This window comes from Oryctolagus cuniculus, chromosome 5 (genome assembly GCF_051225735.1).
Source record: "Oryctolagus cuniculus isolate XC-2025 breed Fujian yellow rabbit chromosome 5, ASM5122573v1, whole genome shotgun sequence".
In the NCBI taxonomy this organism is placed as follows: domain Eukaryota; kingdom Metazoa; phylum Chordata; class Mammalia; order Lagomorpha; family Leporidae; genus Oryctolagus; species Oryctolagus cuniculus.
Window position 1 is genome coordinate 47,575,615 of NC_142871.1, and position 72,089 is coordinate 47,647,703.

A 72,089-nucleotide genomic window follows, 5' to 3' on the forward strand; every position below is an offset into this window, starting at 1 on the left:
GTGAGCTTTCCAAATGGTGTTTTAATCCCTGGGCCAGATACCACCCCTGATAAATAAGCTTTGTTATAAATCTCTTTTTAGGCCAGTTTTGTTGCATTCTATAAATAGAGAAACAAATACATTTTATTTGGGAGGAGAGAAGGTAGTAAGTGTTTTTAGAAAAGGACGAAAATGATCTCTTTAAGAAAAACCATTATAAACTGTCTTACCTGCATCTCATTTCAGTGAGTTTACAAGCACTATAGGTGCTTTAATCATTTAATGGAGAAAGATAGGAGTTTCTATTTTTAGTATATTAAATGAAAGAATCTTTATTTTTTTCCAAATAACTGATTTAAAAAATAATTATTAATAAATTATTTTAGAGATTAGTCTTACCCATTTTCACTAATAAGATGGAGTTTGACAGATCTGGCTTTGAAAAAGGAAAAAATACGTATTTCAGACACATTGCTGAATATTTAACTAATGTTGCTTCTAGGCTTAGAAAAGAACAAAGAACATTAGGTCCAGGGCAGGCATTTGGCTTAGAAGTTGCCTAACTTGTGCAAAGTACTCATATTGGAGTACTTTGAATTTAAGTCCCAGCTTCACTTCCAATTCCAGCTTCCTGCTAATAAGCACCCTGGGAGGCAGCAGGTGATGGCGTAAGTACTTGGGCCCCTGTCACCTGCATTAGGTTGCAGGCTTTCTGCCTTCCACCACCAGGCCAGTCCTAGCTATTACAGGCATCTGGGAGTGAAGCAGCAGATGGAAGATTATTCTCTGTCTCCCTGCCTTTCAAATAAATGAAAATAGATAAATTTTTAAAATACATACAAAAAAATAAGCATTACGTCCTGAGGCCTTGCTTGGTAATTTCCACAAATGGTTTTATATGTTTTTTTTTTTTTAATATTTTTGGAACATTGAACTTTGACAAATTTAATATAAAGGCAGTTATTGACTCCTCATAATATGTGATAGAAAAACTAGTGGCCGGCGCCGCGGCTCAATAGGCTAATCCTCTGCCTGCGGCGCCAGCACACCAGGTTCTAGTCCCGGTCGGGGCGCTGGATTCTGTCCTGGTTGCTCCTCTTTCAGTCCAGCTCTCTGCTGTAGCCCGGTAGTGCAGTGGAGGATGGCCCAAGTGCTTGGGCCCTGCACCCCATGGGAGACCAGGAGAAGCACCTGGCTCCCGGCTTCGGATCAGCGCGGTGCACCGGCCGCAGTGGCCATTGAGGGGTGAACCAACAGAAAAGGAAAACCTTTCTCTCTGTCTCTGTCTCACCGTCCACTCTGCCTGTCAAAAAAAAAAAGAAAAAAGGAAAAAGAAAAGAAAAACTAGTACATTAGAACCATCTGCATTTTATTTCTAACTTCATGGAATTTTACTGACTTTAGGGAGGTCATCTGAATTTTGGATTTTTCTGAGGAGTTAAAATGTCATGTATCTTTCAGCTCTAAGATGGAGTTGAAAATAGAATGATTGACCTTTGCATGGACTTCTATAAAAGTACCCAGCAGTATAAAGTTCAAAAAGAATAACAACAAAAATATCATAAAGATATCATTAATAAATACAAGTTGCCTTCAAGCATTTTGTACATTTCCCAGCAAAACTCTGAATTTTCAAGGATACCAAGAATTAAATTAAACAGCTCTAATTATGCCCTAAAATATTAAATTTATCATATTATTCTGACATTTTAATTTCACCTTAATTTATGTTACAGAAACAAATTGCAACCCAAGTCTTTTAAGCATAATTGGCTTCAATACAACAAGCAGCATCCCAAAGGATGGGCAGTCTGTCCAGTGGTGGCATGCTCAAGGAATTGTAGGATTAATCCTCTTTTTATTGTGTGTGTTTTACTCAAGGTAAAAAAATATATATAAAGCTGTGATTTTTTTTTTAAACAACTCCATGTGTTCATTTAGAAATCATTTCTTTAAAAATACATTTTCTCTCTTCCTGAACTCTTTCATGTAGCATTCGTACTTCGAACAATAGTCAGGTTAATAAACTGACACTCACGAGTGATGAATCAACATTAATAGAAGATGGTGGAGCCAGAAGTGATGGATCACTGGAGGATGGTGATGATGTTCACCGAGCCGTGGATAATGAAAGAGATGGTGTCACTTACAGCTACTCCTTCTTTCACTTCATGCTTTTCCTGGCTTCACTTTATATCATGATGACACTTACCAACTGGTACAGGTACTTACATTTGACAGAAACTTTGGACATGGGAATTTCTGATGGCTTTTACATGGTTCTTTCATAGAACATGATGTGCTGTGAAATACTTTTACACTTTAATGTATTTCAAAATTTACAGCTAAATATTTACACAGTGAAACCAGTGTGAAAAATGCACTTAATTTCCTTGATTTAGTAATAGAAACATTGAAATGGCTCTAGATGTTGAAGTCATGAGAATTTTTTTGACAGAAATTCATGTTTATAGTTGACCTAACACAACATTTTACTTTTTTAGTACTGTAAACCTGTTCTCAACATAGACAGCAAAAGATAGCTTTTTCTTGTCTTTTGTTTGAACTTTATTAAATGTTGAAAATTTTTAAATTGAGTTTGACTGTATTAAGTAGATGGATCCTTAGAATTCAATAATTGATGCTCTTTTTATCATTTCAGAACTAATCTCTTCTGGTAAGAGGAAGACAATTTTTTAAAAATTGATTTTGTTTAAGTAATTATTGAATGATTTGCTGTAAAACTTAATTTGAACTATATGCTTTGGGCAGTTCTTTTTTTAAAGATTGATTTATTTGAAAAGCAGTGTTAGAGAGAGAGAGGGAGGAGGGTGAGTGAGCAAGCTTGCATTGGCAGGTTCACTCCCTAAATTGCCACAGTAGTCAGGGATAGGCCAGATCGACACCAGAAGCTTTATCTGGGTCTGCCACTTAGGTGCAGGGGCCCAAGGACTTGGGACAACCTCTGCTGCTTTCCCAGGCAGTAGAAGGGAGCTGGATTGGAAGTGGGATCTTGGACTCCAACCAGCCCCCAAATGGGATGCCGGCATTGCAGGTAGCAGCTTAACCTATTACAATATTAGGCCCCAAGATTTATTTTGTTTATTTAAAAGGCACAGTTACTGAAAGAGAGAGACAGCTCACTAGCAAGGAGCTGGATCCGAAGTAGAACAGCCTGGACTTGAACTGGCACCCATATGGGATGACAGCATTGCAGGTGGAAGCTTTATCTGCTATGCCACAATATTGGCTCCACCCTTAAACTAAGATGACTTTCAGTAGCCTCAAAAAATGAAGAAAAAAATTACTCTTCACTGCATTTTTTATGAGCAGCTTTTATTGGTATTTATTATTAAAATATATATTATAAAAAAATCCCTACGTTGCAGCATATTAAGCTGTAAGAATCCAATAGTTCACAATAATTCAGAGATTTTGGCTGTCAGATAATGGTAAATGTTAAAATTTTAGATAAAAAGATTTTTTTTCAGTAATGCAAACAACAGCTAAATTTGGGATACATTTATTTTCTAGTCTCTTAAATCTGAGAGGGCAGGGATAATAGAGGTAATGTGGATCCCCATGTATACTTTGAACTGTCTTTTATGTAATAGTAACATGTTATCCAGAGGTCATATTCCATTTCTATCTAATAAAAATGCCAGAAATACATATAGTGCTTCAGAGCAAGGTGCAAAAGAATTATTTCAGAGGCCCATGTATTTTACTCCATTAAAGGAAATTCTTGAATTTTACCTTTACACTAGCTATTATATCAGTATGGAAAGCAAGACAGATTAGAGGCAGCAACTATATTTTGGTATCACAAATAACCTACAAAGAATACTCTGTATTAATGAAACTTACTAACTTGATGGCTGATAATCTAACCCTTGTCCCCTAACCTTTTCTTATTTTCCACATTTTAGGTATGAGCCCTCTCGTGAGATGAAAAGTCAGTGGACAGCTGTCTGGGTGAAAATCTCTTCCAGTTGGATTGGCATCGTGTTATATGTTTGGACACTGGTGGCACCACTTGTTCTTACAAATCGTGATTTTGACTGAATGGGACTTATGGCATGCAGGTCCCACTTCGATCTGTGCTTATTTGAAATTAATTAACAGTATTCCCAACTTTTCTAAAAGGTGTGTGTGTTTGTGGGTGTGTATGTGTGTGTGCACGCATGTGCTTCCCATGTAACTTCCCCAAGTGTTGTTCTAGCATGAATTAAATTTTACTGCTTGCCATTTTATTTATTATTTTCTTGCCAAGTACATTGTGAGTATGGTAGTAAGTTAGAAAAGTGGACATCAAGTAGGTTTATTTAATCTCTGCTTTGTACCTGTGAAACTAGGGTAAAAGCAAAAAAACTGTCAGTTTGATTTTACAGTTGTGTTAGACCTTAAACTTTTAGAAAATATAAATGTTTGGCTGCCTTTTGAAATACAAGGGATCTTCAAAGCATTTATGGAAAATATGTATTATGAAAACATGGATGGATTTCAGAATTTTTATGTACCAAAATAAACCTATCTTTAATTTCTTTTTCCATGAACTTTTTGAGGTATCCTTGCATTTGGTGTGTTGCCTCATAGAAGATGGCAAAGAGTATAGCTATTTAAGTACCAGTTGTCTAAAAAATCTTGTCAGATTTTTCCTTTGAAATGAAGGTGAGGAACTTAAATAGAAAGGGAATGTTTGATGGAAAACACTGTAGGTTATGGACAGAGGTTGAAGCATAGAGCCTTCAAAGAAAGATCATTGGTGCTTGGGTACTAAATTAAATACCCAGTGAGACTGTAATCTGAGTAGAGATGGCCTTCACTAAAAAATTGTTTTGGTCCTTATAAACCTGTACAAAAGTATGTGCTCGACACATATGCTAGAAATTTTGAAAGATTTAGATGAGGATTTTGTACAGGATAATCATGGATTTAGAAGGAAGTTGTTGAAAATTATTTTGAAAGTTGGGTTTGTTAGGGCAAGAAGAAACTGCAAATGCGAAGCTTTAGTGTAAGCACTTAGGTAAAATCTAGTCCAGTGCTCTCATTTTAAAGATGAAGAAGCTAAAGTACAGGCTTAAATAGCTGATTTAGTGGCAAAGCTAGGGAATTCCAAGCCTTCTCAAAATAGCTAGCATTCTCTGACATTGAAAAATAGTTTGTGTTCAAAATACATTCGAATTGATGATTTTAAACCTTGTTAGAGGTGCATAATTAAGTGATATGGATTGCTGGTGTCCATGATGCCTTTTACTCATCGAAGTCAGGAGAATGACAGAAAGTTGTAGAATAAAACTCCAGTTAATAGATTACATAATTCAAAAGGCTTGCTTTTGTTTTTCCTGCCATGAAACTGAAATATATAGATTATTATACTCTTTTGACCTGAAAAATCAAGTAGTATGACAGATAGAAAATCTTAGTTGTTTTATGTGTTATTAGTGTATAATGAAGCTTTTAAAATCTACATTTGCTTCTTTAAAAATATATAACAACTCAACTTAATTCCCCAGCCTTATTCTGTATATTGATATTGTATTCCACAATTTTGAATGGCTGTGTTCTATCTCTAAATAAATGAATTCAGAGAACGTGTATATTGTCTTAATTATTCAGCCACTCAAATTTAAGTGGCTGTAATACTCAATCCTACTTTTTTCTTGTATAAGAAAGAACCTGACACTAAAGGGTAACTGCCCATTTCTGTCTTGATAATTGAATTGTTTTGAAGGTGATTTTTATTTGGTTGCCTGTAAATGACCCCTGAACTTGGATATCAAAGGTAAAGTGGTATTGTCCCACTGGAGAGCCTTCAGTACATGGAACTAGTTGGTTTGGAGAGTATATTTAATTCCTTCAGTAGCTATTCTACACCTGATATATCCTTGAGCCATTTTTTCTGATTGCCAACTAATGCTTCTTTTCTTTCACTGAAATTTAAGATAGTATAAAAGTTCTTCCTTAAGGGGGAAAAAAAAGTAGGCATGTAGTCCTAGTGCTAGAATACTTCTTCAAACTTCAGTGTATTTTATTAAGTATTTGGAAATGGCCTGAGTTTTTCCAGTATTATAGGCACTACCTGTAAGACTCTTGGGGGTTTATCAAAGTTAAATAAAATTTAAGTGTTCACACCTGTACATGAGTGTTCATAGCAGCTTTATTTGCAACAGCCAGAACTGAAAACAACTGAGTTATCCTTTAGTGCGTGACTGGTTAAATACTGCTGAATAACTAACATCCTATGATGCTGGTTCAAGTCCTCGATGTTCCACTTTGATCCAGCTCCCTGCTAATGTGCCTGGGAAAGCAGAAGGGTGGCCCAACTGCTTGCAACCATGTGGGAGACTCGGATGAAGCTTCTGGCTCCTGGCTTTGGCTGTCCCAGTCCCGACTTGCTGGCATTTGGGAATGAAAGTATCTCTGGATCTGTCTGTATCTACCTCTCTCTATAGCTCTGCCTTTCAAATAAAAATTTTTTTTAAAGGGCATTGACCTATTGGTATATGCAGCAATGCAAATGAATGGTCATAAAAGACAATCTGAAAAGATCCCATACAGTGTAATTACATTTATATAATACCCTTGTAATTATAGAAAACAGAATCGATCTGTGGTTGTTTGGGCCAGGGATCATTATGAATGGTCATATAGTAGTAGCATGGTTTTTTTGTTGTTGTTGTTTTGTTTTTGTAATGGTGGCTGGAAAAGGGAGGGGAAAGGGAGCAGTTTTAGTTTCACAATAAAATTTAGATGAAGGTACAGAGATTGGCTATTTTATTTCCTGCCCCTACACGGCATCACCCCCTCCCTCATTATCAGCATTGCACACCAGGGTGAGAAATGATAGAATTACTGGTTCACTCTCCAAATACCTACAGCCAATGCTGAGCCAGGTCAAATCTAGGAGCCTGGAACTCAGTCTGGCTCTCCCATATTGGTGGCAGAGATCAAATACTGGAGCCATCACTTAGTACAATTTTTTTTTTTTTTTTTTTGGAGAGGTAAGGTAGAATTACAGTGAGAGGAAGAGACATAGAGAAAGGTCTTCCATCCACTGGTTCACTCCCCAAATGGCTGCAACAGCCAGTGCTGAGATGATCTGAAACCTGGAGCCAGGTGCTTCTTCCAGGTCTCCCACACCCAAGCATCCTCCACTGCTTTCCCAGGCCATAGCAGAGAGCTGGATTGGAAGAGGAGCAGCCAGGGCTAGAACCGGCGGCCATATGGGAGGCTGGCACTTCGGGCCAGGACTTTTAACTCACAGCACCAGCCCCCACCCCATCACTTTTAAAGAGTGGCTTTTGTGGAATGAAGGCTTTTTCCTGAAGATGTTTATCCAGGTGTAAATTTGATAGGCTACTTTGGGTTTATTTCTAGAACTCTACAGTAGAGTCTCTGTATTTTCCTCCAGTGATATTGATGGCAGTGGGGGCAAGGTTGTGAGGAGGCTACTGTCAGTACCAGAAGGGGCATGCAGATTCTAGTGGCAGTGTTTGGGTTCATGACAGTGCCAGACCCAGTCATGTGTCCTCCCTGTACTTAGCAAGCTGGGGTTGGGTTCAAGAAGGGAACCACAGTGGGGCTGTAGCTGGCAGATTATGTATGTGCATGCACACACGCTGAGGGAGGTAGTGGAGCTAGAGTACTCCCAGGTACCCATCAAAGCCAGGAAGGTTAATTAGCATAACAGGCATATCTGCACAGCTACCTGTACCTACTAAACTGGGGTGGGATTAGGAAGGGAGCTGTGGTGGGGCTTTCAGGCAGATGAGCACAACCACCTGTGTCCACTGAAACGGAAACGGAAACAGACTTGCGGAGGAATCTGCTGCTGGGCTAGCCCTTGGCTGCAGTGAGTATGTACTTCCTCTGGGGGAAGGAGAGAATATAAGAGGATTGTCACTAGTCTGCAGAGTTGAGTGCCCTAGCTTTTAAGGTCTAAGGACCTGCTGTGCTGTGCCAAATCATAGCCCTTGTAATGTACTACTTAGGCTAAGGGCTAAGGTGATGGAGTCACTGTAGCTCATGGGTCTGGTTGGTTTGAGATCTGGTTGGTTTGAGATTGCCATTTGGAATGTCTGGGGTCTCAAGGATGGAACTATGTCAGTCCCTAGGGCAGTGTGGGTTCTGGCAGCGCCTTCCCCAAGATACCATCACACTGTTGCAACCTGTGCTCTGGAGTTGGAGGAGGAGATAGTGTTCAGTTCCTTCGGTGAAGCAAAGCTATTATTTATTCCAGGTAGGAGGGGACTCCTGGGGTCTAAGCCTCTGATGATTGGGTATCTCTCCTGAAGCTAAAATTGACAATGTCTCTGGAGATAGGGTTTGCTGGGGCTCTCCTGTTTACCCTCTCATGGGGATGCCCACCAGTCAGACGTTGATCATTGTTGCCAGTGCACTATGTTCTCATTACACTGCCAATCCAGGTCTCAGGGTGTTGTAAGGAGTTACAGGGTTCTCCCTTGGGCATTTACCTTAAAGTGCAGTTTCTTATTTGTAATTCTGGTTCTTTGTGGTGGAGGTAAATGCACCTCTATTTGGTCATCATCTCTAATCTTCTGAAGACCTCTCACATAAGCATGCATTTCAAAATATTTTATACCTAAATAAGTTTATTTTTTAGTCCATTTCCCATGACCTTTTCAAACTAGCCTCATATGTTCATCAAGAGTGTCACTTTATCAGTCTGCAGACCTTTTTATACTTCAGGTTTTAAACTCTGAGCATTAACATCTATGCTGGCATACCCTAAAAGAATATTAGTTTCCTGTAAGTCACAAGCAGTCTTTTGTGGTTTTCCTAATACCAGAAACAAACAAAATTACAAAATCCCTGGAGTTGGGAAGAAGGCATTAGCCTGTAAGTTAATTGTCTTCAAACGGTGGAACTTGTTTCCTAGACAGTATATGGCATACTTCCTCTGGGAAATGCAAGTTAGATTACCTTTAAAGGCATCTATTTCCAGATCTGTAATTCCCATTATGTACTCTTTCCTAATATTGATCACCCTAAAAAGAGGCCTCAGAACAAGGTTTCACTTTTTTTAATCAATTACTCTTTCCTACTTAATAAAATAAATATTCATGCTGAATCATCCAAAGACACTAAAAAACAAACAAAAACCAAAAAACAAAAACACCACCCTAAACATTCAGTAAAGAGACATTTCAAAATACTGGTGAGAAAAACAATATTAACTCAATAAAAGAAAAACTCTTTTTGCAATTTAAGTGGTTTCTAATTTTGTCTCAACAAATTTGAAAAATGAGTTACCAACTGATACAGCATAAAAAATAACATAATTCTGAAGTTTAAAGAATTAAGTTAACATTTCTACCAAAATTCCTTCCTTTGTTATTTTGTATATAAATTTTTTTAGAACTTTTCATTGATGAAAAAAATAAAATTCTTGAGTAAGTCTTCGAAAAACCTGAGACCTGTTTATCCCACTAGGAGGTATAATTCTCACAATTTTTACTTATGTTTAATAATAGATCATAAAAATTTGGACTGTTTTGTAAGAGTGAACACCAAAAGCTGCAACGATCAACCCCAAATAAGAAGCAGAAGGTAAAAAATGTATTCTCTCATTACTTGAAGTCTAAAATGTTCATCCAGGACTTGATGGATGGTTTTCCCCTAAACAGTCATTCAGGAAGCCAAGTTACTTCCTTTGTGAGTATATAGTTGGAAGCTACATACTCTGCATCCAGTCAGTGGAGAGGTAAATGGCATCAAGAACTACATGAGGGAGTTATAACATAAGACCTACATCGTTTCTGTTAAATGTACTGGAACTCAGCAAACAGCTACCTTATTTGCAAAGATAAAAAAAATACAGCTGCATGGTAGAGGAAATACTATCTAGGTCAACTCTATGTTTATAACAAGATAAACTTTTGAAAGGCTTAGAATTCTACAGAGGAAACAATTTTAAATTTAGTTGAAGAGAAATGTGACAGATTTATCTATGTAAAACTGTTATGCATCATAAAAATGAGTGGATTGGATAATGATGGACGTTAAAGCACTGATATTTAGATTCCTTAAATTACATTTAGAATATATAATATTTTGAAACAGCAGTATTGGGACTAGCATTGTGGTATAGCAGGTTACTAAGTGGATGCCTGTGATGCCAGTATCCCATTTGAGTAACATGAGTTCTTGCTGTTCCACTTTCAATTCAACTTCCTGATAATGTTCAAGGGAAGGCACAGGAGGACCGTCAAGTGCTTGGGGGCCCCTACTACCTATCTAAAAGACTAGGACAGAGTTCCAGACTTCTGGCTTCAGCTTGGCCCAGCTCCAGCCATTGCAGCCATTTGGGGAATAAACCAGCAAATGGAAGCCGTCTTTCTCCCTGCTCCACCCCTCTGTAACTTTGCCTTTCAAATAAATAAATAAATAAATCCCTTTTAAAAAAATATTTAATTGAAAATATCCTAAATTCCTTTCAACTATTTTTAAGGTCAAAAAATATTTTTTTTTTTTTGACAAGTGGACAGAGAGAGAGAGAGAGAAAGGTCTTCCTTTTCTGTTGGTTCACCCTCCAATGGCCACTGCGGCCGGCACGCTACGGCCAGTGCACCGCGCCTATCTGAAGCCAGGAGTTAGGTGCTTTTCCTGGTCTCCCATGCGGGTGCAGGGCCCAAGTACTTGGGCCATCCTCTACAGCCCTCCCGGGCCATAGCAGAGAGCTGGCCTGGAAGAGGGGCAACCGGGACAGAATCCGGTGCCCCGACCGGGACTAGAACCCAGTGTGCCGGCGCCGCTAGGCGGAGGATTAGCCTAGTGAGCCACGGCGCCGGCCAAGGTCAAAAATCTTAAATGTAAATTTAACAGCTATGTTTTTCAGCTTAAAGTGTTTCATTTATTTTGTTATTTGAAAGGAACAGAGAAAAAACACATTTTTCAAACACCCAAAACAGCGGAGACTGGGTTAGGCTGAAGCCAGAAATCTGGAAGTCAGTCCATGTCTCTCAAGCATTGGCAGGAACCCAAATATTTGAGCTATCACCTGCTGCATCCCATGGTACACTGAGCTGGACTAGAAGCAGAGCTGTGCCCCATACCCAGACACCCCAATATATGATGTGGGCATTCCAAGCAGTGTCTTAATCACTGTATTAAATGCCAACCCCTCTCCCCAAAAAATATTTTTCAGTTTATTAGAGTGCTTCAGGGTATCAAAATGCCACAAGGGAAAAGAAGCTTGATCATATCTCACAGTGAAAAAGGAAGAGAAAGAAAAAAATGTCTCTTTTCTCTCTTCAGTTTCTAAATTCTTCTAAACTTAATAACCTTTAGGAAAGTATCCTCTTTAGCTCATGCAGAAAACTCCTTGGATCTTTAATAATTCACCAAGATCTCACTGTTGGAGCCAAGTACTTTATGATCTAAATAATCCTATCTCTTTGTGCTACTCCTTACTTTGGATCTACATGGCATTGAGGAAAAATTCTAAGACCTCAAGAAACAGAGGCCTTTCTTGAAATTTTGAAATTGTCCTACACAATATTCAGATACCAACTGAACTGCTTCCAACCCTCTGTGTGAAAGCGGAATCTTTGGTGCCAGTGCCATGGCACAGTAGGTTAATCCTCCGCCTGCAGTGCTAGCATCCCATATGGGTGACGGTTCTAGTTCTGGCTGCTCCTCTTCCAATCCAGCTCTCTGCTATGGCCTGAGAAAGCAGCGGAGCATGGCCCAAGTGCTTGGGCCCCTGCACCTGCGTGGGAGACTGGTAAGAAGCTCCTGGCTTCTGATCGTTGCAGCTCCAGCTATTGCAGCCATTTGGGGAGTGAACCAATGGAAGGAAGACCTTTCTCTCTGTCTCTGCCTCTGTCTGTAACTCTACCTCTCAAATAAATAAACAAATCTTTATAAAAAAAAAAAAAAAAAGGAACAGGGAAGGGTAAACAAAACAACTCCTTTAAAAAAAAAAAAAAGGAAAGCAGAATCTTCAAGATATAAAATACAGTGCTCTCACCTTGTACTTAAGCCTCTACAATTCTTGTGAACAACTCTTCCAAAGGGAGAAGGTGATTTAACTATTACTTTCTCTCATGGTAAAAACTGTGTAACATTCCCCTCAAGTGGGACAAGAAACATCTGCTAGTTCTTTTCAGAAACAAATGGAGTCAGTGTAATTTCTTAAACAAAGAACTCTGAAATATATTAAAATTCAGAGATTATATCTCCTCTCCTTATTGAAATATTTGGTTTATTTTTTGAGAAAAGGCACAAAGATCTTGGGGTCATTCATATTAAAAATAGTAGAACAGTTGTGGTGCACTGGGTTAAGCCACCACTTATAATGCTCATATCCCATACTGCAGTGCCAGTTGAAGTCCCAGATACTATGCTTCCAATCCAGCTTCCTGCTTATGCACCTGAGAAGGCAGTGGATGATGGCCCAGGTACTTGGGTCCCTGTTGCCACCCATGTGGGAGACCCAGCTGGGGCTCTGGGTTCCTGGTTTTGGCTTGGTCCAGCCTTGGCTATTGTGGGCATTTGAGGAGAGAACCAGATGGAAGTTCTGTGTCTCTCCCTCTTTTTCACCCTGCCTCTTGAAGTAATTTTTTTTCTAAAGATTAATTTATTTAGTTGAAAGAGTTACAAAGAGAGGAAGAGACACAAAGACCAATCTCTTATCCACTGGTTCACTGCCCAAATGGCCAGGGCTGGGCCAAGCTGAAGATAGGAGCTTCATCAGGTCTCCCATGTGGGTAGTGGGGGCTCAAACACTTGGGCATCCTCTATGGCTTTCCCCAGGCCATTATCAGGGAGCTGGATTGGAAGTGGAGCAGCAGGGACCCAACCTGGCACCCATACGGGAGCCCGCGTTGCAGATAGCGGCTTTACCAGCTACACCGTAATGCTGTCCCCATTTTATTTTTAAAGGGTCAGTAGCCACCTGCTTCCTATCAAACAGAAAAATTATTTCTTGTAGGTATCAGCTCCAAAGAAGGAACATAACAGACACTAGTATTCAACATTCATATTTATTTTACTAAAGAATATGGTTCAAAAAAACACAAACTTGAACTTAAAACTAGTCCAACTAAGTGGATAGGGTTGACTCCATCCCATGCCCACCTTCTTTCAATGTATATGGAGCTGAAACCATGACAGTAAGTACTGTGTACACTTTGCCTTCCCTTACAAACATAAATGAAATTCTCTGAACATAAATGAACTTCTCTGAGCCTAGAGACACATGAAGTTTTACAAGATACAGGCACTTTATGTTCCCAGTTTTAAAATAAACCAAGTGAAAAATATTAATAAAAGTAACTGGAATAGAGAAAGCTTTAGGAGTTCTACCATTCAGTTCTAGTGATTTCCACTGAATGCAAACAGACTGCATCAAACAAATAAAACAAACAAAAGTTGAACTGGGGTTAATGGATATTTTGTGAAAAAAATTCCAATTAACTACAATTGGAAAAAACGGACATTTGAATCCAACTTGAAGATACGCAATAATGTGCATTAAATCTTGTATACCTACGCAGCAGAATAACATCTGAAAGCTTTGCAAGAGTGTGTGGCTAGTGAGAAAAGCAAAAGGTGCTTTTATTCCACAGTATCTGATTGAACAAAACAAAGCAATTTACAAAAAAAAAAAAAGTACCAAATGATACTTTAAAATAAATAGTTCATCATTTTGATGAATATATACAAGTAGAGTCCACTTCTTGAGGATTTAGCTATCTAAAAGTGGCATATCACTATCCAGAGGTGCAGGAGCAAGTTCACATAAATAAAACAGTGTAGCTTCACTAGCTTCAGCCTCAGTCAATGGCTCCAGGCGAACAAGCTTACTTTGGGTTGGTTCTTGGTCCAGGCTACTATCCAGAAGCTCATCAACTTCTATGGGTTTATCTACAGAGGACATAACTTCTGATGATGCTGTTGTACTTCCCTGTTCAACAGCAGAAGCAGGGTTCCCATCAAGGAATGCAAGAAGTGGAAAGGCAGTGTACTGGATAAGCTGCTTATCTATAAAAATCAGAAAAAACATTTTATCACCAGCTTATACAGAGTTTAAACTAAAGACAGAAAAATGGAAACAGGATACATATATATCCTGTGTGTATGTATATATATATATTGTGTATATTTGTGTGTGTGTATATATATATATACATATATATAAAATCACATTTTATATAGCCAAACAAGAAATGACGTGATACTGTGTGTCAGTAAACTTTAAAATGTTCAAGTCAGATAGTTAGTCCTTTACTCAACACTTAAGAAATGAGCATTCACCCTAACGATTAAGATAACAGTTAGTGTACCATGACATCCTATATGAGTGCCTGGTTTGAATCCTGGTTCTGCCTCCTGAATCCAGATTCCTATCAACTCAGAACTTGGGAGGCAATGGTGATAGCTCAAGAGATTAGGTTCTGTCAATCATATGGAAGACCTAGATTGAGTACCTGGATCCGGGCTTCTGCCTAACCCAGCTAGAGCTGGGGAGTGCACCAGCAGACAGGAGAGCTCTGTCCATCTCTGTCTCCCTCTCACTCTTTCTGCCTCACAAATAAATATTAAAAAAAAAAAAAAAAAAAAAGGAAGTTCATTCTTATCTCCAAACATTAAAACGGAAAAAATAAGAAGGAAAAAAAATAACTCCATGAATTTAAGAACCATTATTTCACCAATTCAATTTTTTCTATATGTTAGAACCTTGAGACTTTGTGCATGGAAATGAAGCCAGCATATTGGGGCTGGTGCTGTGGTGCAGTGGGTTAATGCCCTGGCCTGAAGCGCTGGCATCCCATATGGGCGCCGGTTTGAGACCTGGCTGCTCCACTTCCGATCCAGCTCTCTGCTATGGCCTGGGAAAGCAGTGGAAGATGGCTCCAGGTCCTTGGGCCCCTGCACCTTTGTGGGAGACCCAGAGGAAGTTCCTGGCTCCTGGCTTCAGACTGGCACAGCTCTGGCCATTGTGGCCAATTGGGAAGTGAACCATTGGATGGAAGACCTCTCTCTCTCTGCCTCTCTTCTCTCTGTGTAACTCTGACTTTCAAATAAATAATCTTTAAAAAAAAAATGAAGCCAGTATATTCTGTATTCAATTATTACATATTCTCTTGACTTGCATTAGTTTCTATGTGTGACTCGTAAAAAAACCTGCAGAAACTAATATTACAGTTATACCTACCTGGTTTGGATTTAGATTTTCTTCCCTCTTCCGAAACTTGCTGAACTACGTTGTTCTTGGTAGTTTCTAATCCTTTATTCTCAGACTAAAAGAAAAAAAAAATTTGTTTCATGTAAGTTCCTGAAAATATAAAAAAATTAATATAATATGTAAATATTGGTATGTTACCTGAAATATATAGGAAGGGAAAAAATGGAAAGATGAACTAGAAAAAGATTTAAGTAGAACAAGACTGGATAAGAACACTTTTGTTGTCATCAAGGAATCTCAACTGGGATTACAGTGTTAAAAGGAGGGTTGTATTTCAATAGTATACACAGAATTTGTCAAGAGTCTAAGATTGAAATGAATCAAAGACAACTGGTTTAAAAATGTTAATTGAAGGGGCTGGAGTTATGGTGTAGCCAATGAAGCCGCCTGCGATGCTGGCATCCCATCCGGGCGCCGATTCAAGTCCTGGCTACTCCAGCTCTCCGCTAATGTAGCCTGGTAAAGTAGCAGAAAATGGCCCCAAGTCCTTTCGGCCCCTGCACCCACATGGGATACCGGGAAGAAGCTCCTGGCTCCTGACCAGCCCAGCTCTGGCCACTGCGGCCATTTGGAGAGTGAACCAGCGATGGAAGATCTCTCCTTCTCTCTCTGTAAACTCTGCCTTTCAAATAAATCTTTTTTTAAAAAAATGCTAATTGAGAGACGATTAACTCTTTAAGCAATTAAATTCATTTTAACATTTTGATTTAAAAATGTATTACACATTTTTCTTCACTAATAAACACAGTATTTAGCACAAGCCAAACATATTTATAGTATGTCAGGAGGACACAGTATTGTCCTTAAAACTATTTATCCTTATCCTTAGAAGCCTGAAAGCTGGTATGGTGTGTCTTCTTGTCCTTCTTGTGGCTCTTTCAATTGTTTTCTATCATTTAAAACACCTCTTTCAATCACTGTCTTTTCTCCTTACATCTGATTATGGTAGGGGAGTTAAATCTTTAATGTTGTTAAGTTCTTCAGTGCTTATTTCGATAATGTTCAAACTCTGAGGTGCAGAGTGTCATAATTTCTCCTGAATAGCTATAAGTCCCAAATACCTGCATCTAGATAAAGTATATATGGTATAATAAAATCTGTATACTAATTCCTACAATTCCCAATAGTCATCATAAAATGAAGAGTGCAAGTTTCTAGGATTCAGAGGAGATAATGGCATCAAGATACAGTAAGAACTTAAAGACTTCCAAAAGTTATATTAAAATATTTCATTTAGTATTCACAATATACACATAAACAGTGCAATCTCATCTAAATCTTAACACTTTCTAAAATAGGTATTTCCCAAGGACCTCACTGTTGTTACTTTAAGACATGAGAAGCAGGATAACATGGATTTCATTTACCAGGCAAATTGTTAGTCATGAGCAGTGGCCACTTAATTGTGTACTGAGGAGTGTAAGGCGTCCTGACTTAAGAGCAAAGTGTTATAATCCATGTCATGAGCAAAATGGAATGACTGAGGAAATGACAATTATTTGAAAACATTAATCTGGATTCAGAATGGTAACAATGAGTTTCTAATTTTTCCACAGCATTACAGAACAGTACGTAATTTGATGGTTTGACTGCTGTTTCTAAAAAGTGTATTCAAGTTATTGGTTTCTGAAATAAGATGATCCAAGAATAAAGAGGACACAATGTCTAGCAATAAGTAAACAATAAAGCAAATTCACTAAATGAACATATAAGTCTTAACATACAAATTCAAGGTCTTCTACAATTAATAGTATGATTATATTTACACAGAGCTGAGTGGTCCACATAATCTTATATTATCCAAACTAAAGTCCACATGCCAAATTCAGCATATTGCCTGTCTGTAAATAAAGTTTCACTAGAACACAGCTGAAGATTTTTATGCACTATCTGCTTTTGCACTACAACAGCAGAACTGGATAGTTATAATAAGAAAGCAGTGGGCCTGCAAAACCAAAAATATTTACTAGCAGACCTTTCTAAGAAAAATTATGCCAACCTCGATATAAATCACCCAATATTAAGTGTATAATCATGTTGCTAATTCAAAAATTCTTAAGTTCCTTAAACTTTCAGCTACCCTAACTCTGAAAAATGTAGAAAATCTAGTCAGGCTCTCCTGATGCCAAGTCAACAGTGAGGAAAAGTCAACCCTCTCACCCTAATCACTCATATTTATTTGAGATGTGCCCATTTTAGACTACAAAAAACAAGAATCAAAATTCTGATTTCACTAATTTGGACTTGATTTGCCATTGTATTCAACAGAAAACAAGGGTTACTAATAATTTGCTATAAATATGAGATAAGTGGAGTATATACTTATTTGAGCAATAAGCTACACAAAGTAACAAAATTATAAACATTTGCTCTGACAACTTGAATTGTTCTTACTACTCATTAAAAATTAGAAAGAATCTTGTCAAAACTTGGTAAGCCCAACTAGAGCTCTATAAGTTAAAATTTTAACAAAAATTCGTATTACTTAAAAAAGAAAAAAAAGTTCTAACTCCATGCATCACTGTTCCAACTCTCCTTCCCTCCAATTAGCATAAACTCTTGAGTTTTTACTAAATGCTAATAAAATTAGGAATTTAAAGGATATGGGTATGAGTAAATTTTCAATAAAAATGTTATTTATACAAGGAATAAAAATGTATACTGCAGCATATAAAACATATTATTTTAATAATTTATTTCAGTGACATACCTGAACATGCCAAGTTTAGTCAGTTGATCTCCCAGCACCAGAAGAAACCAATTTTATACTGGTTCTTAATCCCACAAATGCCAGTAGAATTGGGCAATGATGCACCCATAACCAGCTAATTCTTCATCTAGACTTTTACTATCTTGATCACACATATTAGCTCAGAATATAAAATGCTTTTTTAAATTGGGAGTGATATTGCCTTCTACTTTCTAGGACTTTTTTCAGATTTTTACAGCTATGGGTCCTGAGCAACATGAATTAAAACTTACTTTTGTATTATTGATGTAATCTGTGGGATTCATCTGCACAGAACTAGTGAAAAGCTGAAAGACCAAACAAGAAAGATGATAAGTTTAAAAAATATTAAAAAGAAATTGTGTGTTCAAAATTTTTATACAACCACGTTGGGTGAAGAGATGAAGCTCCTACACTTGGAAGTTTTAACACAATAAAACCAGTTTGGAAGAGGAAACCAGGAAAGCAGAAAGAAAAACAAATAAACAAAAGCAGAGCAAGTTAGCCCGTGCATTAGATGAAATTTCATGTTGTAAGATTTTCTCTATCAAACAGTGAGGTAAACCACTTGCGATAAATAGTGGTTTCTCCTTATCTTCACTTTCCATTACTCTCTATTCAATTTAATTTCCTTTATTTTTTTTCTCCACATGCCTTTGTCCTTACCTGACATCTAACACTGAGTAACATGCCCTGACACAAAGTCTCTAAATACATGCTAATCACATGAAAAATTTCTATAGAATCTACTCTGTGACAGGGGCTGTTAACCACATCTTAAACAGAATCCCTGACAAAACTGCTCATCTACTTGTTGGTTCTTTTATCTCATCTGAAGCTGTAAATGCTAACACCACCACTTACTGCAATCCTTAGTCTAGCCAGTGTATAGACACAGCTTTAGTTTAAGACTTCAAAGTCATCCATGCCACAGGGAGTTACTGAGCATTTAAGAAATAATGACATCATGAAGAATACAAGGTGAAGATGCTATTCCTGCTCTCCAGGAGCTTACAATCTAAAAGGCCAGATAAGACAACATCAAATAGCAACACAGGTTCCGATAAAATACAGTAAAAAGATATTGGGCCTGCAAAGTACTAAGAAATCAAGAAAATTAGAAGGTAGGAAAGCACACACAGAAACACACAATGAAACAAAAAGAGCCTGATAAAGTTATGTGATGTGTACTAGTCCCTGGAGAATGACTAGAACTTGGGAAAGGAGAGGATGGAGGGAAAAGTTCATCAGTACAGTATCAGCAACAACAGAAAAGATAGGGAATGTTTTACGAATGGGTTAGACCATTCCAAATAGTGTAGAAGTTCTAAGTTGAAAAGCAAATTATATACAAAAAAGTAGAGCAAGGCCAGTCAGTTGATGAGGGCACATCCTATTGACAATGAAAGCCTTGAGAAATGACTACAAAGTAGTCATTCAGTTAGCATATTATGAAAATCAAGTGGTTCACAGGATGGAAAGAAACCCAATCAAGCCAAAAATAGAGTCCTCCACTCTCTAGACAATGATTCCTCTCCTTAAAGTTCCACATTTCATGGTAGCCTTATAAATATTTATTTCTAGATCTTCCTTTCCTTTTGATATCCTCCTTCTCCTCTTATATCACCTATTGATTCCTTGAAGAGGACACAGTTACACGTGATTACTAATTTCTGCTAGTTCATCTTGTTAAAGTCTCAGAGGACTTAACTAGATTTTGAGGATGGTGCTCCTCTCTTCCTGTGTTCCCTTACTCACTCATTGCCTCAGGGATATTTTACATATATTCTCAGCAGACATATAGTGTTATGCAGAAAAGCTCTATCATAGATGAGGAACTGACATAGCCGCAGAATTCTAAGACCAAACCTCTCCCAGATGACTCCACTCCAGGTTACTCAGGATTGAACTCTGCACGGAAAAGCTATGAACTCTTCAATACACTTATACACATATTTATCAAAAAGGGTTGCTACTTTAAGAAACAAAGCAAAGCATGAATTAAGTAATCTAAGGCAATATCTAAATGACAACTCCAAAGGAACAGGATCAGAATTAAATTTTACCTTTAAAAATGTTAAAAGCTGGAGCCAGTGCTGTGGCATAGCGGGTAAAGCCTCCGCCTGCAGTGCCAGCATCCCATATGGGTGCCAGTTCACGTGTCAACTGCTCTACTTCCAATCCAGCTCTCTACTATGGCCTGGGAAAACAGTAGAGGATGGCCCAAGTGTTTGGGTCCCTGCACTCACGTGGGAGACCTGGATAGAAGCTCCCTACTCCTGGCTTTGGATCAGCTCAGCTCTGGCCATAGTGGCCACTTAGGGAGTGAATCAGTGGATGGAAGACCTCTTTCTCTGGCTCTGGTTCTCTGTAACTCTGTCTTTCAAATACACCAAAAAAAAAAAAAAAAAAAAAAAAAAAAAGACTAAAAGAAATATTAAAAGCTAGATTCAAATTTCAGCACAAACCTGCTAACCAAAAATCACTAAACAGAGGAGGAATTGAAAAAGACAAGAGAGAGAGAAGGAGGTCAAAAAATTAAGGGGAAAAAAGATTTGGTGCTTTGGTGAATGTCCAGAAGTAGGAGACAGCAGGAAAAAACACAGCTATTAAAGAAAACAGAATGGTTAGACACGTTAGCAAAGAGTACAGTGCCTCCAAAATCAACAAAAAAAACCTTCTATTATAGAATAACAACAGTGTGAACTATTTAGAATTCCTGCAACAGCCCTCCGTATTACGCATTAGCCACATTTAACAGATGGAGAACTGGGCAAGAGAGGTTATCTTTTCCAAAGTTAATAACATGCTAGGAAGTTAATAACATGAGCCAAAATGGAACCTAGATCTAATTCAAAATCCCCTTCCACTAGCTCAATGGATTAAGACAAAAAGTCACACATAGTCTACTTAGTATGAAAAAACCAAGACAATGGAGGTAACATAGGATCAGAGTATCAAGCAAGAAAATACAGGGTTTCAAAAGAAAATGAATAAAAAAGAGATGGGTATTTATTTCTAAAGTTTTATAGTGAAGGAGTTAGAGAAACAGAAGGGTAAGGAGAAGAGCAAGAGGTCAAAATACTTTTTTTTTTTTTTTGACAGAGGTAGACAGTGTGAGAGAGAGACAGGGAGAAAAAATACTTGTTATTTAGATAGAAAAAATAGAAAAGAAATAGAGAGGCAGAGGACAGGACCACAATTTGCTTTAGAGCAGAAGCACTTTCTCCAAAACAGGATATGGCTTATAGGAGAACCAGGGCACAGTCAATTATTCTCTGTGAATAGGGAGCAGTTGGCTAGGTAAGGTCTTCAGGACAGATTAAGCACATTAAACATTCCAAAGTTAAAATGGTCTAGCTGAAGACTGAAACGATTGATAGGTGGCCAGGATTATGAGATTTTAATTAATTCTTAATGATCTAAAGAACAGATACCCTGAAAGTTTCCTGGATTCAGAGTAGGGACAAGGGGTTAATTGAATCAAGGAAGGCTGTCAGTTTATTGTTAACAAGTTGAAGTATGTCATCAACATGAATGCTCACTTTACTTAAAATGATTAACAAAGGTCAGCATCGAAAGAAAATCTTTCAAAAGTGAAATCCATCCATCTGACAAAGATTGACGAGAAGTAGACAAGTAAGATAAAAAAACTAATGAAATGAGATTGAAGAGTATGAAGGTACAAATGCCTTTTTGGCTCACTGAGAGGCCCTTAAAAGGATTAAGACTACAGAATGTCTGGGGCCAGTGTGTGGCGCAAAAGGTTAATCCTCCACCTGCAACGCCAGCATCCCATATGGGTGCCAGTTCTACTCCTGGCTGCTCCTCTTCCAGTCCAGCTCTCTGCTATGGCCTGGGAAAGCAGAAGATGGCCCAAGTCCTTGGGCCCCTGCACCCACATGGGAGACCGGAAGGAGGCTCCTGGCTCCTGGCTTCAGACAGGCGCAGCTCTGGCCGTCGTGGCCATTTGGGGAGTGAACCAACAGAAGGAAAACCTTTCTGTCTCTCCCTCTCACAGTCTGTAACTCTACCTCTCAAATAAATAATAAAAATAAAAGGCTATAGAATCTCTTTCATGTGAGAGAATCTGCATTACATTATAAGGCAGGAAATAAACAGAGGGGCAACAAAACTTTTCAGAATAAAAGAGATAAGAACAAGATTCATCTGGGTGGGAACAGACCATCTAGGAAACTTTAGGTAAGGAAGGATGGAGCAGCAAGTACAAGAGGGAAGACAGCAGGAAAGGTGGTAAGTGCCAGAAATGGTAAATAAGGATTTAAGTCCAGATAATATTAGTTAAGTTTATAGAGATGATGGTGGTAACTGGAGTAGGGAAAACATAGGACCTAGGAGATATGAAACTATTAAAAATAGCATACGTAAAAAAAATTTGAGTGAAATATGCTAATTCTCAAAGTATCAGAAAGTATCTCTATGCTGTTTCCTGGCTACAACTAATTTCCAGGGATCTCTATTGAGTAACAATTTATTCTGGAGCAAAACATAACAAAGCAACAAGTCCAGACAAGACCTAGAATTAACATGAATATTAAACAGAATTGTATGCTATTCTGAGGCGATTAACTGAACTGCCACTCAGAGGCAAGCAGTTATCACACTCCTTCAATGTTCCAAATCAATGTTTCACTCTTTTTGATAAATAAAAACATTCATTTAAAAAATCAAAATTCAAAAAAGCTGTATTGATATTTAAATATTATACATAAGTAAATTACCAGTACAGCAAATATTAGACAAAGTACCTACATCAACCAGTAGATCTGGGTCTATGCTAAACTGTCTTCCTGAGAGCATGGCTTGGAAGTCCTCCAAACTGCAATCAATACTGTCAAGATAATCCAACAGTTCAACCCTAAGAAACAAAAGATTTCATAAAAGGATCAAATATTAGGTTTTGTTAATCACCATTTGCAACCTTGCTAAGCAAAATATTCCTAGTTATTACTAACTCTTTACCAGTTCTCAAGAACGTAGTCAGAATTTGAGATGCTTGAAAATCTGAACTCATATCCTTTACAGAAAACTTTGTATTTCCTGAAAAAAGGTTCTGCAACAAAATAGCCTAATTTATCTTTTTCTTCTATACTATTATAAAATGTTTAATCTTAGGGTGGCGCTGTGGCACAGTGCCAGCATCCTATATGGACATGCGTTTGAGTCCTGGCTGCTTCACTTCCAATCCAGCTCCATGTTAAGGTGCCTGGGAAAGCAGCAGAGGATGACTTAAGTCCCTGGACCCCTGCACTCACCACGGGACACCCAGAGGAAGCCTCTGGCTCCTGCCTTTGGCCTGGCCCAACCCTAGCCATTGCAGCCACTTGGGGAATAAACCAGATGGAAGTTCTCTCCGTATGTCTCTCCCTCCCTCTCTTTAATTCTTTTAAATAAATAAATAAATCTTTTTTAAAAAAGAGCTTAATCTCATCATTTATATTACTATTAACTACCAGTTTTCTTTATGCTATTAAGTTCCTTAGGAGGCATTATATTATTTCACAGTGCTGACACAAACAGAAATACACAAAATAACAAGCACCTTATGGACACTCAAAACAAGTATTTTATTAAAGAAATCCAAGGAACTGCCAGGAAAATTCCAAGACTATTCTTGGGATGATTAAATTCCTTTTATTACATAGCTCAATCCTGACCAAGAGAGGATACACAGGTTCAGCAATGAAAAGGAATATCACTCAAAGAGAAGCAGAATGTGAAGTGAATAAAGCAAAATTAATTTTAGACACATTTAGATGAGTACTCACTTTCCCAAAAGATTGATGTTATCATTCAAGATGGAATCCATCATGGTTACAGGATCTTCTGTGGTCAGACTAGATGAGCCATTTAGCTGGATGGCACTAGACATGAGAGGGCTAGTGCCATCACTGCCTGAACTCACAGATTCTCTGGCTTGTTCACTCTGCTCTCCACTCTGAATGACAGGCGCATATTCATCTTCATTGTCATCTTCAACAATGACAATATCAGGGTACTGATTACAGCTAGATTAGTGACATGAGAAAGAAGAATCCATTACATTTCAGACAAACTCAATACATCTACTGTATTTACTCAGTCTCAATGGAAACTCTCCTTCCAACCACATTTTTCATTTCTTAGGTAGGTCACTTAATCAAAAATATTGACACTTCATATATAAATGACCACAAAAAAAAAATGAAAAGTATTTAACTCTAAAATAAAAACATCAAATAATTCTCATTACTTCTTTGCTCAAGGGGAAAGAGTAGGGATGGCTTTACCTGGCTGAATAACTTGGCTTAATTATAACTATTTAGTTTAATAATTAAAAATGGAATAAATATGTTTAACAACAGTGCTTTAATTCATTTACAAAGAAAAAATTTACAAATTTAGCTTTTTACAAAGAAAAATGACCAATATTTTCATAAACATTTATCTCACAAACTCCTTACCTGGAAGGATCAGAAATAACATCCTCATTAGTTTCTGGAATAACTGGGATATTTTCTTCATCTGCATTATCATCAGTAACATCATAAATAATGATATCATCTGAAATCCGCTCTCTTGGCTTTAAGCCTTCAGTCCTACTGTGTGGAACCTAAATAGTGAAGGAGAAAAATGTATCTAAAAACCAAAATCAACAAAACAACATATCATTCCACAACAGGGCATCTATCATTTACTAAATCATAGGGCTACAATGGTAAGCAGAACAGGCCTGTCTTCTGCCCTCATGGGACTTACGTATTAACTGGTGTTAGCACCACCAACTCATATGAGGTATATTCTCTGCATTCTATTTTCTACTTTATTTATTTGACAGGCAGAGTTACAGACAGACAGGGACAGAGAGAAAGAGAAAGAGAGAGATCTTCCATCTGTTGGTTCACTCCCCAAACGGCTACAACCGCTGGAACCAGGCCAGGTCAAAGCCAGCAGGCAGGAGCTTTTTCCAGGTCTCACACAAGGGTGCAGGAGCCCAAGCATTTATGACATTGTATGCTGCTTTCTCAAGCACATTAGCAGGGAGCTGGATTGGAAATGGAACATCCCAGACCTGAACCAGCACACACATGGGATTGCCAGCACCGAAAGTGGTGGCTTTACCTGTTATACCATAGTGCTGGCCTCTACTTATTAATTTTATAGTAAGGGATACTGAATATGGCATGCCTAAGAATACTAAGATCTTCAAATTTGAAAGTATTTTTTATACCTAGACAGTTAAAAGTCATAGAACTTCACCAGAAATCTTAAGCATAACCAGAAATAACTAGACCACTATGCTGATGGGAATTTAATTCATGTAAGCTACTCTGCTTTGAAATGTTTTACTCTTTAATCACTAAAAGAGAAAAAAAAAGTCAACAATTTCATAGTTAAATGTCAGCCTGATTTTTTAGCAATTTTTTAAATTAAAATACAACTGTATTCAGGCCAGAACTACATTAATTAAAAAAAAGTTCAACTCTTTAAAGCAACTGAATATCATTATCATAATTCAAAAATATATAATTTCAAGACTAGTAATACAGAAAGCAATGATGTACTTTAAAATGTATAAATGCAGTTAAATTAAAAAATATTCATTCACTTAAATATTTAAGTCTTCAATCCTAAAAAATAGGTATGCTTAATGATTTACAAACACAAAGGGAAATCAGATGTAGAATTTGATCTATCAGAGAAAAATAATTTGACACTTCTGTTATAAATCTCAAGCAATATATAGAATGCAAAAATTTGAAAGTAATAATACTTATGAGACAATAAAAGTCTGGACTCTGAACTAGTTTGTAACTGCATATAAATATGAAAAATTAATCTGTGACAAAAACTGAAGGTAAACAAAAATACTTTATAATTGTCAGAATAAAAAAGTATTCTAGTCAATGCATATTTATCATAAAAGCTGGAAAGAAAATAACAATGAAAGAATGCTAATTACATCACACTATCATAATTACATCATGTTAAATTATTTTATGGCACTGAAATAAATTAATGAAATCTCTAGTAAATAACAAGAGCAATGACAAGTAAAAATGTCATACTGCAAAGTGATACATTTAAAATAGTATTATCTATAGAAAGTTCAGATATATAGAAAATAATACCAAATATTATTCCTAGAGTCACACATACAAAATGGATACAGTAATGGTAAATATTGATTCAATATAATGACTACCTCTAGGGAAAAAAGACAGGGAGACAGGAGGAGAAACAAACCGGGCAGCAGGCAACTGGGACTATATTTGCAATGATTTAATAAAGCTGGGGGATGAGCACTGGGATTATTATTCACTGAGCTTTTTTAAATTCAATATTACCATAAAAATTTAGTTTAAGACAATAAATGTAAAAGAAACTAATTTAAAAAAAAATTACTTTGTGATGGTGATTATCAGTTGGTTCTTTGACTATATGCTGAAACAGATTCTTCTTTGGGGCTCCATTAGTGTTTAGCAGTAGAGGCCTGAAAATCAGAAGAATATTCATGCAGTTCAGTGAAGCAAACATACAAGAAATTTAACTGCTTCCAATAATTTATTCAAGTATAAATTCACTTCAATAATTAAAAGTTTCAGTAAGGCCATACAATTAAGTCTTTATAATGATATACCTTAAGAATAGAAACTGGAAGTTAAGCCCATCTAGGACTATTATTTATTTATTTTTAAAGATTTCCTTATATATTTGACAGGCACAGTGACAGGGTGAGATCTTCCAACCGCTAGTTCACTCCTCAAACGGCTGCAATAGCCAGGGCTGGAATAAGCAGAGCTGAGTCGAGCCAGGAATTCCATGCAGGTCTCCCATGTAGGTGGCAGGAATTCAAGTAAATCAGTCATCATCTGCTGCTTCCCAGTCCCCTTAGCATGGAGCTGGATCGGAAGCAGAGTAGCTGGGACTAGAAGTGCTAGTCCAATACAGGATGTGGGCAGCACCTTAACCTGTTGTACCACAATGCCCATCGCTAGAGGTCTCTAATTTTTCTATACTACTTTTGTTCTAAATATACAATAAACTACTCATCCAAATATACTTCAATGCCTAGTACACTATAAAACTCTTTGTGAAATGTATTAAATAGTTAAAAAAAAAAAGGTAATACCCTAAGAACTAGGAACTACTTAGAAAAAAGTACAGTTAAGGCTGCAAAAGTTCTTATAAACAAGCTTTGCCATAGCTTTAGAAAATCTTTTTCTCCTTCCAACTATTCCTTTGTCCATTGTTCTTTTGTTTTAGCTGTGACAAAGGTAGCTCCTGCCATTTTTAGATATCATACCCATGTTTAAAATATAGGTTAACTTCTCTAGGATTGACCACATACTAGGCCATAAAGCAAGTCTCAGCAAATTAAAAGAATTAGAATCATACAATGCAGCTTCTCAGACCATAAAGGAATGAAGTTGAAAATCAGCAACTCAGGAATCCCTAGAGCATATGCAAACACATGGAGACTGAACAACATGCTCCTGAATGAACAATGGGTCATAGAAGAAATCAAAAGAGAAATCAAAAACTTTCTGGAAGTAAATGAGGATAACAGCACAACATACCAAAACTTATGGGACGCAGCAAAAGCAGTGTTAAGTGGAAAGTTTATAGCAATAGGTGCCTACATCAAGAAATTGGAAAGGCACCAAATAGATGAGCTTTCAATTCATCTATAGGATCTAGAAAATCTGCAGCAAACCAGACCCAAATCTAGTTGGAGAAGACAAATAATTAAAATCAGAGAAGGAATCAACAGGATTGAATCAAAAAAAAAAAAAAAAAAAACCATTACAAAAAATCAGTCAAATGAGGAGCTGGTTTTTTGAAAAAATAAACAAAATTGACACCCCATTGGCCCAACTAACTAAAAAAAGAAAAGACCCAAATCAATAAAATCAGAGATGAAAAAGGAAACGTAACAACAGACACCACAGAAATAAAAAGAATCATCAGAAATTACTACAAGCCAGCAAACAGGGGAATCTATCAGAAATGGATAGATTCCTGGACACATGCAAACTACCTAAATTGAACCAGGAAGACATAGAAAACCTAAACAGACCCATAACTGAGACAGAAATTGAAACAGTAATAAAGGCCCTCCCACCAAAGAAAAGCCCAGGACCAGAAGGATTCACTGCTGAATTCTACCAGACATTTAAAGCAGAACTAACTACAATTCTTCTCAAACTATTCAGAACAATCGAAAAAGAGGGAATCTTCCAAAATTCTTTCTATGAAGCCAGCATCACCTTAATTCCTAAGCCAGAAAAAGATGCAGCATTGAAAGAGAATTACATGGCCGGCGCCGCGGCTCACTAGGCTAATCCTCCACTTTGCGGCGCCGGCACACCGGGTTCTAGCCCTGGTCGGGACGCCGGATTCTGTCCCGGTTGTCCCCCTTCCAGGCCAGCTCTCTGCTGTGGCCAGGATCTGCAGTGGAGGATGGCCCAAGTCCTTGGGCCCTGCACCCCATGGGAGACCAGGATAAATACCTGGCTCCTGTCATAGGATCAGCGCCGTGCGCCGGCCACAGCACACCGGCCGCGCTGGCCATTGGAGGGCGAACCAATGGCAAAGGAAGACCTTTCTCTCTGTCTCTCTCTCTCTCACTGTCCACTCTGCCTGTAAAAAAAAAAAAAAAAAAAAAAAAGAAAGAAAATTACAGACCAATATCTCTTATGAACATAATGAACATAGATGTAAAAATCCTCAATAAAATTCTGGCCAATAGAATGCAACAACACATCAGAAAGATCATCCACCCAGACCAAGTGGGATCTAAACCTGGTATGCAGGGATGGCTCAATGTTCGCAAAACAATGTGATACACCACATTAACAGACTGCAGACGAAAAACCATATAATTATCTCAATAGACGCAGAGAAAGCATTTGATAAAATATAACACCCTCTCACGATGAAAATTCTAAGCAAACTGGGTATGGAAGGAACATTCCTCAATACAATCAAAGCAATTTATGAAAAACCCACGGCCAACATCTTATTGAATGGGGAAAAATTGGAAGCATTTACACTGAGATCTGGTACCAGACAGGGATGCCCACTCTCACCACTGCTATCTAGAAGTTTTAGCCAGAGCTATTAGGCAAGAAAAAGAAATTAAAGGGATACAAATTGGGAAGGAAGAACTCAAACTATCTCTCTTTGCAGATGATATGATTCATTATTTAAGGGATCCAAAGGACTCTACTAAGAGACTACTGGTACTCATAGAAGAGTTTGGCAAAGTAGCAGGGTATAAAATCAATGCACAAAAATCAACAGCCTTTGTATACACAGGCAATGCCACGGCTGAGGAAGAACTTCTAAGATCAATCCCATTCACAATAGCTACAAAAACAATTAAATACCTTGGAATAAACTTAACCAAGGACGTTAAAGATCTCTACGATGAAAATTACAAAACCTTAAAGAAAGAATAGAAGAGGATACCAAAAAATGGAAAAATCTTCCATGCTCATGGATTGGAAGAATCAATATCATCAAAATGTCCATTCTACCAAAAGCAATTCATAGATTCAATGCAATGCCAATCAAAATACCGAAGACCTTCTTCTCAGATCTGGAAAAAATAATGCTGAAATTCATATGGAGACACAGGAAACCTCGAATAGCTAAAACAATCTTGTACAACAAAAACAAAGCCGGAGGCATCACAATACCAGATTTCAGGACATACTACAGGGCAGTTGTTATCAAAACAGCACGGTACTGGTACAGAAACAGATGGATAGACCAATGGAACAGAATAGAAACACCAGAAATCAATCCAAACATCTACAGCCAACTTATATTTGATCAAGGATCCAAAACCAATCCCTGGAGTAAGGACAGTCTATTCAATAAATGGTGCTGGGAAAATTGGATTTCCACGTGCAGAAGCATGAAGCAAGACCCCTACCCTTCACCTTACACAAAAATTCACTCAACATGGATTAAAGACTTAAATCTACGACCCGACAACAACAAATTATTAGAGCACATTGGAGAAACCCTGCAAGATATAGGTACCAGCAAAGACTTCTTGGAAAAGACCCCAGAAGCACAGGCAGTCGAAGCCAAAATTAACATTTGGGATTACATCAAATTGAGAAGTTTCTGTACTGCAAAAGAAACAATCAGGAAAGTGAAGAGGCAACCAACAGAATGGGAAAATATATTTGCAAACTATGCAACTGATAAAGGGTTGATAACCAGAATCTACAAAGAAATCAAGAAACTCCACAACATCAAAACAAACAACCCACTTAAGAGATGGGCCAAGGACCTCAATAGACATTTTCAAAAGAGGAAATCCAAATGGCCAACAGACACATGAAAAAATGTTCAAGATCACTAGCCATCAGGGAAATGCAAATCAAAACCACAATGAGGTTTCACCTCACCCTGGTTAGAATGGCTCACATTCAGAAATTTACCAACAGATGCTGGAGAGGATGTGGGGAAAAAGGGACGCTAAAACACTGTTGGTGGCAATGCAAACTGGTTAAGCCACTATGGAAGTCAGTTTGGAGATTCCTCAGAAACCTGATTATAACTCTACCATACAACCCAGCCATACCACTCCTTGGAATTTACCCTAAGGAAATTAAAAACAGTCTGCACATTAATGTTTATTGCAGCTCAATTCACAATAGCTAAGACCTGAAACCAATCCAAATGCCCATCAACAGTAGACTGGATAAAGAAATTATGGGTCATGTACTCTATAGAATACTATACAGCAGTCAAAAACAATGAAACCCGGTCATTTGCAACAAGATGGAGGAATCTGGAAATTATGCTGAGTGAATTAAGCCGGTCCCAAAGGGACAAATGTCATATGTTCTCCCTGATCCACGACAACTAACTGAGCACCAAAGGGGAAACCTGTTGAAGTGAAATGGACACTATGAGAAACAGTGACTTGATCAGCCCTTGTTCTGACTGTTGATGTACAATGTAATACTTTATCCCTTTTAGTATTTTTTTTGTTCTAGTACTATTGGTTGAACTCTGTAATTAACACACAATTATTCTTACGTGTTTAAATTTTAACGGAAAAGTGATCCCTGTTAAATATAAGACTGGGAATAAGAGAGGGAGGAGATGTACAGTTCGGCACATGCCTAATCAGACTTGCCCCAACTGGTGGAGTTAGATACGCACCAGGGGATTCCAATACAATCCCATCAAGGTGGCATGTACCAATGCCATCTCACTATCCATGTGATCAATTTCAGTTCACAACTGATCATAAGGATCGGTCTAATAGTCAAAGGGATCACACAAACAAGACTAGTGTCTGCTAATACTAACTGATAGAATTAAAAAGGAGAGAAAGATCCAACATGGGAAGTGGGATACACAGCAGACTCAAAGAATGGCAGATGTCCTAAATAGCACTCTGGCCTCATAATCAGCCCTTAAGGCATTCGGATCTGGCTGAAGAGCCCATGAGAGTATTTTAGGCATGGAAAGCCAAGACACTCTGGCAAAAAAAAAAAAAAAAAAAAGCGACGACGACCTAAATGAAAGATCTCTGCGAGTGAGATCCCAGTGGAAAGAATGGGGCCATCAAAGAAGGAGGTACCTTTCTCTGAAGGGAGGAGAGAACTTCCACTTTGACTATGACCCTGTCAGAATAAGATTGAAGGCGGTGAACTCAAAAGCCTTCCATAGCCTTGGCAACTCATGACTAGAGCCTGGGGAGATTATGACGCCTTAAACAAGAGTGACAAATTGTGAAGTACAACAGGAGTCACTGTGTACTTACTTCTCATGTGGGATCTGTCCTTAATGTGTTGTCCAATGTGAAGTAATGCTATAACTAGTACTCAAACAGTATTTTACACTTTGTGTTTCTGTGTGGGTGCAAACTGTTGAAATCTTTACTTAATATATACTGAATTGATCTTCTGTATATAAAGATAATTGAAAATGAATCTTGATTTGAATGGAATGGGAGAGGGAGCAGGAGATGGGAGGGGTGCAAGTGGGAGGGAAATTATGGCGGGGAAGCCATTGTAATCCATAAACTGTACTTTGGAAATTTATATTTACTAAATAAAAAAAATAATAATCCCCCAAAAAATAACATAAAATATAGGTTAAAGAAGACTCAGTATGTTAAGTGTAATTAAACAAAATAAATTTTGAGTTTTTTCCAACTTATGGCCTCTTTTTAAAATCTCTCTTAAGCAGGTCTCTTAATTGTATTATTATTATTTTAATAATGTTAATGAAAAATGGATTCTTTATTAACTGTATGTATGTCCATAGAGTGACTAATTAGGCTATCCTTATCTCTCAAAAGTATCAGCAGGATGCAGTAGTAGGAAATACAGGTTGATCATTTCGACTCTAAGAATCTAAACGTCTAAAGGTGGGACAAGTGGGAAATTCCATCTAACCTCATATGACAGGTCATGGTGAAAATGTGGGCACACACATGGCTTATTCAAGGTCTCCAAGGGAAAAAGGATCATCATAGCCCTTTCAATTGTAATATACAAGCTTTGTTCCATATATAATGTGAAAAACATTGTATAAAAATATCAGGCTGTGTATAAGCTGCATATGAAATATAAATGGATTTTATATTTAGACAATTAAGTCTCAACCCCAAGATATCTCATTAGGTACGTGCAAATATTCAGAACACTTCTGGTCCCAAGCATTTGGGTAAGGGATCTTGAGATGTTAAGGTATACTTTAATAAGGAAGGTTATTTTGGGAAAACTGAGCAGATGTGGGCCACTCATTCATAATTAAATACTATAACGTCTGATTGTCTACAATAGGTAAAAATGTTTTATTGTAAAAACTTACCTTTTACGTTTCAAACTCACAAGTTGGTTATTCTGAACCAATGTAACAATAAACTGGACAATCTGAAAGGAAAATAAAAATAAAAATCATTTCATCACAGCCTCTTTCTTTACTCTAAATTCAAAGCATCTTATCAAAGTAATTCAGAAATATATCACTCTCTTCAAAGTCATATAATTTCTCACATATTAACATTTGGAATTTGTATACATCTTATAATTGATGTCTAAAGAAACATACTAACTTCTCGGCAGTTATTTGTTTTGATGATAAGCAGCAACCTTGCTTGCATGTACAGATCCCAGCTGTTTTATTTAAAATACTTTCAAGAAAATTACATTATGATGCATATGAGAAAAGCAGTGTTTGACAGCCAACATTTCTCTTACATCAAGTAGTACAATTACAGGCAAAAGCAACTGCCAATTTTCTAAGGAAAAATAATAAAATTTCACATTAGAAAAAGCTTTTGACTGATTTCATAAAGATTATTGTTGAGACAATAAGGCTTCCTGCTGAAAATCAATGGAAGCTGATTTAGCCATCAACTTCTGATTAAATTTATAGGGAACCCTATTGAGCAGATCAAGGTATGCAAACAAGTCTTCCATATTTTACAGCAACATTTATTAGAATGTGGTCCATGTTCTAGCAGTGCTGAATTAGGAATTTGTTAATATTCAAATTCTCAGGCCCAATACAGAACTGCTGAATCTGAAATTCTGAACATGAGACCCAACAATTTTTATTTTAGCAAGCCTTCCAGGTAACATTGATTTGAGTCTAAGAACCACTAGTGGTTTTAAGAGTATGCCTTGGAATTATATTGTAAAATGCCTATCATAAGGTAAACAATGTCCTACCTAAAAATGGTACAAAAAGTGAAAATCAGAGTAAACTATGAAGAACAGAATATCACTGAGAGACTGAGTTAAAGCCAAAAGTAATTGGAGTACTTTTATAGATTCTATGGAAAAGACTTGCTTATAAGTTTTATAAAAAGTAATTATATTATTAAACTGTAATACTAATGCTGCATTCCTTCCAAGATAGGCTACTAATGTTCTGCTTTACAATCAGTATCAATTTTCAGTGGACAAAGATGGACACACTTTAACTGAAGACTTACACACTATTAGAATTTATCATAAAAAGAAGGTTAGCCACTAAACTGTTTATTCAAAATAAAATGCTGACAGCGATGAAAAGATTTTCATCTGGGGAACAACTGAACTTCAACTTCTTTCATTTATAAATGTTATCACAAAATTCTCAAAACATTAGTGGTTGAATTTATAAGAACATGAATCACTGGCTAAATTTTTTCTGAAATTCATTCTATGTATCAGTTCTAACACTTTTTGCATCATGTTAATCAGGGTGTTTTTTTTTCACTTAAGATGAGAGATATAACATTTATAGCATCTAATGTCTGTACCTAACATGTCTTATAACTGGTACCTCACACTTATTACTCTCAGTTCAAGAATAAACAGTAAATGGTAAAGTTAGGAATCAATTTCGGAGCAGAGAAAAAAATCACTGCTTGTTATCATGATGTAAAATTCACTCACCACAAAATATAGAATCAAATTCAAATTTGAGTATTCATGAAAAATTCAAATGTAATTTAACCATTTACCAATAATCCTTGCTTTTAGAAAACAAAAATCTATAAAATAAGGAGCATTTCAATATTTAACCAAAGCAATGTTTTCTGAAAATCAACATTTTTTTCCATAAAGTACACACAGAGGTACATTTTTTGCCAGGCAGAGTTAGACAGTGAGAGAGAGAGAGAGACAGAGAGAGTTACAGACAGAGAGAGAGAGACAGAGAGAGTTATAGACAGTGAGAGAGAGACAGAGAAAGGTCTTCCTTTTTCCGTTGGTTATCATTAAGGTGATTGTCCTTACCACTAAACAGGGAATGCCCTCAGTCCCAAATGTCCTTGTAAAAGGAGGATATTTTCAGCTCAGAAGACCCAGCAGATATCAAAGGAAATAACTAAGCCAAGTGCAAAGACAGAGCAGAGTTAAGGAATAGAAGTCAGGGGAAGGTGACACTCAAAGATCTCTCTGCTGTGGCCAGGGAGTGCAGTGGAGGATGGCCCAAGTGCTTTCTCTGCCTCCTGGGGTTCTCACACACATCCATTCATTTAAAGTAAAATATTCTTTACAGGGTTGTGCATTAGAGTAAGCTAACAGAAGTTTTAAAATATATGTACTTGGACTAAGCATCTTGAATTGGATTCTTCTACATTCAACCTTCACATACATGCTGATTTAAAAAAAAAAAAAAAAAAGAGGCTTATCTATTTTTGATGTTAGGCCAAAGGCTGTAACTGCTATTCATCTCTGCTCTAAGCCTGCTCTGCTAGACCCAGATCCTATCAGTCATAGCCCTATTTTTAGCTCAAGGGCCTTCTAAGCAGGAACAAGCTGAAGCTCCCCTAACTCCCAAAAAAACTTGTGGCTTAAACCTAGAGTAGTTTACACATGAGCAAAAAATAACTGTCTTAATTACTTTAATGTTTCACCTTTTATTAATAAATGAAAACTCATAAGCAAAAATCAAATAACGACACAACGTAATGGAAGGATTCAAATTTCTCTATCAATTTTTAGCTCAGATGCTAAAATCAAGGTTCATTTTACAACAATATATCAACTGCTTTTCTGCCAAGACTAATAATGGCATATACTAATACATCATATTTTGAACTCATAATTTGTTCAAATGGTTTGAAAAATCTTAATTTATCATCTGGGACATAATTATACCTATCACAGTTTTCTAAAAAAACATACACATACAGTAAGGTTTATAAATCAAAATGGAAAAAAATAATAATGTATTACTTAATCATGCTCCTAAGAATAAAGTATCTTAAAGTTGTTGGATCAGGCTAAAGATCATTTGTCAAAGGCTACTGAGACATTATCTAGGAATATGGAAAGATCATTTTTAGCTAGTGAGGAACTGCTTTTTGTTAAGAAACAAAAATACGGAAGTACTTTAGAAGGTTTGTAGAAAATGGAATTAAAAGAAGTTCATTTCGGTGCAAAAAAATTTGAGAGCAATGCATTTTCCATGAACGTTTTGAAGATTCGTCTTAAAACACTTTGGCCTAATTTGATTTCACAGTTTTACTTTCATGTGTGTACTTAATACATAAGAAGCTAGGATCAATCACTGACTATCCAAAAGAGACTCTTTTGGGTTACAAATAGTATTCATTGAACAAATGCAGCATATTGTCATAGGAAAGAGACCTTTTACCTTTCGAATAACTTGTTGCTGTTGTGCATGCTTTGCTCTTAATTCTGACACCTCCTTCCAAAGGGACTCATTCTCACTGTATTATAATGTTTTAAAAAATGAAACAAAAAGATTCAGTCAGAAAACCGGGCCTCAATATCTATAATTAAGAATGCTAGAAAACTTAACTATACTGGTGTTTAATAGACTATTCTGTATAGTTTTAAAAGACCTGGAAAACTTTCGTTCAAATGTAATTGAACCAAATGGTAACTTGACACAACTCGAGAATCATTCCTTCTTCAGTATATGTAGTATCTGCTACTCATGGCAATATATATATACAAAAGCTTAAGACATAAACCTACATCCATAGAGTAGAAGGCAATTTAGAACATGACAATCTAGCTCATTACTTTTCATTTAAATACTAAGTTAACCTTTCAAATGCAGCTGCCAGGTGAATTCAGTCCTCGGGAAACACTATAGGAAGAAAGGCAGTGACACTTACCCAACACTTGCTACACTCCAGGTACTCTACTAGCTTTTAGGTGATTCTCTAAAAACTGCCCAGAAAGGAATCATTCTCTGTATTTTATAGAAGATGACACTGAGATGCACAGAATTGAGGGGACTTACCCAAGATAACCTAACATCCGTAGATTCTGAAACCCCATTAACGATAGTTGAAAGTTTAATTTTTAAATAAAAAGTAATGAACCAGATTGTCAAGAAAAGGGAACTGCCTAATTCTACATGGGTGTGGACCTGATTCTCAAATTTTTGTATATATATTTGCAATGAGCAGGTTTTTCTCAAACACAAACTAGTAAAATGTTTGTATAACCAATCATATGACAAATAATATTACCAATAGTAACAGCTTCTTTTCCTTCATTCACCATGTTTAATTGAAACTGTACTATTATTAAATGTCAGCAGTGTTGATAATGCTGAGAAGGCATGCAAGACAATATATGTATTAAATGCTTTAATTTTCTACTTTTTGTTACATCTCTACAAAAGCCACCTTCCTAGATCGGAACTATTACAAAGGGAACTATGGATTTATATACAGAAGTATTAAAAAAGACACTTTAATTCTTCTTGATTTACCATAATTTTTCTGATTCCAATTTAAAGATGCTACTTGCCTACTAAAAATACATAGAAGATGGTTACATTTCAGACTTAAAAGGATGGCTTGGGACTCCCTTTCATTAAGGGTTAAACTTAAGATTCAAAGAATTGCGTCAAAGAGCAGATAATAAGCTCAAGATAAATACAGTGAAAAGCATAAATGGTTAAATAAAATACACAAAATAGGAAAAGTGCAAAGCTAATTCAAATAAAAGTCCAAGGTTACACTTCTAAGAGAAACATGTGAGTAAAGAATAACTAATGGCTCACATTTGAAATAGAAGATAAAAATACATAAAATAATTATTCATGGGACTTTAAGGGAAAAGCCCAGCTACTTACCAAGAAAAATAATATACATCTATTCTATATATGTTATTACGGTGGCAAGCACACTACTAAAAAATGCAGTCAAAAAGAAAAATGTCTTTTCTGTAGATAAAATGTTTGTATAACACTTCCCCAATCTACATGAGAGAGAGAGAGAGAACACCATTTGTTCATTCCCCAAAGGACTGCAACAGCTGAGGCTGGCCCAGGCGAAAGACAGGAACTGGGAAACGCATCTGGGTCTCCCAAATGGGAGTCTGGAATCCAATTATTTTAGCCATCACCACTGCTTCCCCCAAGTCAGCACTGGTAGGAAGCTGGAAGCAGAAGTTGGGAGCTGAGCATCAAACCCAGGTATTCCAGTATGGGATGCAGGTATCCCAACTACTAGGTCAAATGCCTGCCCCACATAAGGTTATTTTATGGCTTGCATGTCCTTATTGGTGTATTAACACCACAAGAAATTAACTTTAGTATCCTATTTCCTACACCAACTTAAAAATCTATGATTTTGGGGGCCGGTGCTGTGGCGCAGCGGGTTAATGCCCTGGCCTGAAGCACTGGCATCTGGATGCTGGTTCTAGTCCTAGCTGCTCCATTTCCAATCCAGCTCTCTGCTATGGCCTGGGAAAACAGTAGAAGATGACCCAAGTCCTTGGGCCCCTGCACCCATGTGGGAGCCCAGGAAGAAGCACCTGGCTCCTGGCTTTAGATCAGCGCAGTTCCGGTCATTGCAGCCAATTGGGGAGTGAACCATCAGATGAAATACCTCTCTCTCTCTCTGCCTCTGCCTCTCTCTGTGCAACTCTTTCAAGTAAAATAAATAGATCTTTAAAAATAAATAAGTAAATAAAAAACCTTTCATTTTGGAGAAGGTGCTTGGCACAGCAGTTAAGACACCAGTTGGCCCACCTGCATCTCAGCTCTACCTGCAATTCCATCTTTCTGCTAATGATAACCCTGGCCCAAGTACTTGGTAACTGCCACCCACATGGGAAACTCCAGTTGAGTTACTAGCTCCTGGCTTTGGCCTGGCCCAACCCCAGCTGTTGTATTTGGGGAGTGAACCAGCTGAAGGGAGATAGCTCTTCCACCCCTGCTTTCAAATAAATAAAATAAATATATACAAACACACCACACAGCCTGCAAACCCTAACACACATCCACCTGCCATATAAGAAAAACATTTGGAAATAATTACCTTTTTAATTCAGAAAGCCTGGACTCAATAGTTTCTTGTTTGATTTGAACCTTCTGAGCACTACTAATAATTTTTGTTAAATCCTCCTGACGAATTTTATTTTCTTCTGGTTTTGAAGATGAAACCTTTTGAAGGCAAATTTAGAAAAACAATTACTAAATACCCATGATTGCAATGCAAAGCTTCCCTATTATAAGAGGTTCTTCTATCTGTTCATTAAGTGAGATCTGGTTCCAAAAACCTCAGGATGGAACTCCAGGGAAAGAATAAACTTTACAGTTTAATGGGAGAGGAAGCAAGGAATAATCAGTTAACTTTTTCCCCCAATGTGCAGAAGTTCTCACAAGCAAGAACATCTTAGGATCTCTATTTTTCTTCCCTTCTGCCAAATTCCCTGTAATTTTCCCCTGCCTCTTTATTACAACATTCCACATTTATTTAAATGTATGCAATAACAGCTGAATGCTAGACCATTTCTTTTATGGTCTACCTGCCTTTATGCATTTAATAAAAATTCTTATTTAAGCAAAAGATATCGTTCATTCAAAAATGTATTACTGAATGCCTAATATATACAAGAGACTTACTCTGGTCATGGGCTATACAACAGTGAAATACAGAAAAAGCCCTCCAGAGAGCTGATATTTTATAGCAGAAAGTTGTTTTCAGCTAACTTAGAAAAAAATCAACTACCACATTACAATGGGTGACTCTTCACCCTAGTAAGAACATACTTTTCTTTCCTCCAGAAAGTGTCTGAAGCCAGAGTCCTCAGTTCAGTTTTATAAAGTGGATGGGATGAAGAGAAAATAATTACACTTTATTACTTAATTCATCCCAACAGCAGCACCTGTGTCTTTCTGCAGTTCTTAATTTCAACAGCTGACATAAAACTCCTGGTAGAGTATACTAAATGATAATATACTAAATTAACTTGTGTTTACAATAGCTTACCTTCCTTTTAATGTTCTCCAACAAGTCATCCTGGCCTTGTTTGAAGTAAGGATGCTGAAATTCAACAGGACCATCTCTTTCCTGCTTTACAATACCCGAGTCAATATGTACAACTTTACGGAAACCATCTGAAAAAGATTTAAAATTCAGATGACAAAATAACAAAGTCACAAATTACAGAAACTCGTATGGAATATATTTATCATCTTAAGAGAAAAACTGATTTTAACAGTGGTTAATAACAGCACTCCAATTAAACTGCTTCCCATACTTACACATATTCAGTTGCCTCACAAAGCTTGCCATATTATTGTGCTTGAAGTATTTTGGAAGAATTTCTTTTGCAAATCTCTGTTCATCCAAGACCAGAAAACTTTGGCCATTCTGAAAACAAACAAACAAATAAAAAGCCAATTAGTCAATGTCTTCTAACATACGAAGATTATATAAACCCAAAACCTGTCCTGGGCACTCATTTCATTATATCCTCAGACCAGTATTCTATTCCTGATGACGGCAAAAAGAAACAAACTACAATTAATTGTCAAAGTGCAATTAAGATTTTGATGTTAACCTCAAAGTTCAGGAGTATGTCTCAAATCAAAAGCTACATTATATTCTATGGTGAAATATTAGAGAAATTTCCATTAATCAGAAACAAGAAAAATACCATATGTAGCCAGTGTAATTACTTAACATTGTTTTAAAACTCATATAATTAGATAAAAATAAATTTTGAGAGGAAGCAGCTTACTATTAGCAGTATACATAATGTATCTTTGTACAACTAGATGAAAACCTGTAAGAGAATTCATTAAAATAGCTAGCTATATTAAATTAAGTCATTAGTGCTTTTCCATAAAAAAAGACCATTAGAAACTTACTACAAAAATACAGTAATCGAACAGAATGGTACTGGCAAAAGGACAGACATATAGATAAATGGAATAACATAGATAGCCCAGAAATAACCTGTCAAAGGATTTTTGACAAGAACACATCAAAACTATTTAACAGGGAAAGGACAGTCCTTTCAATATAATGGTGCCAGGCAAAGTGAATATCCATATGCAAAAGAATGAAGTTGGACTCTTACCCGATACCATATATAAAGTTAACTCAAAATATATGAAAGAAGTAAATATAAGAGCTAAACTTTAGAAAATCAGAAGAAAACCTTCATGACACTGGATTTGGCATTAATTTCTTGGATTTGAAACCAAAAGTATAGGCATTCAAAGCAAAAAATTGTCAAATATGACTAAATCAAATTTTAAAACATTTATTCAAAGAACATGATGAATAGCATGGAAACGTAATCCACAGAGTGTGAGAAAAGACTTGCAAGTCGTGTAATATTCACAATAGGTATGTTCATAAAAGACCTACAATTTAAAATTGGCCGTAAAAAAAACAGCCTGATTAAAAAATGAGACAAGTACACATTTCTCCAAAGAATATATACAAATGGCAATAAGCACATGAAAAGACACTCAAAATCAATGATTACCAAAAATTAAAAAACAAATATGGAGAAACCAGGATTGTTGCACATTGTTAGACAAGACGTAAAACAGTATGGCTGCTGTGGAAAACAGTATGGGGGTTCCTCCTATGACTCAGAAATTCCAGTTGTAAATAGATTTGATTAATCAAAAATATGAAAGCAGGGCTTTGAACACATATTTCCAGACCTTTTTTATAGCAGCATAATTCACAATAACCAAGAGTTGAAGGCAACCGAAGTATCTACTAACAGATGAATGGGTAAACAAAATGTAGCATAAACTTAAAATGTTATTCAGCATTACAAAGGGAAGAAATTTTAACACAAACTACAACACGTATGAACCTTGAAAATAATATGGTAGGTGAAATAAGAACTGTCAAAAAAAGCATGGATGTAAAGTTCCAATCCAAGAAAGATGAAAAACATTCAGAGGCTGGATGGTAGTGATAACTGTGTAACAATGTCAATGTACTTAATGCCATTTTTGAATACCTACAAACGGTTTCAATGGTAATTTTACATTAAGTATATTTTGCCACAACTTTTAAAAACAATTTGAAATTAAAACTGAATAAAAGATACTAACAGAAAAATGGAAAGTATGTAAAAATAAAATTTAAAAAATATAAGAATACTTCAAAAAGCTTGGAGAAAGCACATATTAAAAAACTGTGCATTTATTTCAATCTTTTTCACCAAGAGAAACATCTTTTAAGTTCATTTCCACAACTTTCTGAAGTACCCATATATATAGAACCTTTAGAAAATATTAAAAATGCAGACAGATATAAAGAATACAAATGCAGTGCTGTAAAGCTCTCAATTCTCTTAAATTAAAAGATTTTTAGAGTAGAAATGAAGAGATGCTATCAGGGCTAAATATTAGGAACTTAAGCTTATGAATATTTGTCAAAGAAATTATAGAATAATAAAAAAAATGCTGAAAACAATGGGAAGGAATGTTAACTCTATTTTATACTGATAAAATTAGTGTTTAAAAGAGATTGTATTGGGCCAGCCTTGCAGCACAGCATCCCATAAGAGCACCATTTCAAGTCCTGGCTGCTCCATTTCTGATCCAGCTCCCTACTTATGCTCCTGGGAAAGCTGTAGAAGATGGCCTGAGAACTTGGGCCCCTCCCATCGATGCGGGAGACCTGGATGGACTTCCAGGCTCCTGGTTCTGGCCTGGCCTAGCCCTGAATATTGTGGCTTTTTGGGGAATGACCAGGGGATGAAAGATCTCTTTCCCTCTGTTTGTGTTTCTGTCTCTGTCTCTAATTCTGCCATTCAAGTAGATAAACAAATCTTAAAAAAAAAAAAAAAAAGGTTTAGCATTAATAAACAGGTAATTAAATAGATGAATGGACAGAACAGAGGACAGAAGAAAATCTACTTGAATATTTAAGAGGTAACAAATAAGGATGGCATTCAAATCAGGGAGTGAAATCCGGAGAGAAAAGCTTTATTTAATTAACTTTGCACTTGGTAGGCAAAAACAAAAGCTCAATGCTACCTCATCTTTACAACCAAGCTTCTGGAAAAATAACATACTGAATCTATAAGACATACAGATATAAATTAACAAATTTATTCATGGAGACTGCTAGCTTCCTACCTTATCTCTATAGTTCTCTACTTGCATACTAATAAGTACACAGTTTTGTTTGGTGAAAAACTCAATGTGAAACTTAGAAGCATATGGTCTCATTCATAACTGAAGAAATGTACAGCAAAACAAATAATAATTTTCCTTATTAGATATGTCCATGTTAGCAGTTAGATAAATACCAAAACTAAAAATGCACACGTCCTTTCCTATCAAAAAAAAAAAACTTTCCTTCTACCTTACTTCCCTTTCAATCTACCTATTCCGTTTCCTTAATTGTGAAATTCACCAGTTATTTCAAATTCTTCTCCAACAGGACCATCCATTTACTCTTGCTAAAAACTAGGTTTAGTTTCCACACTCTACTGACACCATTTAAAAAGACAAAAAGCTATATGACAAATTCATTCCTCTTTTCAGTCCTGGTCTTCCTGTATCTGTCTACAGAACCTCAGTCAGTACTATTCACAATTTCCTTCTTTTCAGTTCTACTCTCTAGATTTTGAGGCTACTAGGTCTCCTTTCTCTCATACTTCAAGTTTTCTTCTACTCATAAAAGGTAGGCATTTTTTTTTTATTTTTAGATTTTTATCATTGATCACGGCACCTCCTGTATTATTTCCTTAGAATCCCTGGAGTAGGGAACGTGTGGCCTACAGGCTGTATAAGGCCTGTGAAATTATTTGTCCCTGCTAAGCCAACTGCAGAAGAGACTGAAATTTGATAAATCTATAGCCTGCTAATTTTTAAGTTGAAATTTTGTATGACCTGCAAATGATGTTATAAATATCCAAATAGCCCTTAGCAAAAAAAAGGTTCCACACTCACTTAGACAATCTCATCCACATCAGCATTATTGATTTTATTTATATCAGTACCACATCTATACCTCTGGCTCTACCTCAAATTTCAACTTCAATGTGTAACTGTTTACATTTTATACAACGTATTTTAATTCAATATTTTTCTACTGATTTTTCTACACTTTCAAAATGTCTACTTCAAAACTATTTTCTACTCTTTCCCTTTCACCCACTACCTAGCTAAGTTTGAAATAAAAATAAAAAAGTTAAAAATTCTCAATTATTAACAGAAACTGAAGGGAAAAACATTAAAAATATTTCCTCTTAAAATATTTCCTCTTAAAATTAAGAACAAGACAAAAATCCATTGGTCACTTTTTTTTTTCAACACTCTTGAGGTCTTAGTCTCTTCAGAAAGAAAACGAACTGAAGGCCTGACGTTCAGAAAGGGGGGGAAAAAAAACAACTGTCATCCACAGCTGCTGGGGGATACATTTAGAGAATCCAAAAATCCAAATCAGTAAAATTATTAGCTCACTGACTTATTATCAATATGCAAAAACTATATTTCTAATTACCAGCAGCAGCTAGTAATGCATGGGTAACAGAAGACTAAGCTGGTTTGACCTCTTTGGAAAAACAATTTATAGTATCTTAGGGTTAAACACTTCATACACTATTTTCTAGCAATTTATATGGGTATACAGACCTCAGAGAAACTCCTACTATATATACCAGAAGTATACTCATACAAGATATTCATAATAGCATGTGACACAGTTGATGATTATCTCTTTCTTGAACCATTTTCTGCCATTAACTTTTACAATTTCACTCAATGTTTCTCCTTTCTCAATAACCCTCCTCTGCAACTTCAGTTCCTTTTATCGTCCTACATGATTTCATTCAGTCCCATGGCTTTATCATTTACAAACTCCAAACACACCCTTAAATTCAAAGTTTTAGACCCAACAACCTATTAAACATTTCTACTTGGACATCTTAGAATATGGAACTCAGGGTGTTCAGAAACATTCAAAAATATTCTAAGCACTGTATTGCTCACCCTTTTTGAAATTAGGTGTAGCCGTATGACTAAATATGGTCAATCAACTGTAAAAAAAATGAAACAATTTTCAAATACAAATTAGTATCCCTTATCTGAATGCTTCAACTAGTAAGGTGTTTCAGAAGTATTGCAGATTTTGGAGTATCTGTATTGACTTCACTAGTTGAGCATCACTAATCCCAAAACTTGAAATCCAAAATGCTCTAAAATCCAAAAGCTTTTAGTGTCTTGTTAGCACTCAAGATTCAGTTTTGAGCATTTTAGATTTTTGGATTAGGGATGCTCAGTTAGTAACACTAGTGATCCATTTATAACTTCAAAGTTCAATTTCATAATGTATATGGCTAAACAGAGCTAAACAAAGCTGCACTTCTCCTAATCTTCCCCATCTCAGCAAAAGGATTCATCTTGTTGATCATGCCAGATCTATGAGTCACTCTTAATTATTCTTTGTCCCTCCTCTAAATACAGCCAATTATTAGCAAGTCCTGCAACTCTGCTTTCAAAATAGATATGAAATCTGACTACTTCTCAAATTTATACTGTTACTACCCTATCTCAGCCATCATTATCTTCACTATCATCTGGGAAACCTTGATAATTTTATAGATTTTCAAACTTCTTATCACTGCTCTCAGGCCCTATGCCATCTGGCCTACCTCCCTTCTCACATTCCCATTCTCTACAGACGCACATTAGCATTCCTGCTTCCTTCAACATGGAATATTTAAGGCCTTTACATTTGGCATTACACCTTGGCATCCATCTTTTTTTTTTTTTCTTTATGCTTACTTATTTGAGAGGCAGGAAGACAGGGAGATGGAGAAGGTACAGGGAGGAGGGAAAGATAAAGAACTATTTTCCATCCATTGGTTCACTCCACAATTCCTCCAACAGCTGGGGCCAGGCAGAAGCCAAGAGCCAGGAACTCCAACCAGCTTTCCTTCAGTGAGTGTCAGGGACCCAAGTACTTGGGCCAGAATCTTCTTCAATCTAGGTGCATTAGGAGAAAACTGGATCAAGAGCTGGAACTCAAAATCTGCACTCTGATACAGGATGTGGGCATCCCAAGCAGCAGCTTAATCACTATGCCACATAATGCCACTGGCCCATCCTTTTTAATCATTCAAGTCTTTGCTCAAACGCAACCCTTCTCAGGGAGGCTTTCCTTCTCAGCCTACCTCCCAGACAGCTTACATGCCAGTTATCAACTTCTGCTCCAAATTTATTTATTTGTTCTGCCTACATGGAGCTGGATCCTCTATCTTTCTTTTCTATTTGCTATGATGTTAATCTTCATCAGCAGGGGATACCAGAGAGAAATCACTAGAGGAAGTTGTTCTTCCTGGTTCCAGTGTGTCCGTGGCAGGCTTCTGGAGGTTCTCCAGTACCTAGGTCTCACAATGCAGGGCAGTCAGAAGTGCTCAATGACTACCAGGTTTCACTGGCACTCTCTCCCTGGGAAGGTTTACAAGATATCTCCCCAAGAACATTTTCCAGTGTACTCTAGAGCAGGGATTGACAAAGTTTTTCTTAAAGACCACAGAGTAAATATTTTAGGATTGTAGATTACAAGCTCATAACTCCATTTTTGAAAAGGAAAAAAAAAAAAAAAAGCAGCAACATGCAATATGTAAATAGCCTGGGCATGGCTATACTCCAATTAAACTTTATTTATAAAACAGCTAGCCCATGGGCTGGTCCATTGCCAACTCCTGCCCTAAAAGGCATATAGCTTAGCAAATTTTAAAGGAACAAATTCCAGTAGGCTCTGGAGGTGAAGTGCACTGACAGCCCTAGCATTCAGTGAGACATGCCCATATTCACTCCAACTAGATTGGGATAAAACTTAGCATTGAGATAAAGAGTTCTTAACTGGACACTGTATCTCAGACCTGGTAGTGGATGTTCTTTAAAATTAATACCTATATTCTTTAGTTTCTTTACTCCAATTTCTTTGACGTAGTAAGACTATTAAAATTTCCCTGTTTGGGGGGCCAGCGCTGTGATGTAATGGGTAAAGCTACCACCTGCAATGCCAGCATACCATATGGGCACCAGTTCAAGTCCCATCTGCTCCACTTCCGATCCAGCTCTCTGCTATAGCCTGGGAAAGCAGCGGAAGATGGCCCAAGACCTTGGGCGCCTGCACCCACTTGGGTGTCTGCACCCACATGGAAGAAGCTCCTGGCTCCTGGCTTCAGATCGGCACAGCTCCAGCCGCTGTGGCCATATAGGGAGTGAGCCAGCAGATGGAAGACCTCTGTTTCTCTCTCTGCCTCTGCCTTTCAAATCTTAAAAAAAAACCTTGAAAATACTGTGTGGTTGGAAACAGCGTCACAGTGCAGCAGGTTAAGCCACTGCTTGAGACACCAGTTTGAGTCCTGGTTGTTCCAATTCCAATCCAGTTCCCTGCTAATGCATCTGGGAAAACAGCAGATGGCCAAAGTGGCTGAACCCCTGCCATCCATGTGGGAGACCCCAGATTGAGTTCCAGGCTCCTAGCTTAGGTGTGGCCCACCTGTTGTGGCCATCTGGGGAGTGAACCATCAGATGAAAGACTGATTGATCTCTAACTCTGCCTTTCAAATAAATAAATATTTAAAAAAAAAGAAAAGAAAAGAAAAGAAAAGAAAAGAGAAGAAAAGAAAAAATACCGTGTGGCTTCTGTCTTCTGTTTGGATCCAAATCTAGATACTGTTTACTCTGTCTTATTTTCCTTAGAGCATTTACCACTAACTGAATATATATTACTTGCGTTTTCTTGCTTTTTGGTTAACAGTCCAGTATCCTCCACTAGAATATATGTTCCATGAAAGTAGGCACTTTGGTTCACTACTGAACAAATTCCTAGTATGTCACACACATGTCATAAAAGATTTCAGGACAAATTCAAGTCTCTGACTAATTTAATAAATGAATCTTTGGCCAAATGGACCAAATTACATTTTTAGAATTTCAATTCTTGGGTTATATCAAATGGAAGGATGAACAGATCTTGACTATGCTCTTTTATACATATACTCCACAATCACTCTTATCATTCTGTATCTTTGCTTATAGCTCCTTCAGTCCTTCAGTCTATACTCAAGTGGAAAACCTGAGTGAAAAAAATTCCACCTGCCATCTCAAACTCCTAGAGGCTTAAGGAATGTAACACACAACATCCCCTTCTCTCTAAACATTTGACAAGGGACAGAAAGCCACTACTGAGTGGGGTAGGAGATAGCTACCCACCTTCTCCTTAAACCTTACCCATAAATGTTTGCAAGCTACCAAAGAGTAATAATGGTTGCTATTGCCCAAGTTAATCTCAAAATATTCTTACTAATAATCTAATTTCAGCCACATTACTTTAAAATACTTTCAGAATAGAAACTTCAATAATCAATCTATAACTTCTTATAGAAGTTCACCACCAACCAGTCCTTCTTAGTTTTCAGTTCATTCTCTTATGTACATAAATAAACTAAGTCAGTCTTTCAACCTTTCTACAGATACATCTCTACTGTATTTTATTCCTATTTGAACATACTTATTCTTGCTTTCATTTGGGGATATGGAAATAATACAGTGGTTCCTGTGATATTCAAAACAGCACTACTGCACTGGTAAATCTAAGAGACTACCACTCAAATTCATCCAAAACAGCTAGAAAACACTGGGGAAACTCTGCTTTTGCTACCTCTCCCTCTTCCTGATTCATCTCTGCTGACTTGGGAGGGAAAGAAAGTAGAGAATGCCACAGGGCACACACACACACAAAAAAATGGGGACAGATGGATATGAGGTATTTGGTGGAAATCACTTGGTCGTCTTAAATAATCTGAAGAATAGACAAGGGTAACAACATAACAAAACAATGACCTTTCAGCTCTTCCTTCTTTTATTATAGTAATTCACATCAAAATACACTAAATTTTCACTAACAGTAAAGAATGTTCTTCACCATCAATGGCAAGAACTTCCATTTAACCTCCACAACCTCTTGTCTCTGAGTATCAAGTTTCCCCAGTTGCTTCCAAGCTAAACATGTGTCATCTCTTTAGGCCCTTGTTACATTTAAAACTGCTTTAGGCTATTAGGTTCTCTGACAGTACCATTTCTGTCCTTGATTCTGGCAATGTATTGCCTACCAGAGTCAACAGTAACTATATAAAATGTTGAAATTATCGGGATTTTTTTCAAATGGGAGAGGGAAGGCATAAAGCTTGTTGTTTTGTTTTGTGGTTGAATATAGAAAAATTTGAAATGTAACATGTACAATATTTTCTAAAGACAATGGCTCTAAGGACAATTTTATAGTCAATAACACCTTTAAAATAAATTTGATCAGAGTATCTAATTATGAGAATGAAGATGTTTCACTTTTCAATTTTGGCATATGACAAGTTTCATGGAAAACTATAGTCATATAAGTTTTAGGAATATTAAACCAAGCTTTCCAAAATGTATCTGGTAAGAGTTTTTCTTCCCTTGCTTTATACTCAAGCTAGAGGAATAAATTATTTTCTACCAGTTAAAAAAATGCATAAAAAACTGGTTCCCAAAACATCTGCTTCTTCTAAAAGGTCTTAATACGATTTTCACTCAGATAATACTAAATTACCTCAACAGAAGTTCACAACAAGTTTGAAGAAAACCAGAAACAACCATAAATAGCAACTTTTAAAACCTGAGAGTAACTTATTCTTTTTCCACCTAACATCCTTGTTTAATTAAAGTTTTACCTTGCACTGCTTCCAGAAAAATCTGTGGAAGAGCAAAAGCAAGACAGTTGCTATAACCACCTAGGCCTGGCCCCAGAACTATTCCAACTTGTGGAGGGCAACATCTTGGTGTAAAACTAAACATGGTGCCAAGCTGTGTTAAGTTTAATGCTTAAGGTGTGAGACTGACTTAGAAGCTGAGAAATCTATGTCAGAGTCCCTTATACAATCTTGGCTAGTAATTAAGGACTAGTAACCTATCCTGTCCAACTCTCAAATCCTTATCTATACAAGGATGAGACTAAAACTAGATGATCTCTAACATTTTTTTCAAAAACAATCTTACTTTTATCATTCCTACTACCCCCACTGTATTTTCCAGGGATTTCACTGATTCATTAAACATTTATTAAACATCTGTATCTCTGGCATACTGACCTGAGTTTTACATTTTGATTGTCCTGTTGGCATATTAGAAAATGGGTAGTTTAAAACATATGATTAGACTTAACAATGGGGTGAGAAAGGAATAACTTGTTTGGCTTACAATTCATAAAATAATGCAGATTGGTATAAAATGCCCTGTACTTGATACTGCCCAGAAAGTAGGATTATTGATCAAATATTTTGGCTACTAGAATTCATGGGATCTATCATTGACATCAAAACCAATTATCAATATATCTAAGGACCATTTCTAGTCAATAAAAACAAGATGATCCATCCAGGCTAAAAAGGTTTGATAAAGTCAGCTGGAGTGAGGAGAGACTCTTAGTCAATCTCTAACATGAATACGTGGCTGAGTAAGTCTGTGCCGATCCATCCTTGTCAAGTTTTAATCCTTCTGAGTGATGAAAAGCATGAGACATCTGTTTATTTTAAGGACAAGCTAGTGGCTGGCTCCCTTATTTTCACCTTTCTTTGATCAACTGTACAGAACTCATCAACTCAATACACACATAGCTGGGGGGTGAGGTTATGTCTGAGTAAAAAGATAACCCACTTGATAACACTGATCACATGAAAATTAAGACTTTAAAGTTAAAAAAGAATGAACAAATGACAATATACAGTGTTAAAAGCCATCAAAACTTCATGTACTCAATATTGTGCTCCCTGTTAAGACATAAAACTGAAAGTTCCTTGTAACAGGAAAAGGAGAGAAATCAAAGGGAGGAGGGTAGATAACATTTACTCAGCACTTAACAGGTGCCAAGCATTATGCAGGTAGTTTTCACTTCTCAAGAACTCCATAGATGAAAATACCCCCACCACCACCACCAAGGACTCCTCCACAATAAAAGAACCCAGTCCCTTTAAAAAAAAAAATTATTCCAACAGCCTAGAAGTATCAATGCAAACGCATTATAAGATATAATCATTCTTAGAATCTTTGTAATTGGAAGTAGGAGGGAATCCTGAGGTCACCTAGGCAACCTATGGACGTTTTGACGATGAAACTTAGGCAAGACAAGATCAGGGGCTCAACTAAGGTCACCTTTATTTAGAAGCAGAGTTGGGATCAAACCAGCAATCAGAGCATCTATATACCACTCGCTGGTAACTAGTGAAATTCAGTGATTCATTTTAGCTACTAAGCTACCGAACACCTGTCTATTAGCACTTTTAACACAATGATCATAAAAATCCATTTATATAAATGGCTCACAATCTCCAAAGCCTAGTCTGTCATTTTCTACGTAATATTTTTAAAAACCTACGGATAAACTAACATGCGTTTGAACACATGCCCACTTCCCTGATTGCCCTCCTCATCAAAAATCCCAGATACAAAGCTGAGTGCGTGTGTGCAGCGCGCGCCCGTGTGTAGAATCGGGTCACCAGGGTAAAGATTTCCTCCAACAAACCCCCGCGTGGACGACACCGGCCCGGGGCTCCCGCTCCCCTCCCGATTCGTTCCCCGCGCGGAGAATGAGTGTGCAATAACGTGGCTTCCGCGCCCGCCGCTCGTCGACTGCCTGGCTCTGCCGGGCTGGTTCCGAACGCTGACCGGGCCGGACCGTTACGGGGCCGCCTGCGCCGCGCCGCCCCGCGCGCCGCCCCTCCCCCACCGCGGCCTGAGACGCGCGGCGCCGGCCCGGCCCCCGCGGCTCCCCGCGCGAACAATACAGGGGGTCCCCGGCGAGGCCGAACGCCAAGGCCCCGCGTCACACCGCCACCCGCGCGCCCGGCCGAGAGCACCCAGCCGCAGGCCGCGAGAGACAATCCCGCGGCAGAGAGCGACAGGGGAGAGACGGTTAGTTCAGGGGTTCGGAGGCCGCCGTGCCCCGACCCTACCTGGCTCCAGGTGATGAACTCGTTAGTGTGGGTTTCCTCCACAAGCGTCCACAGCTTGCTGAGAAAAGCCGGCACGTTCGAACTCTGCTTCATTGTTAACGAGGTGCAGGGATTCCAAATTCTACACCCGAACGCAGCGGTAGCAAAGGCGGCGGCGACGGTGGCGACGGTGGCGGCGGCGACGGCAGCTGCTCCCGGAGAACGCCCACAACGCAGGCGCAGCAGCTGTCGGGCCCCGCCCCCCCAACCCCCGCCAGGCGCGCTGCGAAGCCGGGAAGCCGGGCGGCCGCACGTGACGGACAGGGCTCCCTGTGCTCCGCCTGCCGCACCGGGCGCGCGCTGGTCCAGTTCCTGGCCAATCCCAGACGCCAGCCGCACCACACTGAAAGGTGATTGGGTGCCGAGTCTTGGAGGGGTGGGAGCAAAAGGGGGCGCTGCCTTCTTATTCGCCTTTTATACGGGAGCCTTCGCTGTATCGGAGTTAGGGCTCGGAAGGCAGTGTTTGGTTGTTTCACGTGGAGGTAGCTTCGGTTTGGTAGGTTGTGGCTGGAGGCTACAGAAGTCTTTGGAGGCTTTTGAGTCATAGGTTTGGAAGACAAGGTGTGGTTTACGCCAGTGTAGCGGAAGAAATAATTCGTGGGGCGGGGAAGGAGAGAGCAGCCCTCAGGCGTGATATGGTAGGCCCTGAAATGAAACTTAACGAAAATAGCCTGTTTCATCAAAAAGAACAGTTTAGATAACTCATTAATGAATATGTATTATTTTAAAGCCAGGAACTGTAATCACGTTGCTAATTCGCCCAGCAAGTGCCTACTATATGCCCAGCATAAAAAGAATTATTCTATTTATACTATTTTAAATAACTGTTCGTTTTGAGATTCTTTAATAATGAGAGGCAGAGAGGGCTTCAGTCCTCTGGTTCACTCCCAGATGCCTGCATTGGCCAGGACAGAAAAGCCGTAGCTCGAACTCGGTAGGTCTTCTGTTGGTGGCAAGCACTCAATTACTTGAGCTCTCATTGCTGTCTCCCAGTATCTGCGTTAGCAGGAAACTGGAATCAGGGGCCGTAGCTGGGTTTAGAATCCAGGAACTCTAATGTGGAACACCGGCATCTTAACTTCTGGACTAAAAGCGTTTCTGCAAAAAAATTTTTCTTGGATGTACTTTACAAATGTATTCTTATTTGCTTAGATAGATTGATATAGTGGGGAAATATTAGACAACGAGTGAGTAGATCTTAGTGCAGACCATGGACATTTGCATGCATAGTAAATAAAAATATTAAAATAAAAATATGTACACAAGCTGGAAATGACAATTTTATGCAAAATTCAGCCTAGGATTGGTTTATTTCCTGGATCTATGTAAAATAATACATTAATAAATAGAATATACAGAAATTCTAATGTGAAAATATTGAATAGAGCCATTATGTTCAGCATTAGGCTTTTTGCTGAAGATAGAGAGAGGGATATATGTGATACAGCAACTAATGTTTGTAAACTCATTTAATCTTCACAGCAACCAGCTGAATATGTTTCAAATCATTGTTGGATGTCAATTGTTCCAAATATATCCAATCAATTATGCAAAAATAGCCAGATTCAACAGTGCATGCAGAATTAGCTTTTCTAAGATTATTTTCAAGAACAGGAAGACTGATGCTAAAGATAAAATGCATAGCTGTTACTACCTACATTTCTATCTGGGCAAGGTGTTGATTTTCTTCACATTTGGAATGACATGGGGTATCTTAGATAAACCACCAACACTTTCCATCCTAGTTCCTCATATATAAAATGTAAGTGAAAATCTTTGGTAACTTCATAGAGTACAGTATTGCTTTTTCCTCCAGCACACCTTCACATTCTTCCTTTTTTTTTTTTTTTGATGATTTATTTTATTTATTTCAAAGAGTTACAGAGAGAGGTAGAGACAGAGAAGTCTTCCATCCACTGGTTCACTCCCCAGATAACTGCAATGTACAGAGCTGCCCCAATCCAGAGCCAGGAGCTTCCTCTGGGTCTCCCACCCAGGTGCAGGGGCCCAAGGACTTGGGCCATCCTCCACTGCTTTCACAGGCGATAGCAGAGAGCTGGATTGGAAGAGGAGCAGCCTGAACTAGAACCGACACCCATATGGAATGCCGGCGCTTCATGGCCAGGGTTTTTACCCACTGCACCACAGCGCTGGCCCCTAACACCTTCACATTCTTTGCAAATTTCTTTCCAGAACAAGTCTAAAAGGTCATTCCCTGGCTTAAAACCAGTTAATGTATAGAATAAGTTGAAACCCCATAAAATGGCATAAAAGATTTTCAATGATCTAATGTCACATATCATTCCAGTCATTTTCTACCATTCTTTGCAAACAGCTTACACTTTGCCACTCTTGGTATGCTTACTGTAGTTACTGTTCATGTTCCTTCACGTTGTATATTTCCACAAACTGTTGCCTCTGCCTGGAGAGCCCTCTCTTTTCCTCATTATCCCCTAGTTCCTCTTTAAACTTCAAAGTTGGGTACAAGTCCAAATAGAAGTCATGTCTTGTGAAACCTTCCTTGGTAACATTTAGAATGGCACTTATCACTTATTTACATGAATTTTGTTATACTATACTATGAAACTTCCTTGACACAAAGACTATGTCAAATTTGTATTCATTTATCTATAGGAGCTATCACAGTGCTTCAGTTGTCAGTATTTGTTGAATTAATCAATATGTGAACAAATAAGGATTTTTTTTTTTTTTTGACAGGCAGAGTGGACAGTGAGAGAGAGACAGAGAGAAAGGTCTTCCTTTGCCGTTGGTTCACCCTCCAATGGCCACCGCGGCCGGCGCGCTGCAGCCGGCGCACCACGCTGATCCGATGGCAGGAGCCAGGTGCTTCTCCTGGTCTCCCATGGGGTGCAGGGCCCAAGCACTTGGGCCATCCTCCACTGCACTCCCTGGCCACAGTAGAGAGCTGGCCTGGAAGAGGGGCAACCGGGACAGAATCCGGCGCCCCGACCGGGACTAGAACCCGGTGTGCCGGTGCCACAGGGCAGAGGATTAGCCTAGTGAGCCGCGGCGCTGGCACAAATAAGTATTAACTATACATCTAGTCTTCTGTTATCCCAAATCTGGATTAGATGTTCCTTCGCTTTGCTCTCCTAGCTTGTGGAACTAGTGTTTCATAATATTTGCTACATTGCATTTGCTCATTTATTTCTCAGCAACCTTAGTTGACTGGCAAATTGCTTTCATTATTCATCCTTGTATCCTTGGCACCTAATACAGTGTTAATAACATATGAACTACTCAATAAAGGTTTGTTAAATGAACAATTTCAATTTTTAAAAGCCCTTGATGAACAAATAACTGTACCTAATAATATGGAAACCCTTACAACTTATTGCCTCAATTATTGTAACCTTTTTAAATGCAAGAGAAGGAAATGACAAGGAGAGCTCAAGGATAACTCAACTCAGGCATATGTTTAAGGAACTATCAGTACTGAGGAAATACCAGTAACTTGGAAATGTCAGATGTTAATAGAATGTTGTAGAGGTCCAGCTTTGAAGTAATTGTGTCTTCTAAACAAATAACCGTAGCAAAAGTCTTGTAGACCTCTGGGTAGACATTTGAATGAGTGGGGAGTTAGAAGGCTTTGAAAGTTAATTTATTAATTTTTTTTAAGAAAATCAAGGAAAAAACTTCCTTTTTCTAAGGTTTTAACTTACATGCAAAAATTATCGGCCAGAGGAACTTAGGGAAATATGTTAATGTGCCAAGCTTAGCCTGGCACTGCAGCACATTCACCTTAGACTCTGCCAAACTTGCTTGAATCCAACCAGTCACCCAGTTCTGGTGATGATGTTTCCAGCTTTATAGCCACAAGTCCTACATGCCCCAGGTACTCTGTCAGCCCTAGGCCCACCAGGATGATTAGTCACTCTTAGCTCCAGCCTCTTCTAAGTATTGACATTGGACAGGAAGTAGAGTTTTTGAAATTAAGCAAGATTTTCTATAGCAGCTAATGTACCTGAGTTTTCTAAAAACTTTAATGTAGTTTTTTAGCCTTTCTGGAAGCAGAGAATAGGCCCTCCAACAACTGCTGATAAATTGAAGTGTGTGTATTCCACAGCTCAAGGTCCTAGTGAAGGCCCTGATGCTTGCAGAGGGTTGTTGATAAGAAAAAAAACCTCAAGGCTTGAAAAGAGCTAAAAGCATTAGAAAAGTGTAATAGATTAGCAAAAATGGCCTGCAATATAAGCCTTCTCTTACTTCCACTAGACTAAAATTGTGTTAGGGGTCTAATTTCCATCCCCCTGGGATTGGTCTTGTTCCAACATGGAGGTATTGGTCAAGATATGAGTGTTTGGAGTTCACCTTTTGAGAGAATGGTGTTTAAAAGATCATGTTATTTGAATCATCTGATAACAAGAATATTTTAAAGCCACCTCAGAGATTAAATTAGCTGAATTATATGGTTTGACTGTAGAATTCTACCCATATCTTGAATATTAGATTGGAGATATTGGCTTCAGGAGGTAGGCATTGCCACTGATGTGTCATGACCTGAGAGGGACACAGGGAGTGGTAGCAAGGGCTGCAACATCTCCAACCTCTTTAAAGTTTTTCCAAGTACTGTAAGGAGCATCTAGGTGCCAGCTATACAGAGAAATGATGGCTTTTCTGTGTGGGCTCACAGTGCGATGAGGACAGTAGAAGTCAAATATAAGGTATAACTGCCATTTCCTTGAAATTTGTTTCTAGGATAGTACTGAATGGTTTCTCATCTTTCAGATCAAAGTTGGCCTTAATTTAATCCAGGATTTACTAGGATACATTAAAAATTACTTGTTATTGATAGAACTCTGGATTTGTAAAGGTCTTACATATGGTGATTGTTACATTTGCTATAATTTCCTTTAACATAGTACTATTTAAGCAACTTTATATTGTGTGATAATTGGTTGTAATTTGCACCAAAAGTGTAGTTTGTTAACATTTGAAATTCTTTTGTTAAGAATGCATATTCCAAGGGTGATGAGTTAGCATTTGAAAGACTATCAAAGGTGTAACCTTTGAAGACCTTATCTTAATTTTTCTTTTTGTGTGCCAACACTGAAAGTTTTGTTAATAATGATAGTGGACGTCAAAATGATTTTTCCTTGGTGAATTGAATAAAATTAAAGATATGTGTGTTGACTAAAACGGTATGTTGGTTTTCTACACTATTACTGAAATAATTACTCTATCCTGAGCTGGAGCCTATTCCCTTCAGAAGGTACCCTAATCTCAGGATTGTCAAAGATCTTGTGTTCAGGGAATTTTCAGGAGAAACATAAGGAATGGAGACCTGCATACCATTTTATTTCTTTTAAAGATCAGCAATCAAGTTGACAAATTCTTAAATGTAATATAGGCTATTCTCCTTCCTTGACAAATATGTGTTCATCATAACGATGTTAAAAGATATTTATAAAAGCACGATTTTCATAAGACACCAGGTTGACAAAATATTGGAGAAAATCAGATTTAATTAGGAGCAGTGATGTTTTAAATGACTAATAAAATACTTACATAATTAAAAAGTCATATTTATTCTGTAGCATTTTTTCTTGCTCTTATTTCAGCAAATTTAATAGATTGTCATCATCAAGACTGTCACATAGTTGCTGTCTGTTGATGATAATTATGTAAGTATTAAAAATGTTTCAAATTACAATTATATTTAAAAACCAAATTTGATTATATTTTCTAAAATGTTATTTAAAAATAATGTTAAACATTGAAAATTTAATATTCACATATTTTAAGTAATGTGATATTCAGAATTGTCATAAAATTAAAAATCAGTACAAAGCATAATTATAAATTTAAAATTATATACATGTTTTACATTTGAATTTAATGTTTTGAAAATACAATCAAATTATATACATTAAATATATAATCAAATTATAGTAAGTATTTTAAGAAAACTCTTATTCTGAAGCCATTTCTATTTCTGACATAGGCAGAAAGTACCATAACCCATAAACTTTGTGTTTCAAGGGTGTAAGAGAAGCATTTTCCTAAAGCCCTTAGTCACTTGAGTGACGTTTAGGGTTGTACTGCATCAACACAGAGTGCTGGATCCCAAGTGACACAGGTGCCAATTTGTTCCATAATTCATTTATCTTTTTTTTTTTTTTTTTTTTTTTTTTTTTTTTTTTTGACAGGCAGAGTGGACAGTGAGAGAGAGACAGAGAGAGAAAGGTCTTCCTTTGCCGTTGGTTCACCCTCCAATGGCCGCCGCTGCAGCCGGCGCACCACGCTGATCCTGGCAGGAGCCAGGAGCCAGGTGCTTTTCCTGGTCTCCCATGGGGTGCAGGGCCCAAGCACCTGGGCCATCCTCCACTGCACTCCCTGGCCATAGCAGAGAGCTGGCCTGGAAGAGGGGCAACCGGGACAGAATCCGGCGCCCCAACCGGGACTAGAACCCGGTGTGCCGGCGCCGCAAGGTGGAGGATTAGCCTATTGAGCCACGGCGCCGGCTCCATAATTCATTTATCTTTAAAAATGTATGTTTATGTTACTCAAGCCTCTCTAAAATGCTGGGCTTAAAGCAGAGACCCATTTTTTCTAGAGTATAAGTTAGTACTGCTAGATTTTGTCAACTTGCTACCTTGAAAGTTAGCTGAAACCTGCTCTTAAAGTGCGGTAACATCTTGGCAACATACTTCATCAGACTTCTAGAGCAGGAAAACAACTTTTGTGCTTCTTTCCTAATGTAAGTTCGTATCCATGATAGAATTTCACCCGAGATTTATGTTCATTGTAGTATTTTACCTGGAGATGAGGTGTGGAGAGAGACAACATCATGGTCACCTAGCTCTAACTCTTTGAAGCTACCAAAATAATTCGATCATGGTAAGTAATCAGATTAGTTCTCAAGAGTGTAAATCTGTCCAAATTCTTGAAATCGATACAACAAAATAGATGTTGTCATTGAACTGTGAATTTAGTTTCAGTGCTATGTTGTAGATTCTTATATATGACCTTGTATATTATAATACAATTTTTACATATATTTTATATGACCTTACTGGCATTAGTAAGTAGTGATATACTTCAACATATCTGATAACAACTATGGCTAATAAAGATATTCCAACATTGCTTGTGCAGAGCTCCCATTGCTTCCACCTAGGATGTGTATCATTTATGTTCTTGATCTACTTGAACCACCTACCATCCCATCCTTCCATTGCATGTTTATACAAAGTAAACCATTTGATAACCTGATGACAGCCTTCCAAATTTTGTCCATAATTGAGAATCCTATACAAATATAAATATAAAAAGTTTATTGGCATATTTTTGTTTTTATATATTTTCCCAATTTTAAAAATGTATTTTTAATTGTGGTAAAATATACATAACATAAAGTTTATCATCTTAACCATTTTTGAGGATACAGTTTAGTCAAGTTAAGTACAGTCACAATGTTTTTTATACAGCCAATCTTTGGTACTCTTTTCATCTTGCAAATATGAAACTCCATACTCATTAAACAAAAACTACTCATTTATGTCTTCCCCAGATCCTGGCAACCATCATTTTACTTTATGTCTTTATGAATTTAACTACTTTAGGTGCCTCATATGTGTAGGATCACACAGTATTTGTTTTTTCATAACTGACTTATTTCAATTAGTATAATTTCTTTAAGGTTCATCTATGTTCTCACATGTGCCATAATATCCTTACTTTTTAAAAAAAAGATTTATTTTATTTATTTAAAAGATAGAGTTACAAAGAGAGGTTGAGATAGAGAGGTCTCCTATATGCTGTGTCACTCCTATAATTGCTGCAGTGACCATAGCTGAGCCAATCCAAAGCCAGGAGCCAGGAACTTCTTTAGCATGGATGCGGGGCCCAAGGATTGGGCCATTATCGCTGCTTTCCCAGGTGCATTAGCAAGGAGCTGGATTGGAAGTGGAGCAGCTGGACTCAAACCAGCACCCATACGGGATACTGGCACCGCAGGCTGGGGTTTTAACCCTCTGAGCCACAGTGCCAGACCCTGTCCTTCCTTTTTATAGCTCAATAATAACATGTTTTTGTGTATGTATGTATGTATATATATTTACATATATACCACATTTTGTTTATCCATTCATCTGTCAATGGACACTTGCAGCAACCTCTGGTTATTGTAAACAATGCTGTTATGAACACTGGTACATATACAGAATTTTATGCATTTTGCTTTCTGTACTAGACAACATGTGAAAATTCTTTCAAGTCAACTGGCATAGATATAATTTATTCCTTTTTAATGAACCCATGGCATTCAATGTTTTATATATATGTAAATATATATTTATGCAGTATGATATATTCAGTCATTCTGGCACAGGTGGGCATCCACTTTTTTTCAAGGCTTTATTTTTACTCTGAAAGCTGCTACAGAAAATCTTTAAGTACATATTCTTAAACAGTAGTGGTTTTATTTTTCTGTATCACTAAATTCAGATTTTCATATATAATTTGCATGCTAAGTCTGTACTTTTCATTATTTTACCAGAATATAAAAGGAGAGTACTGCCGATTAAAAAGCCCCATGCTTGAGCTAACAGAATGCTATTGTATATGTATCCAACACTATGAGTCTCCTAGCAACCAGAAATGTCAACATCATGCTTCTATGACAATGGCAAATGTTTAAGCTTGACAGAAAATAATCTAATATTTAGTTTTCAGGGAAGATTTCACTCCTGGATAGAAATGAAGGGAAATGTATTTATTCTTTGGTATATTCATAGCACATTAATGCAAAGCCAGAAGACTATATTTTATTGTATGTGACTTTTTGAGTATTATGACTGAAAATACATTATGTGAAGCTTTTGGACTACTTTAGTTCTAATTTATTTTTCACTGAATTAATGTTATCAGTGCCTATCTCTGGTCCTACACAACTGTGAGAAAGGACCTACAGTTTACAGAAATATCAGTTGAAATCCAGACCCAAAGACGTTTGATTACATTCTCGTGGATTCATAGTTTTAATTCATTAACTTTTCCACATGGAAGACTATGTCTTTCAACCTACTCTGTGATGACCCTAAATGAGTCAAATCTGGCATTCCAAGTCTCTTGTATCTGATGCCTCTAATGAGTGCGTGGCATCCCAGTCTTAAGAGGCAGCCTCCTCTTCTGTCTCTCTTTAGTGCTCTCGAATCTAAAGCTGGCCTGCAGTCATACTGTCTGATTTGTACTCCAGTTTGCATACTAGTGTAGAGCCCTGCCTCTGATACCAACCCACTTGGATGTGCTGCTCCCAAGCTTTTACCCAGGGTCTGCCCAGGTAGGCAAGAGGTCAGTTAAAAATTAAGACTGTCATCATAAGAAAGCTCAGTACGAAAGTTCAATATGCCTTTCCCATAATGACTCTTTTAATATTTTAAAATTTCAAAATCCATAATAAAAACACACACAAACACAAACACATTTTGGTTCCCCTGCTTTGCCTACTGCTGAGTTAGGTAACTGCATACTCTGGTGCTGAATCTTGTATCACCGGATAGATCATTTGGATTTTGATGCTAGTTGTTATCAGCTGATTTGTGTTCCCTCAGAATTCTTATGTTAAAATCACAAGCCCTCCTCAGTACCAGAGAATGTGTTTCTGGAGATAAGGACTTTTAAGATGTAATTGAGATGAAATGAGATTGTGGGGTGGACCTATTTAGTATGACTGGCATCCTTCTAAGAAGAGATTAGGTCAGGGAAACACACAGGCTGAGGGGTTAGAGTGTGAGGAAATGGGGAGAAGGCAGCTATCTGCAAGTTGTTGACAAAGGCCTCTGAAGAAAGCAGACCTGCTGGCTCCTTGGTCTTGAACTTCTAGACTCCAGAAATGCGAGGAAATAAACTTGTTTAAGGCAACCAGTTGTATTATGTCATGACAGCATTTGCAAAGTGATAGACTAGGTGAGCCTATGGGTTCCTTAGCTACCCTTTTTTGGATGTCAGTATTAGGCTGGATAAACCCACAGCAAGTGAGTCTGCTGGCCACTCCCATCTAATCTGAAGTCAGACTCCTTCTCCTAGCCCTGGGTCAAGCTAGTCACACTTTCTGTTTTGCACACTGGTATTACTGGAGGCCCTGAAGCTGATACTCCTAATATACCCATTGCAGGAACTTCATGACCTTCTACTGAACCAAAACTACTGGTCATCCAAAAAGTCCAAGTGCTCTGCAGAATAAAGCAGTTATAATCAAAATTGTTCACAAATCTGGTTGATTTATAATGATTGGGTAAACTTACAAACACATTTTAGTGACTATTAGTACTAGTTACTTTAATAACCAAAAATTAAAGAGAAGATATTAGCCATTATTCTAAGCCTAGGTGAATAGAGAATTATTTCTGTATATAAAACTAAGGTTATCCATGTGGTGTTTGTCACACATGCAATATGCATTTTTTTTTTTTTTTTGACAGGCAGAGTGGACAGTGAGAGAGAGAGAGAGACAGAGAGAAAGGTCTTCCTTTGCCGTTGGTTCACCCTCCAATGGCTGCCGCGGCCGGCGCGCTGCGGCCGGCGCACCGCGCTGATCCGATGGCAGGAGCCAGGAGCCAGGTACTTTTCCTGGTCTCCCATGGGGTGCAGGGCCCAAGCACCTGGGCCATCCTCCACTGCACTCCCTGGCCACAGCAGAGGGCTGGCCTGGAAGAGGGGCAACCGGGACAGAATCCGGCGCCCCGACCGGGACTAGAACCTGGTGTGCCGGCGCCGCTAGGCGGAGGATTAGCCTAGTGAGCCGCGGCGCCGGCCGCAATATGCATTTGATACATAAAGGAAAAAAAAAACTGAAAATTGATGTTTTGAATGTTAAACCATATTTTCCCCTTTGCAGGTGGTTGATTTTAAATTATCACTTAATAGATAATTGCATGGTTTTATGCTGTTTGCTTTTAATCGCAAATATACATCAGAAAGTGTCATCCCTATTTTCCAAACCCTATAAAGTATCCTCATCTCCTACCAAGTAAAATCAAAAGTCCTTTCAATGCCTATAAGTGTAACATGTCTTCCAACCCCCTACACCCCCCTCTCACCTCAGCTCATCTCTTATCACTGTCATTTCTTTCTAGATGTACTGGACTTCTTGCTGTAGTCAAGAACACTTTGCTATATAGGGCCTTTGCACTAATACCTCCTCTACCTGGAATGCGCTTTGCCTTGTCTTCTCGGAGATAACTTTTCCAAGTCTTTATCCAAATGTCTTCTATGAGACTAAACTAACCCGTATAATTTTTTAAAGATTTTTTTTTATCTTATTTATTTGAAAGATATATAGAGAAAAAGAGATCTTGCATCCACTGGTTCACTTACCAAATGGCCACAACAACTGAGGCTGGACCAGGCTGAAGGCAGGAACTCCATTCAGCTCTCACTGTGGCACAACACCAGCTCCACCAATAAGCCTATTTAAAATTTGATTATGTAAATGCAGCGGGGCACCTCCAATCCCTTTTCTGTTTTTAGGTCAGAGACAGGAATCTATTTTTTCACTGATGTAACTCAAAATTCTAGATATGAACTTGGAGTATTACAGGTGCTCAGTAAATATTTTTCAAAAAATGAATAAAAAGAGTAGATTTTAATATAACACTATGATAACTAAGCTAATAACCAGAGCTCACTACTGGATTTGACATAAATGCATGCTTTATTTAATGATGCATTAGTTCTGCTCCTAAGTTAGCACAGAAATGATTTCTTATGGGTGTCAAGAAAGGATGTAGGACAATCCTTAAGAACATGTAAGTGTGACAGGGACAGCTAATGCTTGTGTTAGTATGTATTTCTTAAAAAAATTTAAAACTGATAAGAAGGATAATGTGGAGAAAGAAACAAAGAGGGAAAGAAAGAAAAGGAGAAGGAGTTTCCTCCTCTGAGTTTTCATCCATTCCGTTTCTTCATGACCTGGTTTAAGGATTCTTTCCAATGGGAGATCTCAATAGTATGCTGAACTCTAAAGGTATTTTATTCATTATTTAACACTATGTATTTGGGATTTAATCAAATCATCCTCAGAATACTAGACCCTGGAATAGTAGGTTCTCCAAATGTGTTTATCATGATATATATTCTGTTTACTAAAAGATGGGCTATTCAAAAAGTATCAGCATCACATTGTCCACCATTACAAAAAGAAGCCTAAAGAAGATGCTATTTTGAGAAAATGGACCTTAATTAAGTACCCTAGCTTTTTTTTTTTTTTTAATTTATACCCAAGTACCTTAGTCTTAACTCCTGAGTCGATTAGTAAGAAGAGAAAAAAACATTCAGATGCTGTTGTTGTGGCATAGCGCACTAAGCTGCGACACCAGCAACCGTACGAGTGCCAGTTTGAGTCCTGGCTGCTCTACTTCCAATCCAGTTTCCTGCTACTGGCCTGGAAAAAGAAGCGGAAGATGGCCCGGGTGCTAGGGCCCTGCTCCCACATGGGAGACCTGGATGAAGCTCCTAGCTCCTGGCTTTGGCCTGGCTCAGCACTGGCTGTTGTGGTCATCCAGGGGGTGAACCAGCAGATAGAAAATTTCTCTTTTTCCCTCTCTCTCTGTAACACTTTTAAATAAATAAATAAATGTTTGAATAAAAAGAACATGTAATAGAAATGAAAGTACTTTGTTATTATGAACTTTGATTCCCTCAATAATAAACACTTGTCCAATAATTTTCCATACCACCTATAAAAAAGCTTTTGTTTCTCCATTGAAAAAGGTCAGTGTTAATGTTTTGGGACTTTAAAATAAATTTGCAGAATTCCAAACTTTTAAATCAACTTATTTTTGAGATTTAATAGGTCATTCTAGATTGCCTTAGCTAATACTAATATGTATTTTGTTTTTTCTTATTCTTACTGTATTTGTGTTGATATTGGTGGAAAATATAACAGAAGAGCTTGTAGTTTGACAGAGAAATATTTGAACAGTGGCCCTATTATTAGTAACAGTGGATTGTCTGGGCTGGCACTGTGGCACAGCAGGTTTAATCACTGCTTGTGATGTCCTTCATCCCATGTTGGAGGATTGGTTTGAGTCCCATTGTAGCTACCTTGCTACGAATGGAGCTTCTTGCTAATATGCCGAGGAAGATAGTGGAAGGTGTCCCAGCTTGGGCCCTTGCCACCCACATGGAAGACCAGGTTGTAATTCCTGGCTCCTGATTTTGGCCTACACCGGGCATGGCCATTAGAGCCGTTTGGGGAGTAAACTAGTAGATGGAAGATCTCTCTCTTTTTTTCTCTCTGTCTCTCATCTCTCTATCATTCTGCTATTCAAATTAATAAATCTTAAAACACACACACACACACACACAAAACAGTGTGCTGTGGGTCTTTGTGAGCCTCCTCATTTGTAATACTTCTTAAGATTGTTGTAAAATTTTAAATAATGAATTCATTGTGTCTAAATAGTTATGTAATAGTAGATGTCTGGGGCTGTCGCTTGGCTTAGCAGGATAAGTCTTTGCCTGCAGGACCAGTATCCTGTATGGGTGCCAGTTCATGTTTTGGCTGCTCCTCTTCTGATCCAACTGCCTGCTTATGGCCTGAAAAAGCAGTGGAAGATGCCCCAAATGCTTGGGCCACTGTACCCTTGTGGGAGACCCAGAGGAAGCTCCTGGCTCCTGGCTTCAAATCAGCCCAACTCTGGCTGTTGCGACATTTAGGGTGTGAACCAGCAGATGGAAGACCTTTCTTTCTGTCTCTCCCTGTCCCTGTCTCTGACTCTGCTTCTCAAATGAATAAATAAAATCTTTAAAGAAAAAAGCGCATGTCCAATAAATGTTCCCTGGTATTATTAAGTAACTGAAACAGTAAAATAATGTTTATTTAAACAGTTCTCAGATATCTTCTGAGCCTTATTTGTAATTTTCACTGTCCATTAACTAATGTGCAAGGCTTACATTTCATGCTGTTCACATCTTCACTTCTTCTCTTTTTCCCCCCAAGATTTATTTATTTATTTGAAAGGTGGAGTTAGAGACAGAGGCAGAGAGAGGGAGAAGTCTTGCATTCGTTGGTTCACTCCCCAAATGGCCACAATGGCTGCAGCTGGGCCAATCTGAAACCAGGAGACAGGAGCCTCTTCTGGGTCTCCCATGTGGGTGCAGGGGCCCAAGGATTTGGGCCACCTCCCACTGCCTTCCCAGGCCACAGCAGAGAGCTGGATCAGAAGCGGAGCAGCGCCTATATGGGTCACCAGCACCACAGGAAGTAGCTTCACCTGGCCCCTCACATCTTCACTTCTAAGATATGGAATATGTTGTTGGGTTGGTTCTTCGAGTGCCTTCTTGGTATCCTCAATCATATAAGTCCCATGGACAAATAAAACAAATATACAATGTTTGTGGTTCTTACTAAAGGGACCTTAATATTTAATGAAGGCATGACATGAATATACAAAAAATAATTAGAAAATGAGTAAATATTAGTGGGAACACTGCAAAATGGAAGATCAGAGTAGGCTGCAGTGATTATAAAACTCTCCATAAAAAGAACTTAGGATATTTGATTTGCCCCTTTACCCTCATAGTAACAACCACAGCAACAACAACAACAAAAAAATTGTCGCTCCCCCTCTTCATGGAGGAACGACACTAAGCCCTGCCTAGGCTTCATATCCGAGTCACGGCACCATTATGTCGCTCCCCCTCTTCGTGGAGGAACGACACAGGACCCTGCGCTGTTCTTTCGTCTGCTCGGCCCTCCCCGGGTTTGCTGCTGGTTCTTCCCGGGTTGGCTACTGTCCCTTCCACCTCCGTGGAAGGGCAGTTCCCCCTGGCCACATCCCCCACTTCCGCAGGGGAGCGGCACACCGCCGGCCGGCTCTCTCGGGGGCTGCACAGGTGTTCCCCTTAGATGTTCCCCTTAGATGTTCCTGGTGCATGCCGTCTCTCTCCTCCTTTATAGTCCTCCTCTGCCAATCCCAACTCGGCTGCCCACACGCCGAGCACGCCGCTCTCCTCCAATCAGGAGCAGCTCCTGCAGTTTGTCAAGTTGGTGAGAGGCAGCTGGGTAGAAGCTGTTTACTCCTCTCCCAGCGCCATATTGTGGGAGAGCAGATGCATAGAATAAGTCTTAATTCCAGTAACAGTCTAGTCCGAGTTGCTCCCCACAAAAATCACAGAACTGAATATGACCTCAAAACACTTATCAAACTTGTACATATATTATTATTTTTTAAAAACCCAAATAGGTCGATTTTAATTAGTTCTTCTATATACATGTTTATCTACTACTGAAAATTGAAACAGCACACACATCAAAATTTCCTTTTATTGCAATTCAAACGTTTGAAAACCAGAACATTAATTAACTGCCCTAATTATAATGCTCTAGACAAAACATCCAGTGTTTTCTTTACATTCCTTTCCCACAAGTCAGTTTGCATAGCTCTTGGTGCTGAGTTTCATCTCACTGCCTTTAGTCTTTTGAAACACATGGGAATACGTGAAACTTATTGGTATTTCTCCGGGTCAAACCAGAAAGTCAAAAAGAACTAACTGATATTAAAAGTCATTAAAATATATTCAAACCACAGATTCCATATAAATCACTGATACCAAGGTAGGAAGAGAAAGACAATTACAACGAATATCATAGGTCATCAAAATTATTGGTATACAAGTCTATCTTAGCATAGTGTTCTTCTGTATAAAGTTACTAGCAAGAACAGTAAAATAGAGATTATGCTTAAATTGACTCTCTGTTGTAATCCATCCCTATCCTAGCATTCTCCGATGGATCCCATCCGTGAGCTAGGCAGTAACTCCAGCAACATCTGAATGGCTCACTTCTTGATTCACTCTTAACTCCCTTAGGAACCTTCTCTGCATCGTTTTTTAAACTGTGAATATTGGTACATTAGGCGGTATCTCAGCTTGGCCAGTTGCTCTCTCCACTCAGATAACAATGTCCTATACCTCTCCTCCTCTGGGGCCTCTGGAATACCATCTTCACGACTCTGTCAGACTGTTGAGGTGGCTCTTCCAGGGTAGAGGAAGGGAATGTGGCAGAAGGGTTGAGCATCCACTTACTGAGGTCCTTTGTTAACATTTCTGAATCCTGAGAATTTTCTCCCATGGAAATCCAAAAATATTCTGCGGACCAGTTTGGGTCATGCTTTTCTGGTGAGTGCATAGCAGTCTAGTGACACCTCTTCAGTGTTTGGCTGCCAGGTAAATGAGTGCTGGGCTCTCTAGTTACTCCAAGGTAGCCTGAAGAGAACTAAACAGCCCAGAAAGACAGAAAGCGCAGCCTCCAGCAGAGAGGTGAAATGAGCCGACCTTGTACATATATTATTAATTCATTTTGTTCCCACCAAACTCCTATGAATTAGGTACTACAGTATTTTATCATGTTTTACAAAGGAGGAAAAAGCACAAAGAATGGGTAAGGTTAGTAATTGTGATTTTCAGTATTTCCCATCAAGTCTGCAGAAGGGAGAAAGAGAGTTACCACAAGGCAGAATATATTATGAATATTGCAAAAGAATCATTCTTACTGTTTGATAGATAAAGTAAAATCCCCCAACAATTTTCTCCCATGTGCCCCTTTCTTCAACACAATTAAGCTATTTTTACTTTCTGCCCCAGTGTTATTCATCTTGTTCTCTCCATTTGCGTTTACTGGTACCTTATCTATCCTTCAAGATCCATCAAAGGCTGTTATAATTTTCACAAGAGGGTAAGAGGTAGCTTTGTCAATACATGTGAAGAGAAAAAGAGAAAAAGACATTTTTAATGATAGCTGTTTAGCTTATAGAAGGAAAACATGGATGGAAGAACAAATAATTGAATGAAAGGGAAGAAATTATTTAAAATAATTGAAAAATAGTGCAAATAGGAATTGAAGTAAAATGTGATTATAACAAATGATAAACTAAAAACAAAAATGTCAAGGATGGACATTTGATGCAGCACTTAAGACACTGCTTGATATGCCCACTTCCTATATTGGAATATTAGGTTGAATCCCAGCTCCACTCCTGATTCCAACTCCCTGCTAAAGAAGATCCTGGGAAGCAGCACTAATGGCTCAACCTGGATGGAGTTCCTGGCTGCCTTTTGGCTTCGGTCTGTTATAGGAGTGAATCAGCAGATGGAAGATCTCTGTTTTTTTTTTTTTTTTTTTAATCTGCTTTTAAAAAAATTAGAAAAATAGGGAAAAAAAGTAGGAAAATTTTGGAGAAAGAGATATAGAAAAGCAGCAAACAAAATAAAAGCGAAAGGCTTTGTTTAAAGAAAAGAAATGGTAAGATATGAGATGGTAGAGAAGAGAATAGAGAATAGGAAAGACAAGAATATCCCATGTGGCAAAAAGTCTTCATCTGGGCCACCCTAATGAGTCCAATAGTAGGAGTAAGATGATTTGTTTTGGGTTTACTGATTGCTAATCCTCATAACAGAAATAATAGAAATGCTGAAATCTTTGAAAATAGCATTTCCAAAATATTTTTAAAAAGATTTTATGTATCATTTGAGAGGTAGAATTACAGACAGTGAGAGGGAGAGACAGGGAGAATGGTCTTCCTTCTGCTAGTTCACTCTCCAAATGGCCACAATGGCTGGTACTGTGCTGATCCAAAGCCAGGAGCCAGGAGCATCTTCTGGGTCTCCCATGTCGTTTCAGCAGCTCAAGGACTTGGGCCGTTTTCTACAGCTTTTTCACGCCACAGCAGAGAGCTGGATTGGAAGAGGAGCAGCCAGGACTTGAACCGGCATCCATATGGGATGCTGGAGCTGCAGGGAGAGAATTGTTTTTTATTCCTCTTCAGCCTATTTTATTTTATTTTAATTTTTAAAGCTTTTATTTAATGAATGCAAATTTCATAGGTACAACTTTAGGAATATAGTGGTTCTTTCCCCCATACTTGCCCTTCCACCCCCACTCCTGTCCCACCTCCTACTCCCTCTTCCATCCCATTCTTCATTAAGGTTCATTTTTAGTTTAACTTTGTATACAGAAGACCAACTCTATATTAAGTAAATATTTCAACAGTTTGCACACACACAAACACACACAATGTATAAAGTACAGTTTGAGAACAAGTTTTGCAGTTAATTCTTATAGTACACTTTATTAAGGACAGAGGTCCTACATGGGGAATAAGTGCACGGTGACTTCTGTTGTTAACACTCTTATTTATGACATCAGCAATCACCTGAGGCTCTTGTCACGAGCTACAGGCAGAGGATTAACTGGCCCCATCAAAATATTTTTAAAATAAATGAACAAAAGATCATTTCCTAGTCATATTTGCACATAAAATAATGTCAGTAATGGCCGCTTAGAATATATTTTGATGTTTTCATAGAACTTTTTAGAATAAAGAAAGATCCCAATTATTTACATCAATACGCTTTGCTGCACCTCACTTTAAGGAGTTTCATGTATGCATGCGAGTAAGCCCAAGCTTGGTTAGATGGCACGGAAATAATTTTGCCTGTGCCTGCAGCTCCCTCTGCTGTTCATGCCAGTTATTGCTGGGAAGTGCAAATGCATGAAGAAAAAGACCTTAGAGAAATGTATACTGAAGAATCTGACTTTGGTATTCAGAGGGCCCAAAATGGAATTGAATATGATTAATTTCCTTTGTTCCACTTTCCTGGTTTCTAGTTCTCAGCGAAATTACATCACTGAATTTAATTCAGAGAATTGGATTCCCTAGGATCTGATTTTCTCCCCTTGGTTAATATCAATATGTTTTAATTAATAATAAAACATGAATACACAGTAAGTGCTTCTATTGAAAGTTATGGTTTTTATTGTTTTTTAACATTTATTTAACAAATATAAATTTCCAAAGTACAGCTTATGGATTACAGTGGCTTTCCCCCCCCATAACTTCCCTCCCACCCGCAACCCTCCCCTTTCCCACTCTCTCTCCCCTTCCATTCACATCAAGATTCATTTTCAGTTATCTTTATATACAGAAGATCAATTTAGTGTATATTAAGTAAAGATTTCAACAGTTTGCACCCACACAGAAACACAAAGTGTAAAGTACTGTCTGAGTACTAGTTATAGCATTACTTCACATTGGGCAACACATTAAGGACAGATCCCACATGAAAAGTAAGTACACAGTGACTCCTGTTGTTGGCTTAACAATTTGACACTCTTGTTTATGGCATCAGTAATCACCCTAGGCTCTAGTCATGAGTTGCCAAGGCTATGAAAGCCTTTTGAGTTCACCAACTTTGATCTTATTTAGACAAGGCCATAGTCAAAGTGGAAGTTCTCTCCTCCCTTCAGAGAAAGGTACCTCCTTCTTTGATGGACCATTCTTTCCACTGGGATCTCACTCGCAGAGATGAAAGTTATGGTTTTTTTAAAAAGTATGTGGATGATGTTAAAGGTACGTTATTTATCTCAGTTATTTCAGTGATTCTTCAGGGTGATAGGATTCTGGAATATTCATAAATATTCCAGAATATTCATAAAGTATGATTCACATTTATTTAAATATTTTTAAAAATTATTTCACTAAATTTAAAAAATGTGATCTTTTTTTTTTAACTTTTATTTAATGAATATAAATTTCCAAAGTACGACTTATGGATTACAATGGCTTCCCCCCATACCGTCCCTCCCACCCACAACCCTCCCCTTTCCCACTCCCTCTCCCCTTCCATTCACATCAAGATTCATTTTCGATTCTCTTAATATACAGAAGATCAGCTTAGTATACATTAAGTAAGGATTTCAACAGTTTGCTCCCACACAGAAACATAAAGTGAAAAATAATAGATGATTTTTTTTAAATGATGATGAAATCAGATCAGACCTATTGTCATGTTTAATCCCAGTGAGAGTCAAGTTGGGAATTGATAATTTCTTTTTTTTTTTTTTTTTTACAGAAGATCAGTTTAGTATGCATTAAGTAAAGATTTCAACAGTTTGCACCCCCATAGAAACACAAAGCGAAATATACTGTTTGAGTACTCATTATAGCATTAAATCTCAATGCACAGCACATTAAGGACAGAGATCCTACATGAGGAGTAAGTGCACAGTGACTCCTGTTGTTGACTTTACCAATTGACACTCCTGTCTATGGCATCAGTAATCTCCCTATGCTCCAGTCATGAGTTTCCAAGGCTATGGATCTTAAGAATCCAATGAGATATTAGGAAATAGATTCAGCATTATAATATAATGTTAATAACTTACAATTATTTACAATGATTATCTTATATATACATTTCTGAAATTCTACTTCCATGGTCACCAATACATTGAGTATTACCTGACTCCAACATGGACAAGCAGAGGCTGCAAGTATAGAGTGAGAGAAGACAATGGACAAGGGAAAAGACAAGAGGTAAATAAAAATTGAAGGAGAAAAACAAAGGAACACAGTAGATAAGAGCA

The 72,089-nt window shown here is 37.8% G+C and overlaps 2 protein-coding genes across 4 annotated transcripts in view; one reads left to right on the forward strand and one right to left on the reverse strand.

Moving 5' to 3' along the window:
- The window catches only part of SERINC1 (serine incorporator 1), a 23,104-nt gene extending 17,527 nt beyond the window's left edge, over nt 1-5,577 (forward strand). For both annotated transcript variants that reach the window (XM_017345341.4, XM_002714795.6), the window contains 3 exons: nt 1,716-1,860; nt 1,973-2,203; nt 3,909-5,577. In XM_017345341.4, coding sequence (XP_017200830.1) covers nt 1,716-1,860; nt 1,973-2,203; nt 3,909-4,044 — 512 coding nt within the window. In that variant the 3' untranslated portion in view covers nt 4,045-5,577. The remainder of the gene's footprint in view (nt 1-1,715; nt 1,861-1,972; nt 2,204-3,908) is intronic.
- Nucleotides 5,578-12,970: 7,393 nt separating this feature from the next.
- Nucleotides 12,971-51,946, reverse strand: HSF2 (heat shock transcription factor 2). Of its 2 annotated transcripts, XM_002714792.6 has the most exons (13): nt 51,659-51,946; nt 39,936-40,044; nt 39,661-39,788; nt 38,707-38,831; nt 36,057-36,132; nt 32,775-32,836; nt 26,328-26,415; nt 24,386-24,534; nt 23,711-23,950; nt 22,695-22,800; nt 18,176-18,229; nt 15,164-15,248; nt 12,971-13,989 (listed from the first exon to the last, which is right to left on the reverse strand). In XM_002714792.6, the coding sequence occupies exons 1-13, from the start codon at nt 51,749-51,751 to the stop codon at nt 13,694-13,696; spliced, it is 1,611 nt and encodes a 536-aa protein (XP_002714838.1). In that variant the 5' UTR covers nt 51,752-51,946; the 3' UTR covers nt 12,971-13,693. The 2 variants fall into 2 exon arrangements, with proteins under 2 accessions (XP_002714838.1, XP_002714839.1); XM_002714793.6 differs by lacking the exon at nt 18,176-18,229 and having other exon boundaries at nt 51,659-51,924.
- Nucleotides 51,947-72,089: the final 20,143 nt, after the last annotated feature.

Excerpts from the sequence above, each read along its gene's own strand:
- HSF2 (XM_002714792.6), bottom strand. The coding sequence starts at position 51,751 with ATGAAGCAGAGTTCGAACGTGCCGGCTTTTCTCAGCAAGCTGTGGACG. Across the intron at positions 22,801-23,710 it reads AACATCAATCTTTTGGGAAA|GGTTGAACTGTTGGATTATC; the intron begins GTGAGTACTCAT and ends TTTGTTTCTTAG. Across the intron at positions 15,249-18,175 it reads ATTACATCAATAATACAAAA|TCTGAGAATAAAGGATTAGA; the intron begins GTAAGTTTTAAT and ends TTTTTCTTTTAG.